Source organism: Elaeis guineensis, chromosome 6 (assembly GCF_000442705.2).
Source record: "Elaeis guineensis isolate ETL-2024a chromosome 6, EG11, whole genome shotgun sequence".
In the NCBI taxonomy this organism is placed as follows: Eukaryota; Viridiplantae; Streptophyta; class Magnoliopsida; order Arecales; family Arecaceae; genus Elaeis; species Elaeis guineensis.
The window spans coordinates 123,123,732-123,195,820 of record NC_025998.2 but is presented as its reverse complement, the minus strand read 5'-3'; the positions used below and the strand labels follow the sequence as shown (position 1 = coordinate 123,195,820).

At 36.8% G+C, this 72,089-nt stretch overlaps 1 protein-coding gene, 1 long non-coding RNA gene and 4 other non-coding genes across 6 annotated transcripts; 5 read left to right on the top strand and 1 right to left on the bottom strand.

Annotated features, from left to right (window-relative positions):
* The first annotated feature begins 30,653 nt into the window (after positions 1 to 30,653).
* LOC140858592 (uncharacterized) lies at positions 30,654 to 37,119 on the top strand. The gene is made up of 2 exons (XR_012142185.1): positions 30,654 to 35,756; positions 36,755 to 37,119. It is a non-coding gene; the product is annotated as an uncharacterized lncRNA (long non-coding RNA).
* Positions 31,074 to 31,161, top strand: LOC114912687 (small nucleolar RNA snoR126). The gene has a single exon (XR_003798439.1). It is a non-coding gene; the product is annotated as a small nucleolar RNA snoR126 (small nucleolar RNA).
* Positions 31,322 to 31,417, top strand: LOC114912685 (small nucleolar RNA snoR8a). Its single transcript, XR_003798437.1, has one exon. It is a non-coding gene; the product is annotated as a small nucleolar RNA snoR8a (small nucleolar RNA).
* LOC114912686 (small nucleolar RNA snoR8a) lies at positions 32,002 to 32,098 on the top strand. Its single transcript, XR_003798438.1, has one exon. It is a non-coding gene; the product is annotated as a small nucleolar RNA snoR8a (small nucleolar RNA).
* On the top strand, positions 34,902 to 34,975 carry TRNAN-GUU (transfer RNA asparagine (anticodon GUU)). Its single transcript has one exon. It is a non-coding gene; the product is annotated as a tRNA-Asn (tRNA).
* Positions 37,120 to 37,719: 600 nt separating the features above from the next.
* Positions 37,720 to 42,987, bottom strand: LOC105060064 (growth-regulating factor 7). The gene is made up of 4 exons (XM_010943653.4): positions 41,848 to 42,987; positions 40,993 to 41,217; positions 40,229 to 40,565; positions 37,720 to 38,715 (listed from the first exon to the last, which is right to left on the bottom strand). Exons 1-4 carry the CDS (start codon positions 42,152 to 42,154, stop codon positions 37,881 to 37,883), a joined length of 1,704 nt encoding a protein of 567 aa, XP_010941955.1. The 5' UTR covers positions 42,155 to 42,987; the 3' UTR covers positions 37,720 to 37,880.
* Between the last annotated feature and the right edge of the window lie 29,102 nt (positions 42,988 to 72,089).

The following is a 72,089-nucleotide window of genomic DNA, read 5'->3' as shown; positions in this document are numbered from 1 at the left end:
AAGAGTATTTAACTACATGTGGATCATAGATCAAATTCTTTTCCTACCAAAAAATTTGGCATTTCATTTTCAGTGTCTCGATACAATACATGCCTTTCCACAGCAGGTGAGGTCCAAGAAATAGATAAAGTGAGACAAGGGAATCTATACTATACATTAAAGCGCAGCTCAGCGCTTTCCCAACACGCCACATGGCAGCCCATCACATTGCCTCTAGCTAAGCAGGCCCAACATGCCACGTGAGCTCTATGGCTTCAGTTCCAACTATTAACTGAGTACGCACCCTTTCAACCCAAGGAAAGCCACGTGTTGCCTCCTGGTGCCACATCATCTCCATGTAGATGCCATGTAAACGCAAGCAAAATCACGTGTCACCTCCTAATGCCATGTCATCTCTATCTGCCACGTCTCCTTTGGGTGCCATGTTACACCAAGCAAAGCCACATGTCATTCTCTTGCTGATGGGCTTAAAAAAAAAAAAAGAGGAGGAGCACGTAGAAAAAGATGAACAATATGGGTTCAGTACGACCTATACTGTATTGTATCAAAAATCTGAGAAAAAAATAAATAGAATAGATTTGATTACCTATTTAAAGTAGCTTTGGTAGGGTATTAAAAGAAAGAATGGTGCGAGTAGACAAACACGATGATGTGTCTATGTTCTGTTCCACTATATCATAATAAATGAAAAAAAAAAAAAAAAAACTATAATGCAGACTATAGGGGCTGCGGAGGAGGTTGGCTGCGCATGAAGAGGAGAATGATGGGGAGCTTGGATTAGATGGGAGAGGGTCTTTTCAGCTTAATTGTGGATGGGAGAAGGCATGCTGAGACCGGCTTCTTAAGAAAATTCTGAGAACTAGTATCTTCATAGCTCACCTTGAAAGTTCAAGATTCAATTGATTTACATTTCTTGATGAGAGTTTTTTCTGATATTTTTGGAGATTGATGAGATATTTTGGTTTGTTGTTAGATATAGAGTAACAAAGCATCGGTTAAGGAAGGAAGTTGTCATTAATTCAAATCAACCAAAGCTCAAATCAAACAAATTTTTTTCCCCATGCAGCAACATATTTATCGAATTTGCTTTTATTCCTCTATCAGTTTTATAAAGTTTTGAACTATTAGGATTTGACGTCTCGAGATTCAGTCTTCATTGAACCCACAGCGAGGTCCGTGGTGAAAAATGGAGTCCAACGAGACCAAGATCATCCCAAAAAAAGCTCGGATGGAAGAGATACAAGCTTTTGAAGTCGGCACGAGACCCGAAACGGTGAAAGACCGCCGGCGGCCGGCGGTGAGCCGGGGGAGTGGCGGCGATGCGGCCGCAGGCGGCGGAGCCCGGCCCAGGTGGGGCCAACGTGCAGGACATGCGACCCAGGCGTGCGCGTGGCCCATCCCACATGCAGGCCCGCGGGTCACGGCCCGGGCCCAGGCGCCCGGCGTGGGTGCGGCCCAGGCCCGTGCGCGCAGGCAGGCCCAGGCCCAGGCACCTTGCCTGGCCCTGTACCCCAGTCCACCGTGGATCGGGAGGTCCACGGTTGGGCCTGTGGACCGCGTGGACGTTTTTCAAGCGTTTCACACGGTCCACAGCATTATTCCGTAGACCGATCACGATCAAACAGCGTGGGTTGATCCTGCTTTCGATCTGATGGCTGGAGGAGGTTATTTAAGGTTTGTTTGAGCCCGATTAGGACTCCTAATCAACATCTAATCAGGTTTAAGGCCTATAAAGGCTTGGGAACAGTGAACAATGTTGTGTGTGTGGCTTCTTGGTTCGCGAACTGACCCACGGAGGTCTGGTTTTGCCACGGATGCGCCGTACGGAACCATATGGAATTCGAGAAGAGAGAGAGAACCGCACCATTAAGAGAAAGAGCAGGAGGCTTTTGGACAGCAGACGTCGATCACTTCAGAGATTCAGAGAGGTCTTCCAAGTGAGAGAGCTTTTGTGAGGAGAACTTCAGGTGAGAGAAAAATTGGATGTAAAAAGGTTAAGGGTGAGATCTTCTCTTGTAAAATTTTTTTTTCATAGTAAAGTTTGCATGCCCCATGGAGGCGAGCCCTTTTGTGGATGATCCACGTATGTTGAATGTTTTGTTTTGTTTCTTCTTTCTTCCTGCTGCATCACGTGGTACTGAAAAGGTCCTAGGAGGTGATGTTCTGGCCAGACATCCACCCAGTAAGTAATATCAGAGCGAGGTGGTACAAGGACGCAGATTGCAGCGGTGGTGAGCAAGACTGAAGATGGAGAAGACAGGATCAATTAAGATGGAGATCAACAAATTTGATGGTAAGAGCAATTTCTCCTTATGGCAGGTAAGGGTGAAGGACGTGCTCATCCAACAGGAGTTGATCGATGCTCTCTTGTGCGATGAGAAGCCAACCACCATGGAGGTGTGGGATTGAAAATGGCTACAGATGCAGGCGGTGAGTACTATCCGTATATATCTAACGAATGAGGTGGTGATCCATGTACTGAGCGAGACTTTTCTGACGGTGCTGTGGTCGAAGCTCGAGGAGATGTACATGGCGAAGTCTCTCATCAACATTTTTTCTCTAGAGGCAATTCTATCAACTATGGATAACTGAGGGACAGAGCGTGCAAGAGCATCTATGCCACTTTCAAAAGATCCTCACCGACCTCCTCAGCGTTGGCGAGAATGTTGAGGAGAAGACCAGGGCGCTGGTTTTGCTAGCGTCGCTTTCTCCTTCATACGAATCCTTGGTGACTGCTCTTCTAGTGGGGAAGAGCACTATCAAGATGGACGAAGTCACCGCGGTGATACTCCAGAACGAAGTTCTCAGGAGGGAGAATCTAGCTTCGAGCTCAGGTGGCGGTAGCTCAACTTTGGTGGCTTCTGAAGGAGCAAGAGGCAGTAGACGGAGCGACAGAAGATCGCGATGAGGGCGGTCCAAGTCCAGGAGGGACTTGAGCAAAATCAAGTGTTATCGGTGTGAGGAGTTGGAGCATCTAGCTAGAGATTGCTCTCAACTCAAAAATCGGACGGTGGCTGCTGTAGCGATGGCCGGTAGCGATTCAGATGGAGATGTCTTAGAGATATATGATGAGGTATCTATTTCTTTCCAGCAGTGGATATTACATTCTGCATGCCCTATCATGTATGTTGTAGAGAGAAGCAGTTTGATTCTCTGGAGAACAGTGAGGGCACTGTATATCTGTCGAATGGATCGAGCTGTGCGATCAGAGACATTGGGACGGTCAACTGGAGGACACATGACGATGCAGTGAGGAGATTGGGGGAGGTTTGATACATATCTAATTTCAGACGGAATCTTATCTCACTTAGCAGACTGAATTCGAGAAGCTACAAGATGGTAGCTGGTGGAGGAATCCTAAGGGTGCTACGCGGTGATAGAATTATACTGGAGGGGAATAAGAGGAGCAAAAGATATTATTACTTGGCGGGGAGCCCAGTGTGAGGTGGAGCTTCAGGAGCCAAGTGGAGTCCAGATCGAGGTGGAGCTCCAAGTGGAGGCAGATCGGACATGAGACAGGAGACTCGGGAGGACGAGAGGTGACGTCGCAAGGTGAGATTCCTAATGCCGCAGGATGATGCCCCGAGTAGGTCTCAGGTCAGGAGGAGCACAGCATACGACGGAGATGAGATCGAGCGGCCTGGCTCGACTCCCATGTTTGCCCATCCATTATCAGCAGGCGATTACCTCAGGGCATGGGGGCGAGGAGATCCAGAAGCTCTCGGAGTTAGGAGGAGGCTGAATATCGAATCGAGATAGAGATTGTTAGGATTTGATACCTCAAGATTCAATCTACATTGAGCCCACAACGAGGTCTGCGGCAAAAAGCAGAGTCCAACGAGACCAAGATCACCTCAAACGGAGCTCGGATGGAGGAGATACGAGCTTTTGAAGTCGGCACGAGACCCGAGGCAGCGGAGGATCGCCGGCGGTCGGCGGAGTGGCGGCGGCACGGTCGCAGGCAGCGGAGCGTGGCCCAGGTGGGGCCAACGTGCAGGATGCGGGACCCAGGTGCACGGCCCAAGTGCGCGGCCTAGGCGAGCGCGCGACCCAGCCCACACGCAGGCCCGCAGGTCACGGCCCTAGCCCACGCACCCGGAGCGGGCGCGGCCCAAGCCCGCGCACGCGGGCCGGCCCAGGCCCAAGCACCTTGCCTGGCCCTGTACCCCGATCCACCATTATTTCGTGGATCGATCGTGATCAAATGGCATGGGTTGATCCTACTTTCGATCCGACGGCTGGAGGAGGTTATTTAAAGTTTGTTTGAGCCCGATTAGGACTCCTAATCAACATCTAATCAGGTTTAAGGCCTATAAAGGTCTAGGAACAGTGAACAATGTTGTGTGTGTGGCTTCTTGGTTCGCAAACAGACCCGCAAAGGTCTGGTTTTGCTACAGACGCACCGTACGAAATCGTACGTAACTTGAGAAGAGAGAGAGAACAGCACCGTTGAGAGAGAAGGAGCAGGAAGCTCCTGGACAGCGGACGTCGGTCACTTCAAAGGTTCAGGGGGATCTTTCAAGAGAGATAGCTTTTGTGAGGAGAACTTCAGGTGAGAGAGAAATTGGGTGTACGAGGGTTGAAGGTGAGATCTTCTCTTGTAAAATTTTTTTTTCATAGTGAAGTTTGTATGCCCCATAGAGGCGAGTCCTTTTGTGACTGATCTACGTATTTTGATTATTTTATTTTATTTTTTCTTTCTTCCTACTGCATCGCATGGTACTGAAAAGATCCTGAGAGGTGGTGTTCTGGCCAGACATCCACCCAACATGAACATCATATAAGAAATGTAACAGTAAGATAGGAGGGTTGCTGCATTAGTTTTAGCAGCCTCCCACTCATTTTTTTGCAACATCATTTGGGGGAGGGAGAGGCAAAGGGTTGCTATTATGATTTAACATCCTTCTATAGTATCCATGAAAGAAAAAAATAAAAAAAAAGGGGTCTGGGCTGTTAGAAAACTCGCTACAGTTTCATACATATAGTTCAAAAAAAAATTTAGATATCTACGCAGCAAAAATAAATAAATTAAAATAATTTTAATTTATTCACATATCAGATCAGATCTAAAAATCATAGTAAGGATCTTGATATGAATATGTACCCATGATCTGAAATCTGAAATAGAAAAATGAATCGTTAGAAAAAACAAATGGAGATCAGATCTCCATACCTCGGATCCTGCGGATGTCCCGGGTTCTGATCATAGCCGCGTATGCACCCGCCCTCTACTGGTATCCACACGAAGCTATCTAATTGGAGCACTAAGATCATCGGTGTGCTAGCATCTTGCAGATCTCACTTCTCATCCTTGGATCTAGATCTCTTCTTCTAGATTTTGAAGAAAGAGATCGTTGCGTGAACTCTTTCACACAGATCTGACCGGATCTGAACCAGATCACCATGAAGAGAAGAAGAATCCTTCTTCTTCTCTCTCTTTTTCTCTCTTAAATCTGATTTCTATCAGATTTGGGCATGAACATAAAGTGGAGAAGACAAGAGGAGGCATAGATATGAAGGATAGATATAAGAAAGAAGAGACCTCTCATATCTCACGCACACCCTCTCTTCACCCATCCCTTTTTTTTAATTTTTTTATTTTTTGTCACACACACCCCCTATCCCTCATGCCCCCTTAGAGATAAAGATCATATCTTATCAAATACGAAATGTATGGCATGTAAGAAAGAAAAAAAAAGTTGGTGCGCCAAAAAAAAAGAAATCGAGAAGATCTTTCACGCACAAAACCAGCATGCATCCTCTTTCTCCAATTTTTTTTGTCACACAAAAAAAATATTTCCACATCTTAATCTGAGATATTTCTATTTTATTTTGAATCAAATTTAAATAAAAAAAAATTAGATGAAAAAGAATTCCAGATAAGGTGGGGTGCCAACTATTGGCGCCCCCTCTTCTTTCACGCGCGTGAAGAAAGAAGGATGAGAAAAATAATACCCTGCTTCTCTTTTTGATATAATTTTTAGAGAGAGAATCTTAGAAAACTTGGACTCTCGGAGTCATGGTTCATCTGGTTCAAATAGAGCCTCAATCGGATTCAAATCGAGTCCGAAACGAGCCAAATTTGAAAAAGCTATCAAGCTTGATCCAATCATGCTTGAAATCTAAATCTGATTTGGACAATTGAATCCAATTAATATTAAATTAAATTAAATTAAATTTAATTTAATTTAAATTAATTAAAACTTAATTCATAATTTAATCAGCTCCAAAAAAATTATAACACTTGCAATTAAGTCCCTGTGCTAACAATTAGCAGCTATCAAAACTGTAACACTTACAAATTAGCAGTTTCTAATATTCAAACTATCAATCTAATTGATAATTCAAATATAATCCAAGACATTGATCAGATCAAGCTCTTTTTGTGTATGACTCCTCAAATTCTATTCTGTTTGGTAGTAAGACATATCATGATCTCCATCACAGTATCATCGAAACTCTTTTCGATGGGCTGAAATGATTCCAACTCACCTTAACAAAGATTGTTGATCCAAAAATGATCTTAGTGAGTTCTCATGATCTACTAGTGATGTCAACAATATGTAGTGACAATCCAACAGAACAGAAAAGTAAACTTTTAGGTACAGTTATCATGTGACACCATCCCTCTATCGAGAGTCCCGACTGGACGGAGGTCATGGAGAACTCGTCAGACTCCATCGTCAGTCATATGCTAGATTAGCTTGACTCGAGTTCATTTATGAATTTCGTGAAAACTCTTTTTCAGTATTCACACTTACTCTGATCAGAGATTTTTCTGAATTCAATCTTATGAATCGCACAAGACTTCTCTTTTTCTATCAAGATCGATAGATTCCATCTAGATGTATCCTATTCTAAACAACGATCCTGAACCTACATAGCCAACATACACAGCAAGGACCCATATGGCTAGGGACCAAGAGAACGTGCAGTCAAACTATATAGCCTCGCTGTGAATAGCCAACATACAGTAGATCAAAGATCAGTCACACCACCGCAGCATCAAAAAAATCACTAACGAATGAGTAGACATCCAAGTGATTTCTTGTATTGATCACGCTCAGTGTAAGTTGCTCTCTAACAACCATCCGCACTCTCACTCTAATATTTTTACACCGCAGACTCGAGACTCATCTATCCTAAAGAGAGGTGATCCATGCACCGATCTTGAATGGATTGATCACTGTCCTCCGTGATGATCCTTCGATCGGGAGTATTTAGAAATCAGCCACTAATGATGTATGTCTTAAATTCTCAATACCTTGAGAATATACAAAATTATTTTTGTTAATTTTTAGGACAAATCATGGACACAAAAGACATGATTGGTTACAAAGACTATCCAACAAGTATAAAACATGCCCTAAAGAAAAATATGTGTCGGCCAAGATTGGTTTCTAGGGTACACATCCAACAAACTCTCACTTGCACTAAAGCCAATCTGCCATATATCTGAGCCCCATCTTCTAAAAATAGGCTTCGGTATTTAGCTGGCTAAGTGACTTGGACCTACCACATTTATATGGAGTCTATTCTCTTCACCTCCATGTATTTCTACTGGAGGTAATTGCGTATATCTGTTCTATGTGCATAGACTTCTGATGAGACTTTGGCTCCTTAATGAGGGCTATGGACCATTATCTTTGCAGTACAATATCATAGTATCCAATGGTATGACATCTAGTTCTGCAACTATCATAAGAACCAGAACACATCCTGCACATCTATAGTATATTCAGCTTCCACTGATCGATTATTTGAAATCTTTTCGATAAATCAAACTAATATCATTTAAGAATACATGCTGACGTAGACATTCTACCATCAGCATCAGTGTATCCTCCCACTCTTAGCTCTAATCCTTCTTCAAAGACGAGGAATAATCCTTTAGTGCTTCTCAAGTACTTAGGAATATTTTCACAGCAATCCAATGCTTCCAGCCTGGATTCGACTAATATCTGCTGGTGACTTTCACAGCAAGATATACCAAGTCGAGTACATAGCATAGCATATATCCATGCCTAAGAGGATAATGGATCCCTCTTAGAGGTTTCAATGCTGATCCCTTTTAGCACCTCTTCTATGTACTTGTCTGTGAAAATCAAACATTCTTTCCGGATCTATCTCTATAGACCTTTTATTTTCAAAATGTTTGATCTAGATTTTTGAAAAGTAAATTCTATATATAACCACATCATAACCGATATCAGCATGAGACCCTCCTACTGACATTCATGTAACTACATGATTCCTCATATCACATCATTGTAGGATTTTGGGATCATCCCTATATTTCCAATCTCCCTCGAGAAATACTTTCTCTGATCTTTTATAAGAATACCAGGTATCTTTCTAAAGGATGGGAGATCCTACTAGATCTATGAGGTGGAGGAAGTAATACATATACTGGCTCATCTTAAATAGGTTGTACAGATCCTGTGACTCATTCTTCTCTAGATATTTCTCTTTGAGTTCATCCTCCTACTATTTCTAAGAAAACAGTATGATTGCTCACAATCATATTGTGAACTACTGGGAAGAGAAAGTGATATGTCAAACACCTTTTGGAAAACTCTATAATGAGTTCTCATCGATCTATCCTCTAACTTGTCCACCATATCATTTCTCATATAGTGCGGTGAAATCAATTTTAGAGAAAATCTAATTTAAATTTTAGAAATTAAATCTTGTTCCTAAAGAAACAATAATTGAGCTAGTGATATTCATGATGGACTAGACCATATCTCATATAGTGCCATCGCTTCTCACAGATACACTATTGAGCTGAGGTGTATAAGGAGAATTTCATCATGATACTGTGCTATTTTCTTTAGATAATCAATAAATTTTGTATTTGGTATTGCATCTTCGATTTGATTGAAGTACTTTTAAAATTTTTTCGATTTATCTTTTCTACTTCACATCTGAATTCTTTGAATCTTTCAAAGTCTTTCAGATTTGTATCTCACATATGTACATATACCATAACTGTTCATCGGTAAAGGTGATGAAGTAGTGATAACCTCCTAGTCTGGCTCATCAAATGGGCCATGTACATCGTATGTGTACTAGGATAAATATTTCAGTGATCCTATCCCTTTAACCCATAAAGGACAACTTGGTTATTAATCCTCAAAGAGATGATTCACAAACTAGATATGACTTAACAGTCAACGAACCCAAAGGTTCATTTTTTTCAGTCGGCAAATCATTTCTTTTCATACATGACCTAGCCAAAAGAACCATCTATATACTTCAGGTTATTTGATTTTGAATCTCTCAGACCCAATGACATTCACTATTTTGCTCAAATAATTTTTTACAAATACATCACGTCATGCAAATTATAAAAATTAAATCCAAACAGTAATCACCGAGATTAGGTGCTCACAGCCTCAGTGCAATTTTTGTATAATTGCCAACTCAAAAGAGTCACTTTATCTTCCCTCAGTTTTCTTCCTTCCTTAGACCTTATATTAAAGTGTGTTATATGCACCAGAGCCTAATGAAAAAGAGAAAATTATAAAATTAATTTTAAGCAATTTGACATACCTTCCGAAGGTATGTAAATATTTCTTTTAGATTCTCAAGATATGTACCTTTGAACTTTTCAAGGTCTCTTAGTTACCAGCATATCGACTGATTCTGTTAAAGTGCTATTATATTTATTCATATAATAGTTTTATAAACTATCCGTATGAATTAAAAATTACATGATTAAATCTATTAGCAATTTCTTATGCATAGTCATGTTAAGCTTTTCAAGCTCTTCAATATCCTTGATCATCGATCATGGACAAACTATCCATCATACATCTCATGTATTGTGTGACTCTGATCATCTCACAATTATTACAGATGAATCAATATGTCATTGGCAATCTATATATCCTTATGCATATATTTGATCTCATCGACTATGGAATCTAATTTATAGCATCTAACCTAATTGTCAATGTCTAATTTGTCAAGTATAGCTCGTTGACCATAGATTGGACAAGCTGATGACATTGGGTTAACCTGGTCAAGAACATGGCTTAATTTCTAAAAGCTAAAAACTATTCTTAAATTTTTGAGCCAGAATATGTAATCGATTTCGGTTAAGTGGTAGATATCTAGGATTCAAGCTAGAGTATTGAAAGCTGAAAGAATTGATCACAGAGAGTAAAGATTTAATTAGATAATTGTACTTGTAATAGTTTGTTCTAGGGATTTTAAAACAAACAAAAGGCTCACACTAATTTTTCGAGTCTCTCACACTCTTCGGATGGAGAAACGAAAATCCTAACGCGATAAATGATTTTAGTGGATGCTGCGATTCTATCGATGTATGGCACCTCACCTAACAGTTATTGATGACACGTATGTCAATGCATGGACAATTCTTTGTCCAGATGCTTCTCCAAACATGTTGCAGCGATTTGATCTCTAAATCCTGTGGTCTCATCTAACAGTTATTGGCACATTCTTTAATTAAGTTCGACCTACCGTTCACCAGCGAGTGCAAAGTCATCATTGGGTCCCTCACCTAACAGTTATTAAGTGCAACCCCACCTTTATCTTGAGGCATCTGATGCCAATAGAGTGGTTGTGCCTTTCCGATGCAACCGAAATACTGTAACCAGCCGAGAACGATCGTCGGAAAAGGCACTCGATCTCTACAACGGTGGAAGACCAGTAGACTTAATATTCAATGAGGAGATTTGAGTTCAGATCTCTTCTAATTAGTCACATACATCTGATGTAGTGACTAGTATGATTTAGGTCAGCACATTTTATGTCTGACCAACCTAGTCAGCATGGATGAACTCGGGTCAACAAGTAACCTAATACAAAATATAATCTCTCAAGATGATCAGGTTAGTAAAGATGAGTGGAGGTCCTCCCATTGTTTTCCTTAAACACCAATGAATTGGCTAGGTCAGACAACGAAATTAATTAAATAACCACCATCTAATACTTATCTTAGACACCAAATTGGTTGATTAGAATTAATTAAGTTAACATATAGATCCGGGCTCGAACCGCTGAGCCAAATTCGGTCTTTACTTAATCAATTCACATCACATGTAAATCAATTTGACTAATTACAACTAAATTTCAATTTTGAGCCCCTTTGACCTAATTTCAATCAATTCTTAATTAGGTTCAATCAACTGCTCAAAATCGAAATAGGTTCTAACCGGATCTAATCAATGATCCTAGTTATAGTTAAGTCTCTAAACCTAATTTGTTCAACTCATATCTGAAAGTCCATATTTTATGTATTGAAATTTGGATATTAAATTCATAATTTTAGATCTTATAATTTCATATCTTAATTCTTAATTAAATACATTATGTACATGGGTTTGGATTTAGATCTTGAAATATTTTCTAATCTAAACTATTTATATTGTATCTTATACAATATCGTTGTTTGCAGAATCAAGTCGATTCACCCTGATACATGAATCGACTTGTCACAGTGAGTCAGCATACACTGAGACAAAAATAAACCTAAAGACCTAACCTGTACAATTGAGTCGGCCCATTAGCAAATGAGCTAACTTACCAGGGTCTTGAGTCGACTCCAACAAAAATGAGTCAACTCACCAAGCACTTAAGTCGATCCAATCGAGAATTGAGTCGACTCCACAGGCATACCAGTTACACTTTCATGCTCTCATACAAACAAAGCCTAGGATTTTGGATCTAGAATTTTGCAGAAATTTAAGTTTTAGCTCGTGTGCCAAACAATATATCAAATGTAATATTTTATGATCTAAAATACATAAAAATACATGCATAATCTGATTTAAATTATAATATATCAGTCATATAATTTTCTGTTCGTCGTTCATCTTCATAAGAAACATCACAGTCGGCAGAGAACCCATCGAATGGGCGAGAGAGGGACTTTAATCCCTTCATCATCTTATGACCAGACGACCATGGTGACTATCTCAATTCAATTACTAAGCTACTAAGAATTTAATCTAACATATCATATATGTAATCAATTAAAAAATCAGATCTAATTATCTTTCACATGTCAAACATATGAACAATAATATTGAATCTATGCATGTAGAAAGAATTTCAGCAAATATACTAGATCCAAATTACACCCTAATTAATATATTCAGATCTAAAATTAATTTTAGATCTGAATAAAATATAATTTATTTTAGATCTAAAATAATTTTAGATCTAAAATAATTCTATAATCATATTACAGCATGCATAAAATTCAGATCTAACTTTAATCGATGTTCTATATCGTTCTAGGACAACCATTCAGTATAACAGGGGTTATGCCAGGGTAACCTTATTTCAGAACGATGTGATCATCTAACTAATCTTCAGATATGATTTTTACAAACCAAATATCAGATTTGAGAGGATTTCATATTCGCATCAGAACTTGGCTCTGATACCACTATTAGAAAATACTACGATTTCGTACGTATAGTTTAAAACTTTTTTAGACATCTATGCAGCAAAAATAAATAAATTAAAATAATTTTAATTTATTCATATACCAAATTAGATCTAAAAATTATAGTAAAGATCTTGATACGAATATGTACCCATGATCTGAAATCTGAAATAGAAAAATAAATCGTTAGAAAAAATAAATGGAGATCAGATCTCCATACCTCATATCCTGCGGATGCACTACAAGAAATTTGATTTTTTGCGACGAAATTTTAGCGACGAAATATTTTTCATCGCAAAAAAGTAGGCTTTTGCAACGAAATTTAAATTTCATCCCCAAAAATTAGGTATTTGCGACGAAAAAAATTGCATTGCAAAAAGTTATATCTTTTGCAACGAAATTTTTTTTTTTGTTGCTAGAAGTTCATTTTTAGCGATGAAATCTTTTTTCATTGCAAAAAATAGTTTTTTTGGCGACGAAATATTTTTTTTCGTAGTTAAAAATTTATTTTTTACGACAAAAAAAATTTTATCGTCAAAAAATTATATTTTTTACTATGAAATTGATTTTTTGTTGCTAAAAAAAAAGACTTTTGCGACCAATTTTATTTATATTTAGCGACGAAACTATTGCGTCGCTAAATTTTATTTTTGCAAAAAAAATTTTGAATATTTTGTGACGAAAATTTAAATTTCATTGCTAGAATTGATTTTTAGCGACAAAAGTTTTTTCATCGCAAAAAAATTTTTTTTTTGGCGACGGAAAAATTTTTCGTTGCTAAATTTTTTTTTGCGACGAAAATAATTATGTCGCCAAAAATTTAATTTTTAGCGACGAAATATTTGTTTCATTGTGAGAAACTTGATTTCTCGATCATTTGTGACGAAATTAAATTTTCGTTGCCAAAAATTAATCATTTGCGACGAAAATATTTTTGTTGCAAAAAATTAAATTTTTTGGCGATAGAAAATTTATTTTTAGCAACGAATTTATTTCGTCGCTAAATATGTTTTACTTAAAAATAAAACCGAAGGTATTCTGCCCTAATTGAAAAAACCGCTTGATCTCCCTCCCGGCCCGATCTCCACCGCGGTCATCCAAATCTTCTCCCTCCCCGATCTCTGGCAACAGTCGTCGTTCCCCGATCGCCGGTCGTCTTCCCGGTAAGTCCTCTCCCTCCCCGCCACCATCCTCTCTCTCTCTCCCTCCCCACCGCTGTCGAGCCCTCCCTCCCCGCCACCGTCGCCGCTCGAGCCCGCCCCCCGTCGCTGATCGAGCCCACCTCCCAGCTTGCCGGCCATCTCCCTCCCGCCTCGCCACCCTCTCTGCCGCCTCCCTCCAATCCCTCTTCTCTGGCCTCTCCCTCCCTTTCTCAGTCTATATTTTTTTTTGTTTTCATAGGGCCGCCGCAGCCGCCGCCGCGTCGCCGTCGGGCCGCCACCGCCGCGCGATCGCGAGATCGCGAGATCGCGAGGGTTCTGGACGAGTGCCAGCTCTCCCACGCCGTGCACACCCGGAAGCTGAGAGAGCTCTCCGCCCTCCGCTCCTCCGTCCCTCCCGGCCTCTTCTTCCCTTCCTTCGCCCGAGCCCTGACCCCTCTCTTCGACTGCGCCCGCCGCTCCCTCGCCGCCAAGCGCACCGTCCGATTCGTCTCCGCCTTCGCCGCCCTTCCCGACGTCAAGGACGCGGCCGCCTCTGGTGCCTTCCTGGAGGAGTTCCTCCTGTTCCTCCTCGTCGCCTCCGGTGCTGCGAACCGGACCGCCAGGTTCCGGTCGTGCCAGATCATCTCCAAGGTTTTGTGCCCTTCCACGATTCTTGTGGGATTGGGATTAATTAGGAGAAATACATGACAAAAAATAAAATACCAGTAACCGGCTTGAATCGGGTTCATGTTCTTCCTGGGTGCAAACATATATTTCTGTATTTTCTGTTTGCTGGGAGGAGAAGCATAATATTTGCATTGGCTTACGTTTGTCTTTTATCCCATTATGTTGGTCACTTTGATGATCTCATTTCTGTTTGTTGGTTCTTCTTAATCGCATTGATAAGAGAATGAGATTGAAAATACTGAAAGAGAATGTCATTCTACCTCACACTAAGGTGACAAATCTCTAACAACTACTGGAGGATTAGCTCTTGATGAAATTTCTCATGCAGATATTTTTGGTGGTTGGCTAGGAAAATTCCTTGCTTTAGTTTTGGCATTCCAATTGGATTCACAATGCTATGCTGAGGAAATATTATGAAGCTTGCGGTGTCCTGGTAACAGATAGTCTGTAGAACTTGTTGGTCATCATCCTGTCATTAACTTCGTTAAGGAAATGTGACTTTTTGGTGAACCATATGGTATTATGGATTGCAAACTATACAAACTCAAGGAATTTCAATTTACCTTATAAATGAGCTGGGCTAATCTTTATCTACCTTGTTTTATTTTATTTATATATATTTTTTTTTTGTTCATGTTGCTAGTGTAACTGTAGAAATTAGCTATTTTTAAACCGTGTTGCATCCTCTGTCTGCAAGCTTGTTATCTTCCTTGCCATATGTGCACGATATACACCTATACTTTTTTTCTATACGGTTTACTACATTTACAGCGCTACCTGATACTAAAGCTTGTCTTTCTTTCAAAGCTCTCTAAATTTATAAGCCTTAGAATTTTCGTTCGAGGATAGCGTGCAAAAATCAATATTTTTTTTTATGAAAAAAATATTGGTGCTTTACACACTATTCTCGAATTGTCCTCGTGGACAGTTTGGGCACGTGAATGAATTTAATATTGCAACACATGTGCTTGTATATCGCAGAGTTTTGTCGGTATTTTCGATCATGTTCTCTGGATACATAGCACAATTTTAATGCTTGTGTATCTGGAGAACTGCGTCGAAATGCTGCCGAAATTTTTTTGGTATACAAGACATGTATTGCAATATTAAATTCTTACGTTCCTGAATGGAATAGGACCATCACCCTATAGGTAGGAGATATAAGGCGTTAGTCAACTATTATTACATAAAATTGATTGTATAGTTTGCATCATAAATATGTAGGTATGGATCGTGGTTGGATGTCTTTGCGTGATAAGTTCTGTCCCGAGTATATTACGGGTTTGACGACTTTTATGAATGTGGCGTCCAATCATACTAGAGAAGATGGGAAAGCTCGTTGTCCATGTCGTCGATGTAGGAATTTATTTTGGTGTACCTTATCGGACATTCAGAATCATTTATACGAACACGGTATAGATGTGACTTACAAGAGATGGACTTGTCATGGTGAAGATTTGTCGACTAGCTCGAACATGTTGTCCAGGAGTCCCATAAATCCATCGTCAGTCGGTGGATCATGCAGTCGTGAAAGACAAACACTTGGTGAAGAAGATAGAGAAATTTTAGAGGATCTTCATCCGAAATTATTTGAAGTAAATGTAGAAGCGAGAGCAGAACATCAGCATTCCATTTCGAGACAAGAAGCTGAAGAGGACATTAATATATCTATAAATGATAGATTCAAGCGTCTATTAAGAGATGCACAAAGTGATGTTTATCCTGGTTGTAAGAAGTACTCTCTGTTGTCCGCCGTAATAAAGTTATTACACATGAAGATACTTGGTAAGTGGTCAAACAACTCGTTTAATTGGTTGCTCAAATTTTTGAAGGACTTACTGCCAGAGGGAGAGTTACTTCCGTCAAGTCATTATGAAGCCAAAAAATTATTGAAAGGACTCGGTTTGGGAGTCGATGACTTGGGCCTACGCTGTGAAAAGATACATGCATGTCCAAATGATTGTGTTCTATTTCGGAAGGATAAACAAGATCTACAAGCATGTCCAATTTGTCATTCAAGCAGATGGAAAGAAAGTCGTGATAAGGATAAGAAGAAAAAGAAAATACCATGCAAGATTCTGCGGTACTTTTCGATTACACCACGATTGCGTCGATTGTTCATGTCGAGGCATACTGCTTGTGACATGCGGTGGCATAAGGAGGTAAATAATATGGACGATGATGTCATGAGACATCCATCAGATGGAGATGCATGGAAACATTTTGATCGTGAACATCCATGGTTTGCAGCTGATTCACGAAATGTCAGGCTAGGGTTGGCAACAGACAGATTTAATCCATATGGTAATCTTAGTACTGCTTATAGTATGTGGCCTGTTATGGTATTTCCTTATAATTTACCACCATGGAAGTGCATGAAATCACCTTTTAATCTATTGGCCTTGTTGATCCCGGGTTCCCGTGCCCCTGGAAGAGACATAGACATATTTTTAGAGCCATTGATCGAAGAGTTACAATATTTGTGGGAAGAAGGATGCGAAACATATGATCATGTTGTAGGAGGCATCTTTCGTATGCATGCAGCATTGCTTTGGACAGTTAACGATTTTCCTGCATATGACGATATTTCTGGATGGTGTACAAAATGGTATAAAGCATGCCCAACTTGTAATGATGATATTACATCGGACCGTATTCGCGGAAAGATTTGTTTTACTGGCCATCGATGTTTCTTGCCAGATGATCATAGATGGAGGAGAAGTCTTAAGTTCAATGGCAAGCATGAACGACGTGCGCAGCCAAGATTCTGATCTACGGACAATATTTTAAATCAGTTACCAAAACCCACAGGATGTCATATTTGGTAAGGGTCTGGCTAGCCAAGTAGGGGTGCGAACAAGTATCGAAAATTGGAGAAAAAAGAGCAAGTTGTTTGATCTTCCATATTGGAAAACGCTTCTTCTTCGACATAATCTTGACGTCATGCATATTGAAAAGAATATATTTGATAATGTATTTTATACCATTCTCAATATTGAAGGAAGAACAAAGGATACCATGAAGGCTCGTCTTGACTTAGAGGATATGCGGATTAGAAAAGAATTACATTTGATTCGACGAGGGGATAGGCTGGTGAAGCCATTGGCATGTTATACACTGAATCGAAGAGAGAGAAATCAATTTATTTCATATTTGAGATCAGTGAGGTTTCCTGATGGATACGCCTCAAACTTGAAACGGTGCATCAAGTTGAAAGATGGGAAGATCGTCGGGATGAAAAGTCATGATTGTCATGTACTTCTACAGCATGTGCTCCCAGTTGGTTTGCGCGGATTGTTGCCGAATAATGTGTGTGATGCGTTACTTGATCTGGGAACTTATTTTTGAGACTTATGTGCGAAGACATTGAGACGAAGTCAGATCGACATATTGGAGAAGAAGATTATCATTACTCTCTGTAAGCTCGAGATGATATTCCCTCCCGCCTTCTTTGATATCATGGTGCATCTTTCTGTTCATCTTCCACATGAGGCTAGATTGGGTGGGCCAGTACATACAAGATGGATGTACCCAATTGAAAGGTAATTGCATGATATTGTAATATTTATTATTCATTATTGTATTCTTATTATATGTGATATCAATTGATAATTTATTGAATAGGGAGATGCGTGAATACAAGAGTGCCGTCACTAATAAAGCACGGCCTGAAGGTTCAATAGCAGAGGCACATGTTATGAATGAATGTCTGACGTTCTGCTCTATGTACCTTCGACGAGTGGAGACCAAATTTACAAGGCCACAGCGGAATATTGATGTTGACGAGATTCTGACCGATGGATTGTCCGTGTTCTCCAATGTTGCCCGACCATATGGTAAAAAAGATTTTTGAATGTTGACACCACAAGAAACGGATGACATGCATTGGTATGTGCCAAACAATTGTGAGGAGGTAGAAGCCTACATGATGTGAGTATATACATTTAATTTTTATTTGTTGATATATCAATGAATGCACGTGGACTCTAAATTAAAATATACATGGTATTACTGTATCACTTCAGAGAACACGAAAGTGAGCTCAGAAGAAGTAATCCTACATTAGCAGCGGCACGACATAGGAATCAATTCGCATCATGGTTTGACGAACGGGTAAGTTATGTTCATGTTCATCCATGATTAAAAGTTTGTTTATATAGTATTTATCTTGTCAAATTTAACCTGCTTATTGTTCTTTTAATTGTAGATAGCTCAGCTACGTATAGACAATCCTAACTGTATCAGTAATGACTTAGCTGTACTTGCACGAAAATCTGACAGACGTGTATCAGTATATTCAGCATGCATAGTCAATGGTGTGCGATTCTTAACGAAAGATCGCAATCGTGATCGAACCACACAGAATTGTGGAATAAGCGTGGAGGGCGAGCACAAGGGTGAAATAATAGATTTTTTTGGTGTTCTGCATGAGGTTATAGAGTTGAGATATAGTGGTCTTCGACGGATTGTGTTATTCAAGTGTCGATGGTATGACTTAGGACGACACAGGCCAATTGTTATAGATCCTCAACTCGTCAGTGCCCACACTGGTCATGTATGGTATGAAAGTGATCCTTATATTTTTGCAAAGCAAGCAAGACTAGTGTGGTATATTGATGATAACAAAATGAAAGAGCCTTGGCGAGTTACAATAAGGGCTCAGCATAGGCATTTGTTTGATCCTGCACTTTTCACATGTCCGAACGATGAACATCTTGAGAATGAAGTCTGTGCAATTATTGAAAACGAAGTATATCAAATGCAAGCACCAGATAACATATTAGTGCCAGATGATACGATTGACATAGGACAATTACAAAGAGACGACTATGAACCTGAGGATGTTTCTGTTGTTGGATCGTCCATAAGGGCACGGACACGAGCACGATCCAATAATGACTTCGTTAACGACAATGATGATAGTACTTCAGGGTCGAAGTCTTCTATGACTCCCGTCGAAGATGACTATATGGACACGAGTTCAGAATCTGAGAACAATAATTAATATGAATAAGTAATTCAATTTTTTTTTTTTTATTATATCATGTAATACTTGAGTTTTTTTGATTACTTACTGATTTAAATTATTTTAATAATTACAGCATCATGACTGGTCCTGGACGTAGACATTCACGGGGTAGGCAGCAGGCTCCGCTTGATGATACACATCCTCACTTTAGCATTTTGCATGATGACTCAAAAGATTTAGATGAGACTCAGTTGCCCGAGTCCACAGAGCCGCCTAGTGCTCAGCCAGAGCTTGCCCAGCCGGAGGCCATGGTACCGCAGCATCATCCCCTTATAGGTACATCTCTATCAATTTATAAACCATATATATTTTTTTGTTATATGCATTTAGTGATACATGATATATGTTCATTTCATCAATTTTTACATGTAGGAACACAGCATCAACGTGCAGTGCGTGGTCCTAGTAGGGGTCTTGTTTTGGAAAAATATGTGCATACACACAATGAAAAACCAAAGGTACATATATTTCGAGATCATCCGGTTGGCACAGAGGCTAGTATCGTCGCAAATGAGATCAGTTTGTATATGTGGAATCATTTTTCGTGGGCTGCTGAAAGTTTCAAGCATGTAGCTCCTCGATACCGTGATGCTCTAGTCTCTCACATCAGGGTAAGAATTAAATTTGGATGTCTTGCATATCATTACATGATCCATATTATTTTTGGTTATATAAATAAATTTTTTATTATATGAATAATTTCATGTATTTGCCTTTTGGTATGATTACTGTGTAGGATAATATTGACTTCGAGGATTGCACTGACGAAGAAGTGACGGCATGTATTCTCAAAATGGCTGCAAATAGATACAGAGATCGGCGATGTAGGCTTCATAAATACTGCAATGAGCTGCAGGCGAAGGGGATTGATCCTGTGACCCAGCCATACAGAAATTGGGCTGGGTCTAGTGACGATTGGCGATGGTTATGTGAGCATTTTGGAAGTGAGGCATTTCAGGTATGTCTAGTGTTCCAAGTTTTTTTAATTATGTTATGTCCTTTATTGGTTATAATTGTATGTATTTTGTAGCGACGATCGGAGGCGAATAAGGTGAATAGGAGCAAGATTGATTCTATTCACACGCAAGGAAGTGCCTCTTTTGCACAGGGAATGAAGAGGATGGTATGTAACTACATTTGCAATCATACTTTGTAACTTTTTATTAAATATTTACATTATTTTGATATCTTTTTTTTCTTTTTTTTTTGTTTGAACAGAGACTATCCGGAGTCGACACCTATGCTAAATTCTATCAAAACAAGAGTGGCGAGTTCGTGACCGAGGAGGCGAGGCAGCGTCATGTAAGTATCATTACTCTACATTTTGAATACTTTTAAAGAGTTTGAAAAAAATTTATGATTTTATTTTATTTATTGTGAAGGAAAAAATGTTAGAATTGAGAGAGCAGGCGACGAGGGAGGTGGGATCTGATGGTGATACTGGATCGCAGCAGGTTTGTTTGATGACAGATGATACGATTTTGGATACCGTCCTCGGGCGGCAGCTAGGATCTGGTCATAGCATGCGATCCAAAAAATCATGCAGTTCGTCATCCGGCCGGTCTGATGATACATCGGTGCCAGAGGCAGTTAGGACATCCATGAGCATGATGCAAGATCAGATTAGTTACTGGATGAATCGTAGTCAGAAGCTCGAGAGGATCGTAGCTGCGGTGGCGGGACGGCTCGGTATTGATGCTTCTGAGTTAGCACCTCTACAGTCACATGATGTCGCCTTTGCACCACCATCGCGACACGTATCGGGTCAGGGATCGACGCCTGGAGGAGGGAACGAGGCCAATGAGTCAGATCATACTTAGTTTGTACTTATTTTAAATTTAAAATGGTGTATGGACTTATATTTTTGTATATGACAAAGATGGTTATGAAACTTTTTGTTATTTGAAATTGGTCTTTTGACTTAGAATATTTTTATTGTGTTAACATACTGTTTATTTAAAATATGGTTGATCAGATAATTTGTATTTGAGCAGGTTTTTTTGAAAAATTAATAAAAATTTTATTTTTTATCCAAAATTTATTTTAGCGATGAAATATTAATTTCGTCGCAAAAAAATTTGTGAACCCAAAAAATAAAACATTTATTATTCGTTGCGACGAAATTTTTTATTTCGTTGCTATTTTTGCGACGAAAGTCTTAGTTTCGTCGCTAAAAATTATAACTTTTGCGATGAAATTTTTATTTCATCGCAATTATGCCGACGAATATTTTTATTTCGTCATCCTTATAGCGATGAAATTATTATTTCGTCGCCATTATAGCGACGAAATTTTTTTTTCGTCGCAATTTTTGCGACGAAATTATTTCGTTGCTATTTTAGCGACGAAAAAAAGTTTCGTCGCTAAAAATTTAAACTTTTTGCGACGAAATTTTTATTTCGTTGCAATTATAGCGACGAAATTATTATTTCATCGCCATTATAGCGACGAAATTTTTTATTTTCGTCGCCCTTTTAGCGACGAAAATTTTATTTCGTTGCTATTATAGCGACGAAATTTTTTTTCGTCACAATTATAGCGACGAAAATTTTTTTCGTCGCAATTTTTGCGACGAACATTTTACGACAAATTATTTTGCGACGAAATCCGTCGCTAAGTTTTGCGACGAAATTAATTTTCATCGCAAAAAATAAGAAAAAAAATTTTTTAATCAAAATATTTAGCGACGAAATTTTTTTTCGTTGCAATTTTAGCGACGAAAATTTAAGCTCTTGCGATAAAATATTTTCGTCGCTAATACAGTACATAACTTCGTTGTCTGGGTTTACTATTTTTTACGACGAAATAAAATATTTTCGTCGCTAAGGTCTTTTGCTACGAGGCTTTCTCTACAAATTTTTAGCGACGATATATTTCGTCGCAAATACTATTAGCGATGAAAATAAGATTTTTAGCGACGAAAAAATTTCGTCGCAAAAAATCAAATTTCTTGTAGTGATGCCTCGAGTTCTGATCGTAGCTGCGTACACGCCCGACCTCTACTGATATCCACATGGAGCCATCTGATCAGAGCATCAAGATCATCAGTGTGCTAGCACTTTACAAATCTCACTCCTTATCTTTAGATCTAGATCTCTTCTTCTAGATTTCGAAGAAGGAGATCGCTACATGAAATCTTTTGCACAGATCTGACATGATCTGAATCAGATCACCGTGAAGAGAAGAAGAATTCTTCTTCTTCTCTCTTTTTTTCTCTCTTAAATCTGATGTCTCTCAGGTCTGGGCATGAACAAGAAGTGGAGAAGACAAGAGGAGGCATAGATATGAAGGATAGATATAAGAAAGAAGAGACCTCTCATATCTCACGCACACCCTCTCTTCACCCGTCCCTTTTTTTTTAATTTTTTTAATTTTTGTCACACACACCCCTTATCCCTCATGCTCCCTTAGAGATAAAGATCATATCTTATCAAATAGAGAATGTATGGTGTGCAAGAAAAAAAAGAAAAAGTTGGTGCGCCAAAAAAAAATCGGGAAGATCTTTCACGCACAAAGCCAGCGCGCATCCTCTTTCTCTAATTTTTTTGTCATACAAAAAAATACTTTTATATCCTAATCTAAGATATTTTTATTCTATTTTGAATCAAATTCAAATAAAAAAAATTTGGATGAAAAAGAATTCCAGATAAGGTGGGGCGCCAACTATTGGTTCCCCCTCTCCTTTTACGGGCGTGAAGAGAGAAGGATGAGAAAAATAACACCCCACTTCTTTTTTTGGCATGATTTCTGGAGAAAGAGTCTCATAAAATTTGGGCTCTCCGAGTCATGGTTCATTTGATTGAAATAGAGCCTCAATCGGATTCAAATCGAGTCCGAAACGAGCCGAATTCGAAAAGGCTGTCAAGCTTGATCCAATCAGGCTTGAAATCCAAATCTGATTTGGATAATTGAATCTAATTAATATTAAATTTAATTTAATTTAATTTAATCTGATTTAAATTAATTTATATTTAATTTATAGTTTAATCAGTCTCAAAAAAATTACAATACTTGTAATTAAGTCCCTGCGCTAACAATTAGCAGCCGCCAAAACTGTAATGCTTACAAATTAGCAGTTTCTAATATTCAAACTATCAATCCAATTGATAATTCAAATATAATCCAAGCTATTGATCAGGTCAAGCTCCTTTTGTGTGTGACCCCTCAGGTTCTATTTTGTATGGTAGTGAGACATACCATGATCTCCATCATAGTATCATCGAAACTCTTTTCGATGGGCTGAAATGATTCCAACTCACCTCAACAAAGATCGTTGATCTAAAAATGATCTTAGTGAGTTCTCACGATCCACCAGTGATGTCTAGCAATACGTAATGGCAATCCAGCAGAACATAAAAGTAAACCCTTAGGTGCAGTTATCATGTGATACAATCCCTCTATCGAGAGTCTCGACTGGACGGAGATCATGGAGAACTTATCAAACTCCATCGTCAGTCATATGATAGATTGGCTCGACTCGAGTTCATTTGTAAATTCTGTGAAAATTCTTTTTCAGTATTCACACTTACTTTGGCCAAAAAAATTTTTGAACTCAGTCTTACGAATCGCACAGGATTTTTCCTTTTCTATCGAGATCGGTAGATTCCATCTAGGTATATCCTACTCCAAACAGTAAATCTGAACTTACATAGCCAACATACATAGCAAGAATCCATATGGCTAGGGACCAAAGGAACATGCAATCAAACTATATAGCCTCACTGCGAATAGCCAACACACCACAGATCAAAGGATCAGTCACACCACTGCAGCATCGAAAAAACTACTGACGAATAGTAGATATCCAAGTAATTTTTCGTATTGGTCATGCTCAGTGCAAGTTATTCTCTAACAACCGTCTGCACTCTCACCCCAATATCTCTACACCGTAGACTTGAGACTCATCTACCTTAAAGGGAGGTGATTTATGCATTGATCTCGAATAGATTAATCACTGTCTTCCGTGACGATTCTTCGATCGGGAGTATTTAGAAATCAACCACTAATGATGTATGTCTCAAATTTTCAACACCTTGAGAATTTACAAAATCATCTTTATTAATTTTTAGGATAAATTATAGACACAAAAGATATGATTAGTTATAAAGACTGCCCAACAAGTACAAAATATATCCTAGAGAAAAATATGTGTCAGCCAAGATTGACTTCTAGGGCACACATCCAACATGGACATGGTTGTTGCTATAGTGCAGTAGCCTTCTTGTGCAAGAAAATGAAGGGATAGTTGCTACGGTATCGTAGTAGCCTTTTAGTTCCCACAGAGTTGATCGGAGAGTTGATCAAAGGAAAAAAAAAAAAAGAAAAAAAGATCTAAAAATAGTTGCTGCTGCATGCAGTAGCCTTCCTGTGCTGCAAAAAAAATAATAAAAAAAAAATATGGTTGCTGCTATAGTGCAGTAGTCTTCCAGTATCCAAAAACTTAGGATTAAAGGATTGGAAGAAAAGGAAAGCACAGTTGTTAATGTAGTGCAGTAGCCTTGCAGTACTCAAAAACTTAAGATTAGAGGATTAGGGGCTCATAGATCATCACATTAGATGATCGGAAACAGAGAGCAGAGCGCGGCAAAAAGATGCAAAAAAGAAGGTTGATCGAATGAGTGAAAAAATAAAAAAAAATGAAGGTGGGCCAAGGCAGGTCCAAACCTTTTTTTTGGGCCTAGGGTCAGGTCTATGGGTTAAAGCCTATGGTTAGATCAGGGGCTGGTATGGGGCGGACTGAGGAGTGGGCTTTGGCCTCAACTTGGTTTGAAAATTTTTATCCTGGAATTGATCTAAACATATGTGGGCTTGGGCTGGATATGGGTCAGGATCAGCTACATGGGTTAGGGCCAGATATGGGCCAGTTTGAAGGCCCAATCTGGATAGGTTTGGGCTTGAGCTTTGACTTGGCCTACGAAAGTTTGGGCTTGGGCTTCAGCTTGGAATTTTTGGGCCTAGGGTTAGATCCATAAGTTAAAGCCCATGGTTAGGTTGGGGCCTAGTATGGGGTGGGCTGAGGAGTGGGCTTGGGCCTTGCTTGGTTTGAAAATTTTTAGTCCTGGGCTTGATCTAAATATATGCGGGCTTGGGCTGGATATGGGCTCAAAGTCAGCTATATGGGTTAAGGCTGGGATATGGGCTAGGTTGAAGGTTTGATCTGGATAAGTTTGGGCTTGGGCTTTGACTTGGCCTATAAAAGTTTGGGCTTGGGCTTGGACTTCGGCTTCAGCTTCGGCTTCGACTTGACCTTAGACTGGGATGGGTTTGGACTCAAGTTGATCTAGGAATGTTTGGACTCAGTTTGGGCTAGGAAGCTTTGGGCTTGACTTGGGATGTTGTGGGCTTGGATTAATAGATTTTTTAGGCTAAACCACTCGGCCAATAGTGGAAGGGGTGGGAGCTAGGGTTGGGGTTTCTGGTTGGGATTAGGGATATGGAGATTACCAGAGAAATGGGGAAACAATGAGGGGTGGATGGATGGAGGAAATCAAGAGAAAAAAACTATGCTCGCACATGAGCGGGATAGAATCGGGGGAAGAGGAAAAAAAAAGGAAGGAAGGAAGAAGAGAGGGTAAAAAATGATAGGAGAAATAGGGGAGGAGGGTGAATGGATGTAGATAGAAAAGGAAGAAAAATTTTAATCTATTAGTGGTGAAATATGAATGGGAGAAAATTGGAGAGAAGTAAGGAAAAAAATGATATAGATAAACCCCAAAAAAAAATTAGAAAAAGAAGAGAACCAAAAATTTAGAAAAAAAAAAAGAAGCAGAGGATGGATTATCTGTGACCGCCGACGATCATGGAATGTGATCCATCCACTTCGAACATCAATAGCATCGAGCTTGGGTAGATTTCTATTTTGGTGAAAGAGAAGATAGGCTAGTTTTTTTACAGAGAAGAAGAAAGAAGAATCAGAAGAGGAGGAAGGGAAGGAAGGTTAGGGCAAAAGTAGGAGGAGGGAGGGAGAGGAGATGATTAGAGCAAAGGTAGAAGGAAATGAGAAGGCTTTGACATGAAGGGAAAAGAGGGAGCGAAATGAGGGAAGAAAGGAAGGAAAAAAAATAAAAGGACCGTGTTTCTAAAGAGAGGGATCAGGTGTCGATGAGGGAGGTCAACATCACTCGATTCTCACAGTCAAAGGAGGGAGGGAGAGGAGAAGAGAAGGTTAAGTCAAAAAAAAAAAAAAGAAGAATCTAAAAGGAATGAGAAAAGGCGAGTGAAATGAGAGAAAAAAGAGAGGATAAAAAATAAAAAAAAATCATAATTTTTAGAAAAACCCCTATATATTTTCTTATTTCAAAAGAGTCCTCCTACCTGGTTTTATTTACAAAAAACCCTTTGTTAAATCTGTAAATTATATTTTTAAAAAATAAAAATAATATAGGCAGGAAAAAAGAGTTTTCTTATTCTAAAAAATCTAACAAATATTTGGAGTTGAGCCACATGTAAAAATTGATATTTTTATCAAAAAATGATTTTGTTATTTTAGATCATCTATATGTATGTTCTCTAATCATCTTTTATTTAATCAAAGTAATCATTTGTTTATAGATGTTATTATGCTAATTGAAATTAAATTTAAATTTTTTGATATTAATTTAAATCTAATTAATTTTATATTATTTTAATAAGATTATGTATAATATGTCATTGAAATTCTAATTTGATAATTAATTATAATTTCAAAAATAAATTTAATTAAGATTTTTTTGCAAAATTATGCCATACAAGAAATCACTGTCTTGATAAAATTGAAATCGACGATCATAATTACATGGATAAAAAAATATTATAAATATCGATATCGAAGAATAATTTTCTTTTATTATTATTTTTTAAGTGTATCATTAGTTGATAAACTATATTAAAGGTAAAATTTTGTTGTAATATTAAGAATGTTGACCATGGACAATGACTACCTATATTATTTTTGTATTTTGAGCATGATCTCTTCCATCGAAGTAGCCCTTCAAAGAAATCTTCTAACACAATCCGGTAAAATTTTTTCACTATCCATTTTATATCATATATTTCTCAAGTATTTAATGAAAAAATTACTATTCATGTTGCAGAAAATCGTTGATTGTGTCATCTACAAAAAAAATAAAATTAAAATGACATAAGTTTCTCAATCATTTGCATGTCATTTATATTTTCTTTAACCTATAAATATAATAGACTCGGCTAATATTTTATTTTACTTTCTCTGTTCAATTTCAGTGAACAAACTCTTGTCGATGAGAGCTGAAGCAATGCTCCAGAACCTCTTCTTTGTATAAATAAAAATCTGCTGCATAGCATGGGTTACAAACTAGTTCCTCCCTATTTTGTGCTTGAATTGTGGAGATCCAACCTGTAGATCAACAGCTCCCTGTACAGTCCTAAATACCATATGAGGCCCATGCCCACAACATAGACCCTAGGCCTTCTAGAGTGAAGAGGATCTTGGCCCATTGAATATGACAAATAAGATCATGATAAATTTTTTGTGCACTGCAGGTGACGTAGAAAATCCGACATGGAGCGCATCGCTTTATATAGTTGTTCTATGTAGCCATCATTTAATATCCACGGTTCTACTTTTTCGTTTAAAAATTTTGAATAACGAAAATATTCCTACTCTTTGAAAAAAATTATGATATCCTGTGATATATTATGACATCCTGCATCAAATTATAACTTTTTGCATGTAGGATGTCATAATATAGTCCAGAATGTCATAATATGGTCTAGGATAATATAATATAGAAGAAGTATTTTTATCCAATCACTTTCTAATATACATTTAATGTCTGCAATTTTACTTTTTTCTTTAAAAAATTAGAATGATAAAAATATCCTTACTCTTTGAAATAAATTATGACATTCTGTAGCATACTATAACATCCTACGTTAAAATCATGACTTTCTGCATATAGGATGTCATAATATAGACATAAGATATTATAATTTTTTCTAAAAAATAGAAATATTTTTATCATTTAAAATTTTCAAATGAAAAAAATAGAACTACAGATATTAAGTACGTATTGAAAAGCGATGGTTATATGGATCAATCACATAAAGCGATGCACTTCATATTGATTTTCTATATCATTCGTCATATACAAAGAATTTCCTATAAGATCATATGATATAATAGTGATTACAACTTGTTAGTAGTTTTTCTCCTGCCAGCTCTGCTTGCTCCATTTTTTCTTTGTTCTTTTTGGTTTTAAATCCCTCATGGAACATTAGTTGAGCACCCATTTTTCATGAAGGAATATACTCTCAATATTTTGCTAACTTTTGAGTTAGGACTGGAATCAGATCAGATAGTAGCATATGCATATACATATTTATTTTATCTGATAGATATAAATACGAATATAGATATTAGTTAGATATAAAAATTTATATCTATATTTATTTTAAATGGATATGGATACACATCGGATACGAAAACTATGGATATAAATATTGATATCAACTGGATAATTAAATTTTATAATTATAAAATCAAAAATATTATTAAGTGAATGATTAATTAAATTAATAGCATATTAATATAGTTGTATATTTTTTAAAAAAAATTAATAAGTACTATACAAAATTAAATAAGATTGCAGATAGAATTAGATATTCGGATATGCATCGAATAATTATCTATCCATATCTATATCTATTTTTTTTAATTAATATAGATATTAGTCGGATATTCAAATTTCTATCCATATCTGAATAAATTCGATATGAAAATAGATTCAGATGGATACTGTCTAGTCCATTTTACCAGGCTTTGCCATGTAGATCTTGCTCATCCCGCAAATTGATCCGACTCATAACTCACTTATTTCTTTTAAATCATATCTCTCATTTTAGTTTTATAGTTACAAATCTATTATATAAATATTATGATATAGTATGATATAATATTATAATTATTATATGATTATACATACAATCATTAACAAATCAGGGTCCGATTTGGTCCTGCCTTATCTTTCAAAATAATAATCATTATAATAATAAAAACATCACTATAATGTCCAAGTGTATAATCTATTTTATCTTATAAATGGAAAGGATTTTTCAACAAAAAAGTTGGGGATATTGCTGTATTCTTACTACGGAGGTAGGACTGAGATCAAATCGAATACCACTATATCTATATGCATATTTATTTTATCTAATAAAATAAATATAAATATATATATTATTTGGATATAAAAATTTATATTCATATTTATTTTAAACGGATATGAATATAATTCGGATACTGAAAGTATAGATATAATTATATATATTATTTAGATAATTAAACTTTATGACTATAGAATCAAAAATATTATTAAATAGATGATAAATTAAATTAATAATATATTTATATAATTATAATTTTTTAAAAAAATTAATAAGTTTTATATAAAATTATATAGGATTCCATCTAGATTCGGATATTCAGATAAGGATCAAATAGTTATTTATTCATATCCATATCTATTTTGCTCCGATGGATATGGATATGGATACAGATATTTGTCATATCCTCGAATTTCTATTCATATATGGATTGATTCGGATATAAAAACTAGGATGGCAATTAAGTCGGATCGAGTCAGATGCGGGTCGAGTCAATGCGGGTCAAGTCAGAAAATCATCAATTTAAATTCAACCTGTTTATTAAACGGGTCAAAAATTCAAACCTGAACTCAACTTATTTATTAAATAGATAATTTAAGTGGATCTGTTTAATCTATTTATTAAATAGATCAAATTAGGTTAAATAGATTAAACAGATCAGATTAAATAGGTCAGAAATAGATTAAGTAAATTTTAAACAGATTAAACAGATCTTAAACGAATTAAACAGATTAAATAGATCAAGTTAAATGAGTCAGAAATAGATTAAATAAATTTTTAATAGATTAAATAAATTAAATATATTAAATAGATTAAATGAATTAACTGACTTAATTCGATCTAAATATTAAACGAGTTAAATAAATTAAATAGATCTAATATTTAAAATTTAAATTTGATTAAAATATTAAATAAATTAAAATGATCGATCTATTTATAATTTAAATTTATTTAATTTAAATTTAAATTTATTTAAGATGAACCATATATGAATCAAATGGATGACTCAGCATATATTTTATTGGTCCTAACAAAAATAGTTCGGTTGGATAATATTCGTACTATTTTCACCCGATGGTGGCGGCCAGCTTCCAGACCCATCTAAACCTGATTGGCCTACATTGAAACCAATCCCAACTTAACACGTGTCTGGAAGAACCGGTTGTCCACCAACGGGAACTAGGGTTTTCTAAGCGACCGAAATCTCTCTATATATATACTCCCTGTAGGGCATCGTTTCGCCATTCTCCCTCTTGCTCTCGCCTCCATCTTGCATGCACCTGTTGCAATTGGACCGCATCAAATCCCACGGTGGATAATACGCCACGCTACCCCTTGCTCTCTTCCTTTCTCTCAAAAGTTCTCTCGATTTTTTCTTTTAGATTCTTCTTTTCCTTTTTGAGATTTATGGCTTAATTATTCTTATTTTTGTTTGGATCGGTTCGCCGGGAGTTGGACTCTTGATCCGCCCGCCCGCCCGTTGCATGGCCGGTCGGCGGTGAGGGCTCTTTGACCAACTCTCGATACCTATGAGAGGCGCTTAGAGGCCTTGCCCCTTCCACAAATTGGGATTAGGGTTACGGTCGCCTCTATGTTGTAAACGTCTCCTTTAATCCATTTATTTGTTGTTGTTGTTTTTTGGATATTTTAGTTTTAATTGTCGGAATCGTGGCTGTGATGACTGATTACATTTCTCGATTCTGAGATATTAAAGTTATGGACCAAATTGATGACCTTTTTGTGCGTGTCTGAGCCAATTTTTTTTATCTTCTTCCATAGAATTCGAGTTTACAATGAGATCGTTAATCCGAAGTTATTGTCTTTTGTTTTTTTCTGATATTAAAGTTGTTACCTTTTGATCTTCTGGTTGAGATAACTGAGTGATTTTTATCTGTCGTTTTTGTTTTTTTCAAAGCTGCTGGTGCGATGATTATAAAAACAAATTCCTCGTTCTGAATGCTGTGGAAATTTGGCATGACAGACTCCTTATACACCCATAGAATATGAGCACCACTGCCTTCAATCTCCATCATTATCATACTTCTAGTACTTTGATTTTGATTATCAACTGAATTTGCAACCACCTTGGGTCTTCTACAATGTAGTTGAAAAAGAGGCTCTGTTTTTTCCCCAGCTTTGATTCGTGCGAAAGGAAAAGAAGGTGAATAAAATTAATAAAATTAATAAAATTACATGTAATGAAAACTTTATGTCATTTAAGGCGCTTGTTGTTTCCCTCTTCTTTCTTTTTTTCTGATAAAGACTGGTTTTCCTTTCCATTCGATAGTTTGTATTTCTACTTGAAAGAAATAGATCATTGTTAAACTTCATGATCAATTTCTTCTCATAGAATTAGTTCTTGATGTTATTTAAAACTCAGAATGTGGCTGGATTTAGGATTGTCTTTTATTATTCTTTTTTGGGCTATGGGTCGAGTGGGTTTATTAAGCTCCTGTGTAAATAGGTTTTCTTATACTTACTGTCCTTCAGAGTTTTAATGTTGATGTTTGTGTTTATGATAATGTTATGATGTTTTCGATGTTTAAGGGATTGTTGTTTAAGCATGGGGGATTTGCCGATTTTTAATTTTTTTTTTCGCTGGTGTCATGATTATAAGAAAAAAAATTCCTTCTGAGTGCTCTAGCCATGGGCATGACAGACTCCTTTCAGCTGCTGAATAGCATATGAGCATCAACAATTTTCAATTTTCTTAATAAACAAATATGCTTCACTGTTTAGTCTGTTAATGCAATTGCTCTTTATACAGCTGCAGAACAATGCTATTTAAATGGATTGATTGAGTTTCAGAGTACTTAGGTATTATTATTCAGTCGGGTCGATGAATGCCTGATATTTAGATAATTCCATCTATTGCAAGTAAATGATGAGTTCCCTCGTTAGGATCACCAAAGATGAGTATGTTGTCATCTGGAAATACTGAGTAACTGGTACTAAAGATGGATCTTGTGTTGGTTCACTGTATATTTTGATTTAATTATTGCTACACTCTTCCCTTCTTGGGCTATGGATTACATATATTGGATGTTCTGCATGATGGCTAATGATAGAACGGCATGCAACTCGAAAACTTCCCTGTGGAAACCATGCTTTAGGCCTTAGGCAGTCAGGTTAGTAATGTAAAGCGACATAGCAGGTTGGTTTACCTCCTATATTTAAACTTTTTAGATATAAATTGTGTGCTGTAAATGTAGTACTGTTTATTTGACACAATGACTCTGTCTGGTGGCTATATGAAGTCGTTCTTTGGAATTTAATGACAAGATTAATTTGACTTATCTATAGACAGGGGATGACCTCATCACTTCATTAGATGGTTTATGAAGACTAAGGTACTGGTGGAAAGGTAGAAGAATTTGTGATCCCTTATCTGGAGTTAATGGAATGCTTTTGTAAAGGTTGTTTTATCATAGAGAATTTTTCAATTAATTGGTTATATCATATCTGCATACCACTGGAGGAGAGACTATTGAACTTTTCTATCAACTACTAATAAAACTATATGGCGAAGGGACGTCAATGTCAATGATGGAGAGGATGGGTACTGAAATTTGTTGATTAGGTGGTTAACAAGCTGCATTGCATAGCTAGTTGTATGAAAGTGCTCTGTTTTCCTTTGACATTTTTTTTCTTGAGTCTTTTAAGTGGCTAAGACAAGTGGATATTTTTACATCAAAAAATGAGACAAGTTGATATTCTTTCCCCATTATCGAGATGCTAGCGGCATATGTTGGAAGGCTGATTTGATGAATTTACTTGAGTATTGTTTCGTAGGTGGACAAACAGTTTAGTCTAACTTTTATTTGCATTTGTTAGGATGGTAGTACTGAAGATTAGTCACTTGGTTGTTCCATTCATTACATTGAAATGGTTTGTGAAAGTCTCTGTTCCAGACTCTCTGATAAGCTATGTGCTGCACAGCATCTTGTCAAGTATCTGGAAACCCCTTTTGGGTCTCTAGAAGACCAGAAGACATGAAAGTTGCTAACAATGGTGGAATTCAGATTTGATATGTATGTATGTATGTGCGAATGTATTTACCTTTTAACTTCATGAGCATGTGATAGAGTTGGGTTGAAGATGAGGACATAAAAAGATACCATATACTCAACAAAATTGTCAGGGGAGGCCTTCCAATCAGTGAGGGGGGAGGTCAGACAGGCCCTTGTAGAGTAAGATGATGATGATGTTGGTACAGGCCATGGCCTTGTACTAGTCATATTGTCGATAGTGGTGTTGGGTAAAGTGTAGAAGCTTATTGCAATGGGTTCCAGAAGATGGAAGAAATAGATAGGAGTACGTAGTGAGCCATTTGGATGGGATTGCAGAGTCATCAAGTGTTGCTTTGGAACCCCCTACTTGCTTCATCATAGCCCTTCCTAATGCATCTTCTGCTATTTTCTTATTATATTAACCGAAATTTTATTGGACCAAAGTGGAGTGGCATATTTGTTGATGATTACTTTCCCCAAAGGCAGTGTGGCACGGACACAAGAATCAGATTCGGACAGTGTCCAAGTGCAAAGTGCAGCAAGAAAATAGTTTTAACTAAAACACACACGTATATAATATCATATAAAAAATATTAAAAGATATTATTTGTTAAGATCTTCCAATATGCATGTCTGTCATCCAAACTTACAAGGATTTAGGGATAACATCAATTTATGAAATTACTTTAATTTATACATTCTTAATCAATTTCTATAGAAGAACAAAATCTCAATTTACGCATTATTATAGTGGATGAAACTAGTTGTTGGGGTCAACTCTCGACAGCTTTCTAAAAACTGAAATTAATATACTTTTGTAAGTATCCAAGTGTCTGACATCTATCCGACTCAGATATGTATACCATGCATTCTAGGAGCTGGACAAAAGTGATTAGGTAGGACAGCCCATAAAGTACCTGCATGAAGTGTGCGATATGTGAACCTTTTGCTATTAATAATACAGAGATCAGTTTAAATGCATTTTCTATGTTTATCAAGCTTTGGAAGTTTGAAACCCATGAGATTCTGTTAGTTTGGCATAAGTTGTATAACCATTCAATGCCCTTCTAATATGTGATGATAGACTGATCTCCATTTTTACATGCTTTTAAATTTCTATGACCTTCTAAAGATGTTACCCATTCTGGATGGGGTGAGGCTCGGCTGGGGTTGGATATGAATGAGGACTCTGCTAACCAGGACTCCACTTTTACAGGGATTGAAATGAGAAGAAATTGAGTCTTGTACTGTAGAGGTTAAAGCGTTGAGAAGAGCATATGAGGCCAAAAGAGATTTGGAGGGAATATTGCCATAGGTTTTTTAAATTATTTTCTCCGGAGGGCTCCACTCTAGATAGGAGCAGATGGCCGTATAGAATTTATGAAGGCAGGTCACAGCTTTCATACGCTTGGTTTCCACCTATTGTTATTTTTGTTTATTGCTTTTTTTTATTTGTTATTTTCTCTTGGATAATTTATATAAAGTAAGCTGGAGTAGCTCAGTTGGTTAGAGCGTGTGGCTGTTAACCACAAGGTCGAAGGTTCAAACCCTTCCTCTAGCGGAAATAGTTATTTTCCATGGCTTGCATATTTTGTTTGTCACAGTTTGATTGAAAGCAGTTTCCTGTAGTTTAGGTAAGATAATTAACCGGTTTGCCTATCTAACCATGTTAACTTTATGTTTTAGCATGATTTACATTGCACATGATCTTGTTTCTTTTCTGATTGACAATGTATGGAAGGAACAGGATGCAACACTGTTGATTGCTTTGGGATGCAATTATTTGTTTGTTCTTCAAGCAATTGTTTAAACTTTAAACATATTCTTACCATATCCAATTGAGGTAGTATTGATTTTTCTAGCTTGGAGTGTCTTGACTTACCAAGCATGATCTGTTTTAATGTCATGACAACAGGATACCATTGGTAATGTTTCTGTGTGTTCCCGCAGCTCATTGAAGAGTTCCCATATATCGGAGGTAAAATATGTTTGCTGAAGTTTGTAACACTATATCATATAAGATCTTTGATATATGTTCTATTCAGCTATTCTAAGTTTATTGAATGCAAAATGGGCCTTGCAAACTCTTACAATGGATGTTGATTCTGTCAGCTGAGTTAGTCTCATCGAATTTGAGCTGCCTAGGAGTTTTGAGTATGCACTCTCAATTCGTATAAGGCCACTGCCTTGCAAGTGAAATTTTAGACTACCAGCTGATGCGAGATTGTGGGAATGATTTTATATTATTAGATGGGGAAGCAGTATGTCATCAAATGATCAGTCTGCTCTTGCCTCTACCCTGGTGAAGCACCATATCGAACCTGCCATGGTTCATTATGAAGGTACAGGAAATTGCAAATTTATGTAGTTTTTCGACAACCATTATCAAGTGGGCAACCTGCCTGACCTTGCCTCTGCAATTCATATTCACATAGTTTTGTGAAGGAGACTTTTCCTTCCCCTTGAGTCTGAATGGAAGAGATTGCAGAACGCAATCTTCTCCCATCTACGACATCCTCCATCACATAAATTTGTTTGTCATAGAAGGGAAAGAGTAAGAGATTGCTCTTAATTAGTTGAATTAATTTCAGGAAATAGACTAGATGGTTGTTGGGTGCCCTAGATTCCTACATGTTTTTCTATATAACCTGCTCTGTATTAATCTAGTACCACTTGTTGCTAGAAATGCAGGATTATTAGAAGTTATGATGAACCCTATAACATAACCAGAGTAAGAGGCCTTCACTGCTTATAACATGTCAAAACTGATGCTCCATGTCTACCATGACTTTAAATAACGGTGAATAACCATTATAATACTATCATAATAGCTTGGGCTACAATCCAAATATTGTGGAAAAGATATAATAGCTGTAATTTTTTTACCATTTTCTATTACTTTTTGTTATAATGGATCACTGTTACTTGTGCTTTTCAGGTCAAATAAGTTTTTTCAAATCCCAATTCTTTTCCCCAAAATTCTATCCAAAAATGATTACACGGGCGATAAATATATTGTTTTACCTAATAAAAAGGGCAAAAAAAAACATCACTCAGTTATTTTTCTGTTATTAACCATTATTTTCTGTTATGGTACCATTATAAAAACCATTACTCCATGATTATTTTCTTGCCAAAAATTCTCTTTTTTTTTTTTTTTGAGACAACAGTCGTTATAAACATGTCACGGTTAATAATGGTTTCGTTTTTCTTTTCCCCGTTATAACCCGATAATGCATCATTTAAACCCTTAAAGATGCTAATAAAAATCATACTACAAGACATGCACCATTTTCTGCAAGTTCTTGAAAATAACAATATTTGATATTATCTCAAACAGTGAAGGGTGCAGTCAGCAGCGCACGCTTGAACAACTCACTGGAGGCTTCTGTAGAAGCAATCATCACAGAGCTGTGTGCAGGATGGCAGCTTGACCTTACACAGTAGAGGAATTGGTGAAGGAGGTACTGAAACTCCCTTGCAGGTTAACAAATTTGTAGAGATGAAATGATAGCAGAGATTTTCTCCTTTTTTTATTTTTTGTCCTTTCACAAAGCTTGTTATGATAGCCTTGGCAGTTGCAGTCTGGTGATGATACCATCGCTTTGTGCTGCACGTACCTCTTTCAGGCTCTTCCTTTTAACATTTGAGAGCCATGTTATAGAATGAGCCATGCTCAAAATAGTTTCAGAACTTTTTAAGTAATCTTTGGATTCCGCTATAGGGAGAGGAGACTTGTGCAATTGTTACAAGGCAATGACTGCATTCATTGTGGCAATGTTCCATTCCGCTTATACGTTATCATGCTCGTCTATATCATCTAATAAGTGCGTGTACTATATCAATCAAGTTCTTATGATAAATAGACAACCATCAATCAGCTACAGCTTAGATGTTTGAGTCTATGTTTTTGGTAAAAGGATGTTTGAATTTATTTAAGAAATACTCCAATGGAAGCTTTATGCAGAATATTATACTTCTGCAGTCATCAAATTTTAATATTTATATGAATACACATATATAAGCAGAGGATTTTGGCAGATATAAGAAACTCTTTTCTTCAAAATGAAAAAAGATATAGAAAACTCTCTTATCAACATATGGTAGAGATAGAAAAGTGCAAAAATATAATCTTGGTAAACAAATCTCTCCAAAATCTTCCTACATTTGCGAATTGTCAGGGTGCAACAGAATCGCAAAACCTGGAGAACCGATCTAACAGTATATACTGCCCATGCCCCAGGCTTTTAGCATATCAAAAGAAATAAAACAATTAATAGATAGCCACAGATCGAAACCAAGCCAAAACACACCAAAACGACAGTTCACTCGATGCTCCACAAATCAGCATGGTATATGATAGAAAAACAAATCAAGAACGAAAATGACATACTACTAGTCATACAATAACACAATCTTGGAGAACCTCTCAAACTTCTTCATGTGTGGCTGTTCTTATTGCTGCTTCACTTAAAAGTTGATGAGGTGATGGTCGAGGGATTTACAAGGTTAGAGCCAATGAGGTCCTCATGCAGGCTATCGATGCTGTCCTGGACATTATGCTTCTCAACAATTGGACTACTTCTAGTGCTACCAGACAGTGAACCGAAGTTAGTTTTATGTAGGACGCCAGCTCGGGATGACCTTAACTGAGGACTCAAGTCCCCACCATTTGTCATGAGGTTTAAAGATGAACAGTTCTTACTATGGTCCATCAAAGTGATGCATGTGTTGGCTAAGACCTCTCCTAAGGGACCACCCATCGAAGACTCCCAAGAGGTCGGTAGCCAACTTGCCTGCTGTTGGTTCCCATCATTTGGGAGGCCTCCTACACCTAGATTCATATTATCAGGACCGGAATCCAGAGACAACTTGAGTGGTGAAGGAGTATGTTTTTCATGTGTTGGAGAAGAGGATGATGAGAAGTCTGAAGAAGCCACAGGGATTGAGACAGAGAACTGAGTTTTGTCGGAATTCATTTCTCTTTCAGGCCAGGTGATGGTTGAGCTGTTGGAGCATTTTCTGTGCCATTCCTTGATGAACTGTCCAAGGGGATCGGTTGGTGGATCTTGATCACTGAACTCTGTACAAGACACAAAGTTATCATTCCCTAAGTAGCAGTTAGTTGTGGATTTAAATGGTGAATCAGAGGAGATGAGTCCATAGTTTGCTCGTGAAGGTGATTCCTCGAAAGGGTTATGCTGTTTTGGAATGGGGAATGAGGTCTCTCTGGGCTCTGAGTTCACCGAATATAGCATGGAGAGGTCATGTGAGTTATCCAATTCTTTGTTCACTAACACCCTGCAGAAGAATATAGATTATCATCACAAATATGAAAGAGGGAGGGTTTATATGCTATGAAGAAGCTATACAATATTCATCTATGATTTTCTTGTTTCAATATGACATAGTTGACCGTTGAAAAACCAGTTGAGTAGTTATTCAAAAATCATAGAATTCCACAAACCAAGTTTCAGTTAGCCGATTAATTACTTCTAGGTTTGGAAGGAGATCACTAGGAAACCTGATATGCTTCTAAGATTCTAGTTTAATAAGTCTAAATGGCTAATATTTACATCATTACAAAGTTATAAAGACACAACTACACCTTAAAGTAAAGAAAGAGGTAACCTGTAAGTCATCAGGGCTGCTGATTAACATAATGAGGGGGAAATACAAGCCCAACCTGGGCGATGAAATCTGAATCTTATTCTTCATGATGGAATTGAAAGGCAGACATTTTGACCATTCTAATGGTATCTATCAATTCTTTCTATTATAGTGTCTAGGAAGTAGGTTATACAATTCTTATATTATCTCAGCTGATGGCCCCAAAAAAGCATCATTTCAGAATATGATAATTAATAATCACCATGATGACATTGTTATAACAATCATATAGGTACTTGCTATGCAGTCATGCCAAATAAATTCTTATGTAACACCATTGTGTCCGATATATAGAAAAGAACTTGACCACTGCAGTGACTATTAATTTGCATAATTTCATTGTAATATATAAATGATTTAACAAAGGTAGCATGAAAATCATTTTTATCTGATATTATGAATATTTATTTTTGGTGATTGTGTTTCAATTTAGATCTTTATGATATAAATTTTCGTCAAAGATAAAATGTAATACCTGCATTTTATATTGATTTTTAGTTTTCATCTAGAGTCTCTTCAAGTATATGGAAAGCTCAAAGTGTTGCTTAATGGTTGAACGAGCCGAGACCATGTATAACATATAAGGGGGTCTCCATACTTGATAGTTGATAAGAACAACTAGTCAATGTCTGGGTAAACTTCTGTAAAGGTTGCCTCTTAATGTGAAATATACTGTTTAACATCTACCTTCAGCTATTCATTTTTAGTTATTTAAGATTTCCAAACATAGGACCATTTACTTCATCTTTTACATCAGTAAAAGCTTAACAATAATATATTTCCAAGAGTGCCATCCACCAAGATGATAGGACTCATTGACATGCTGACTCAGCATGTTTGGATGAACTCATGGTCATGTGTGATGCTTGTCAACAGTCAGAATGATGCCTTTGAATCTTCAAAAGACTATAATAACTATTGTAAACATAATTGTTTGAATGGACTATAACAGCCATGAAATCTAGTACTTGAGGAGGCAAACAAAAACCAATTTGAAGAATTTACATAAGGAAAGAAGTAATGAAGTATATATAATTACCAGTCTTACCATTATAAATCAAAATAAAAGCAATGGAACTTGAAATTAAGTAACACATATCGCCTTATCAAAAAAGTAAAACATATCAATGGATTTCATACATACCTGTCAAACTGTGTGAAGGAAGAATGGGTGATGCTAGGCTTCACATTATTTATCTGCTGCTGAGCCACAGTGAAGCAATTAGATGATCCACTACCAGAAACAGCTGGAGCTGTTGGTGTTGCGGCGATGACGGGCATCGTCTTTGCGGCATGGCCATTTTGGCCTTCCACAGGCTTTCTTGAACGATGGCGGCCCCGATTCATGTGTCGTTCACAGTACTTTTGATCAGCAACTGCATCTCTTGAGCACCGCCATTTCTTGCCATCAGTTCTGCGGCATCTTCCAGGCTCCGGGTCGGCATTCCCAGAGAAACCTAGATGGAGAGATCCCCATCCAACTGCAACATATAAAAAAAAAAAGTGATGCAAGGATCGGGCTACATTGCCAACAGTAATAAGCAACTTAATGTACACTCTGCCAAACATAAGAAAACAAGTGGTAAATCCTGTTAATTAGTTCTTCTCCTAAAAGCCACATCTCTATATAGGAAACATCATCATGTAGCACATGTTCAAGGATTTAACTTGGATGGCTTTTCAAAGATTTTTCTTTATTTTCACTTGAGATTGAAATCAAAAAGCTATGCAGCCCACTTGTATACAAACCTACTGCTAGAATAGAAACGCCAACATATTTCCAACTCGGATTACCAAATAGAGATTCTGTTATCAGTTACCAAAATTTTAATCTAGCACAAGGTTTGTTCATCATCAAATAAGAGGCCTAATTAATGGTAAAAGGTCCAACAATAGAAGACAGCTTACATGTATTCGGTCCAAGAGATCCAGCTGAGAAGGAAGTGAACCTAGATGAGCTAAGACTTCTTCTGATTGAGATGAGAAGACTGGCTGGTATAGGAGCATTTGCATTCATATATTTGTAGATCAACGCCTGCTGCTCCAGCTCCATCCACTGAGAGGGAGTGAAGGGCCCCCTAACCCCTGCCAAAACCCCATGCATGCTCCCATCTAAACTTCCAGAAATCAAGCCTAAGAACAGAGGAAAAAAAATAAGTGTTTGGAAGTAAGGAAAAACAGGATAAGGCCAAATCTCACATCATATTATGGAACACAAGCTGAAGTAAACAGAGATGGAGACAGGAGGAAAAAATAACATCAAACAATAACAAACAGCAGAGCCTTGAAAGGGGTGGCTAGGAGACTAATCACCAAGACTTGTTTGTAACATTTGTCAAAACTCGATAAGTTGCATAAGCATGCAATGATTTTTCTACTGTTTTCCTTTTCTGTGAAACAACCAAAAATAGAAGCAAAAAGGGGGGAAAAAAAATTGCTAGTCCATTATTCTTCCTTCTCCCTATCTATCTATGTATCCCATTTATTTGTTCTTGTTGAGAAAAAACGGACACGTTTCCATAAACTACAACTTCAAGGACAGAAATAAAGAAAGGAATCAACTTTTTTCTTGACAAGACTCAAACAAAAGATGCCTCAATAGAATGACAAGAAAAAGATGACTTCCAATCAATACCAGAAAAAAAAATATTACCCCAGGACAAATCCCTTCTTGCACATAGGCCTAATACCAACCCAAAAACTAACAGCATGATCCCAATGCCAGCCCAAAACCTTCAAAGAAGCATTTTAATGCTGCTTTACCTGCATTCCCAACATAAGAGGATGCCGAAGGGGTTGATGTGTGTGGTTCACTTCTGAATAAAAAAGCATCCGGCTTGGATGAGGAGAAGCTGAGCATTTGCTCTCCATCAGGGGACAGTGAGGGGGCCTCGGTCCTGGCCACCTTGAGGTATCTCCAATCATGCTCCTCAGGTCCACAAGGCCTCCCCTGTTTCAGGAGACCAGACCTAAAGAACCCATTTTTCCTTTTGGTTTCATGGTCTGAGTAAGCTGGGGGAGAAGAGAAGACACCACCACAGGGAGAAGAGGCACCCACCAAGCCATCCATACCCACCACCCCACCAAGGTCCTTTTCAGCCACCACCACGGTAGAGTACTACAACAAGGCCAGAGAATGAAGGAATGCAGAGGTGGTCTCATGAGTTGGAGGAGAGAGCGAGGAGTAGAAGGAAAGGGGTAGCATTTTTAAGTAGTGTATGCGGGGGTGAGAGAGAGAGAGAGAGACGGAGAGAAAGGGGGGGGGAGAGAGAGAGAGGTGAAGGTTTTGGTGTGGTTTTGAGCTCAGAAAACAGAAAACCAGACTGGCTTTCCTAGGGACAAGCTGTGGAGAAAGGAAATAACATGCCTTCTGGAGGGAGGTAGAGAGAGAGAGAGAGTTTGAAGTGGTTTCTTTTTGGTTGGTCGGTCCTTGGATGTGAAAAAGCTCCACCCCATAAAATTTGAGAAACGAAATATACGAATAATTGGGTTTTTTTCTTCTGGTTTTGATTAGAGATTTGTGAGTACTGTTTTTGATTAGTAACACTCCTAGTATTTATTTCTCTTTGGAAAAAAAATTCAGAAATGAGAGGAGATAGGAGCAAGTGAGACAATCTCTATCAATAAATGAGCCTAACATATCACTTCTGTGCAGTGGATAACATGGCAAGAAAGAAGAAAATTTAATGGAGAAAGTTGAGCTCTACAACCATGATGTTGTCAAAAAACATGAAAGCCCAGATAACATAATTAGAAAGACTAGAAGAAAATTTAATGGAGAAAGTTAAGCTATACAACCGATTATGTTGCCAAAAACCATGAAAGCCCAGAGAACATAATTAGAAAGTCTAGTCATTGGCTACCATGGTGGTGACAATGACGCAGGTCTGGTCTGTTCCAAGTTTAGCCACTGGTGGCCAACCAATGATGATATTTGATGAACATTTAGTTGGATAACCAAGTAATCAAAAAAACATCAAAATTTAGCTCTTGATTAGCAACGAGAGTAATGGCCTTGGGATGCAAGGTATCTCACCTGGACCAAGTAATTGAAATTTTTAAAGCTGTGTTGCTAGGTATATTTCAGAAATTCTTTGGCATCTTTTCTTCTTCTAGTGAAGTCCTTCTGCAAACCCCACCATCAACCCCTCCCACCCCCACCTCCCCGAATTATTATTTATTTTTTATTGCTCGAGAAACATATGTTTAAAAAAAATATCATATTATTTATTTTGTACTTCATTTTTCATTTATTGTTTCAATCTAGAATATCTTGTAGCAGACTTAGTGGTACACTTGCATGTTCTCTCTTGCAAAGTCCGCTGGCTGTTTGTCTCATTTACTCTCTCTCTCTCTCTCTCTCTTATACACAATAAATTTATATGATGGTTGTAGGTGGGCATGCATGGATTGAGATTAATTGTCACATGATGTTACAACAAAACCATACTCTATTATACTGTATACACCCTATGTCTACAATGAACACCTTGTTCTTCCTTGAATATGCTTGCAGTTACTAACATGGAGCACAGTAATACATATAAAAAGAAAAAATAAATGGATGATTGTGATATAGGGTTCCGGAGAGTCGTTGGGATATATGGAAATGGGTCATTTAGTCTCTTGATACTGTTGACAAAGATGAGATTTGTATTTCAAAAACAAATACCATATCAGTCCTTATTTTCTTTGTTTTCTTTCTAGAAATATACCTAATTCCAAAATTTCGCCTACATTTTAGAAACAATGAAGGGAAGTAAGATCTAATATACATGACTTCAAATATTAAATCAAAAGGACAAGGCTTCTTTCTATTTAGAGCATTGTTATGTCAAAAAAGGTTCATAAGTTTGGTACTATATCCGACACAGGTGCCATGTTGGTATAATATTGACATCGTCCGACATTGGGATACTGTTTCAACATACCAATTGATATGTGTTTCATTCTGATATCGATTCAATATTGATATGGTATATAGTGGTAGGTTGAATCTTGATCTCAACAAACTATGTAACATGGTTTGAGGTTCAAATCCTCTGTAACTCTAAAGGTAGGAAATCTTTTTAGCCCATGCACAAGGAGACATGCTAAAGATAGCGATTTCATTAATGATCATGTCATGAACAATCCCAAATTTCTCTTGGGTGCCTAGAGAAAAACCATCTACATGGTGTAATGTTGAAGTATGTCGCTACATGAGATACAGTAATACACACACCAAGTGGAAATCTAAGAATGAATGGTTGTTGGGTGTTTGACTATCTGTTTCCTTTGCATCTCTCTCAAGTTCTCGACCTTACATAATTTCACATGTATTTCTTGTTGGAAGCAAATCTATTGCCATGAGTCCATCTAATGCGATAGCATGTGGCTTGGAAAGCTACGAAGGGAACCAATATTTATATATTTTGAAGTACATTGCATCTCTTGGCTGGACTACTGTAAAAAATTATCTATGGACCGACGAAAAATATTGTTCCATACTATTATGCACCACTGCTTAGAGAAATACAAACACAAAAGAATGCATCAACCATAAGGAAAAGTATGATTGTTATTGAGTAAGCTCATCTTGGAGATGCAAAAGGAGTTTTGTACCCTAATATCATGGAGAATTTTCACTTCTCAAATTTTAAATTCGAATTTCTGTATTATAGATTTGGTAGGGATTCTTCTTCTTTTCTTCTTTTGTACTCTCCTTCTTCTTAATAAATTTTGATGACTATTGTGCCGCAACACATTAGTATTTTTTATATCAAAAAAAAAAAAGAGAGAGAATTTTCACTTTAGAACCATCTAATCTTTTATAAATGATCGGTCTCAAACATTTTCTCTCGTTATGCCATAGCAACTCACCTTGTTACTGCTGATTCTAGCCCCTCACATGAGCTTTCAACAAATACTGTGCCCTCATATATCATCACAAGTGAGGATCACTTGCTGGTGAGCTACAGTGCTTCTTAGTAATTATATGTTGAGTCATGTTTCCTTGTGGTTTTTTGGTCATTCCCCTGCTTGTTCCCACAAATTTTTGGATTCTAAATCCTTTAGCATTTGGTTTAAAGGAGCTCTAAGAAAAGCAAGCACATTGCTACATGGAAAATAATAAAATGGACTTCATGGCAATATCGTTAGGAAAGGTAAACCTAAAATTATCATGTCAAACAAAAGATGATGTATGTGTCGTAGCTCGCAAGGCATAATGAAATCTCAATTCTTCAGCATCATGAGTCCTCAAATGGAACTCGTTCATGAGCCTCAATACCCACAAATTTCAAATCTCTACAAATATCCCATACTGTCTTTGGTACTGTTTAAGTAGTCCTTGGATGGTATCCTGGTATTAACATCTCCAAAAGCAGGTCGCTTTTGTTTTTTGTTTTTTTTGTGTTTTTTGTTTTTGATAAACTCTACTTGACATGTATTTTATATCATCAGCACTAATTTTGGCATTGGCCAATGTTTAATTGACCATTTTTAATGCTGCTTCTTAGTATGTATTCGTCAGTTGGATAACAGAGATTGATGAAGCTTTCAGTTTTCTCATCTCACATTACAAAAATGTCCACCTTGTGAAGACACCTCTTAATCAGATTTCTACTGTTATAATAGGAATTCTAAGGGTGGATCTCCACCTTTTGACTTCCAAACTTTCAACGTCACCATCATGAGATGCATAGCAGATTCAGAGCACTAGCATACTTCAATGTTATACCATTACCTACCAAAAAATGTTGCTCTTTTGACCATTCTACAGAGAGAAGAATTAGTGCTCAACAAATCTTTATATATATAAATTCATGGTACCCATATTTCTATGACCCATCTCTCTCTCTCCTCTCTCTCTCTTCCCCCCCCCCCCCCTCTTGTATGAATATATGCTTAATAAGGTAGCTGTTAGAGAGTTGGCATGACTGCTATACTTATGGAAAGTCCTTCTAAAAATAGCGTTTCATCCAATCAAGAAATATTTTAAGTAAAGATTTTCATGATAGACTTCAGTTTTATCTTAAACTATATGATAAAGATAAGAATTTTAAATTAATTAACTTACCTATAGTCCAATTAGATTGGTTCGTTGATTTAAAAAGCAGAAATAAAAAAAATCCGAAAGTATGTTAGGCAATGTCCTAAGACAAATTCCTAACTCTCGTACTGGTGTCATCAAAAATTTTGTCCCAAGATACGATTGGCATATCTTCTTTTAGAATATGATCAAATAGAAAATTGACTATCATTCTCTAATATTCAGCAACGAAATGAGAAAAAAAATGATAAAAAAAAAAAAGAGAGTTTGCAAAACACTAGACTCTCAAAGAAAGAGTTAAAGAGGTTGTTAATTTTTAGATATCCCACAGTCAGGTCTTGTGGTTATTTATAGACCACGAATAGATGTCTCTAAATGGCTATTTGACTAGTTGACCATGAAGAGAGGTGACCAATCAAAGAAAAATATGATGGTATGTGATAAAGGTCATTTGACCATTTGACTGCGAAGGAAAATAATCATTTAAAAAATATGATAAAATAAAAAAATATAATATAATATAATATAAATAAATAAAATATTAGCAATCATCATGCACATGCGCCATGTTGCACCATAATTTGCACAAGTCGGTCATTTCATCGCACACGTGTGTGGTATAAAATCCACTTCCAACTATGTCCAAACAAAAGTAGGTAGAAAAAAGGTCAAATAAATTCAAAGATATATTTGTCCCTTTCTAACATAGGACTAAAAATATAATAAAATTTTTAGAAGACTATAGAGGAAAAAAAATTGAGTTTTTTTCTCTAAAAATTCGAACAATGTATGCATATGATGTGTGTGTATACTTATTCTTTTTTTTGAAGGGGATATAATTATTTTAGACATATTCTACAATAATTTTAATCATATACTCAAAAAAAATTTTAAACATCAAAATATTATTTATAGGTAAAGGACATAGCATGCATTGTTGAAATTTTGAATAGTTTTATTTCTGCAACAAACTTGGCCAACAGGGGTTGACAACATAATCTTGTAGAGTCAAATGTAAAATTTCAAGCTTAGATCCAAGAAACATAAACTACAATCATGGTAGGTCGAGGAAAAGGGCCAAAAGAAACTTATCAATCTAATAAACTCACTATAATTATATTTAGTATAAATTATATCTGTAATTCTTAAACTATATCAGATTTTTTTAAATGACCACTAAACTATAAAAATCTAAATTTTAGTCCCTGAACTTTCTGAACCACTTTAATGTTGCCCTTCGCCTATTTTCGGCACCTTTCTCGCACCGAAAATCCTATATTACAATCACCGATGTTGATCTGTAATAAAAAATATTTTATTATTATTTTTTTTTCTGTTCTTCTTCTTCTCCTTTCTCTCGATCGATCACTCCAACCGCACCCCCTCCTTCCTCGGCGCCCCTTGCCCTAGCGCCTGCCCCATCGCACCCCTACTCCCTCTGACTGCACCCCCTCCGATCGCACTCTCGCCCGCCCTGGCCCCCCTCTCCTTCCTCCCCTCTGGCCCCCCTCTCTGGTGTTGAGGGTGAACGGTCGGTCATTGCCACTCAAAATCTCATTGTAGGAGATCTCTGATGATGATGAGGATGGAAGAAGGGCGGAGGAGGTGAGCAGCAGCGATGGTGGCAAGGTGAAGGGAGGGAGATTGGAGGGGAGGAAGGACGTGGGGGCAATTGCATGGATCCATTGTAGAAGAAAGAAAAAAAGAAAAAAAAAACAAACCCCCTTCTCCCTCTGCTATTCGGTGGAAACAGAAAACCCCTCTTCCCTTCTTCTTTGACGCCCTCTCTCCTTCTCTTTCTCCCTCTCTGTCTCTCTCATGTGTACTCACTTTCTCCCTCTCCTGTTTTAGTGAGAACCAAAACAAGATGTGTGACGGGGCGGGCGCCAGGGCGGCTAGGGGGGGTGGTTTGTGCACCGGGGCAGGCGCCAGGGGTACGGCAACACGAGCGGGGGAGGGGGTTGTGCACCGGAGTAGGCGGGGGTGCGGTGGTAATGCAGACAGATGGATCGGTCGGGAGAATGGAGAAGATTTAATTTTTTTTATTTTTTTTTAATATTTTGTGATTCATATGGAGTGCTTGATTGTTCACGTAAATATTGATTCGGACGAATGAGGAAAAGGCATCGAAATTATCGAAAGAATAATATTAAAATAGTTCAGAAAGTCTGAAGAGTAAAATTTAGATTTTTATAGTTTAAAAATTATTTAAAAAAATTTGAAATAATTTAAAGACCATAGATATAATTTATTTTTATATTTATATTATATAAAATTTAATTTAATTTAACTATCAGAAAAAATTCTTATTTGCACTGCAGTCTAGATCTGAAACAATTTCAGATGGAGGCTCAATTCACAGTAATCCTTGGTTTCCGTTACCATGAAGAAATTGTATTCAGACACCATAAATGTCAGCATCAGAAAAATCTTAAACTTATAAATGGCAGGGTCGTACAAATATTTCACATCTGACAAATCCTTTGGGTATGAATGAGCTTTTGCTCGCAAAAACCAATTAAGATGGACCATGTTTGAGTACTGGTCTATATCACTAGGGATTAATTATATAACGAGATCAAAAGAAAGTCAGATACTGGTCTTAATATCCCAATGGAGAGTGAGGGGGTGTTTAAAGCTTGGGCACATCATAAATGGTTTGGTGGAGCCGTGGAGGCATCTTTAAGAATGTTGGAAGAACTACGTACACAAAATCAAACTTCCAACCCTTGAAGGCACTTGGTGACTTTATTCTCAATGAAGAGAGAGAGAGAGAGAGATGCAATGGCCAGTGGGGTAGGAAAGAGTGAATGTTTCTTTAAGTGGTGGTGAAGGACAGCACCAGAGTGTTCTCTGCTTTTGCTGAAAAACTTGGGACTAGAGACAGTGGTATCCTTATAAATGAGCATGGATATTTCTACGTATGTATAATGCTGCAAGCAACACTATCAAGAAAAATGCTGCAATCAACGTGATGTACCGTTGTGGAACCATAAATGAGGGATCAAGTGTGTTTGAAAGAGCAAAGCTCATAGCAGATGATCAGAAACCTGCATAGAGAATTCAATGAATTTTTTTGAAATCGAGCACCGCCGGTAAATAGAAGTTTGAAAGATAGTTTTGCTAGCAAACAGTTCTTGCTATATACTTATAGATACATAAGCATTTCAGCATTGACATCTTTATACATAGCATGGATTTCTTCACATTTGGCTGGATAAGCATGATTAGCCTGGAGAATTATCTCTTATTTTGTTCACAATATTATTGTTTAAAGGGTTAGTTCCTTTTCAATTCATTTTTTTCACAAATATATCCTTTGAAAATTCATAGTTTTTATAATTTTCTTCACTTGAATCTAATCACATGGTTACTTTTTCCATCATTTTTCTTTTGTTCCTGCCATTCTAACCTTAATTTGAGTAGATAAAAGGTGATCAACATATCCCCACTAATTATTTTGCTCTTAATTGTATTCATTTTTTGAGACTTGAGGACTAATATATAAAATTTGGTGGCATATTTGTATATGCTTTTCAACTCTTAATATGTAAATTAATAATCAAGTACTAGTTTTTAATAATATAAATGCATAAATTCTTGGAAGAAAATTAAAAGATATATGCTAACATAATATGAGGATTGAAGGATGTCATTTAAATGCAATTCTAAAACTTATACCCCTTGAAAGATTTGAAACTTGAATAGGTGTCCCTCTAGATTAATTATGAAAAATATATAGATGCAATTACTTTTCATTTAGAGATATCAACAAGTTAACAAGCACTTTTGAAGTATATATACAAAAATTTTTGAAAAAATATAAATAATTTTATCATTTATTCTCTCTCTCTTTCTTTTTTATAAAATAGAGCACTCAGTCTAATATGAATACAATCAAAAGAATCACTTACTAATTCATGGATATCACATTGCTAAGAAGATGTACGAGCAAGCACTGCTGTGAAGGCACATCACTATGATCCTTCTTTTGTTTCTGAGGCTAGGAGAGCTATAGAACAAGGTACAGGAGTAATGATGATAACAAGTAACTATGAATGCTTTTAATAATGATCATGAAGCACAACCATATTATGCCAAACACATGAATCTCTAGTAGCATCATGTCATTCCTCTGATCTTAACCAAGCTAACTCAAATCAAACGCCTCTCTCTATGTATCCTATTAAACCCAACTTATTAATGAGTTAACTAGTTAACAAATACCACCAAATTTAGTATAAATCGGTGTTTCATCCTTTTAATTCAATCCTTCTTTAAAAAAAAGGTTGCCTGAATCAATCCATGCAGTTGCCTGCAGAGGCCAAGTGTGAAATATTTTCTCACCAACCAGCATCCCTCCACCTTAACCTCTTCACATTCTCATGCCGGACTCCAACCATACAACTAACCTTTGTGGGGCCACAAAATAACTCCACCCACCACCACAATTATTGGCTTTAGCTTGGCTTTCTCCACCCCCCAAATGGATCCCAACTACGTATTTAAAATGGGCCCGTTCCAAATTTTGGTGCACCGTTGGACCACCGTTTGGACGGCCATGCGCGATGGCCCTACCATTACGACTCTCCCTTTCTCTCGGTAAAAAGGTGGGCGGGAAAGCGGTGCGTATCCGGCGGGAATCTTGACGGATAGCGATGGCTACCATTTCCCGATTGCCGTGCTCCCTCGGCCCCAACCGGGGTCCATCAATAGAGCGGCTATTAACCGCCGAAATTCTTGAACGGCTCTTGAAACCATCCTCCCCGAAAGCAAATATATGTTTCTATGCGGTCAGCTGAAAACCCCATGCGGGGAGAGATCGGACGGTACGGGTGAGTTATCGTACAAAACCTTTTATGCGGGCGTCCGTGAGCAACATCGTCAAATTTGCGGATGGGCATTTGGGAGGAAGCGGACAAGGATCCGACACGCGGATTGATAGAGACGTGTCAACGAAAGGCGTGCCCCACGTGGCCCCGCCACGTTCTGCCGAAGAAGAAAAAAACACGCCATCGGTTTTGCGCTCCTCTTGAAAGTGGGCACATTTGGAAGTGAATGATAAAACATGCCACGTTCTCTACCACAAATCTTGTGGGGCCCGCAATTTTCATGGGATTAGGGGGTTTTGCGGTCTGATGTCCGAGTCCGACTAATCCAGCGAGAGTGCTATTGATGGAATCGGAAAGATGTGGGACCCGTTTCGTTTAGGTGCCTTTCGCTTCCTGGTGACCGACAGGAAGGCGGTGGGTCCCACGCCAGAGCATTTCGTTTTAGACTCCTGTAAGCGACAAGCGTCGGCTTCGTTTCTTGGGGAAAGCACCCACTCGAGTGGGCTCCACAAGCTCGTGAGTGAGGGTGTTTGGGTGTCAATTGTTTTGGGTCTGTTAATCATTTCTCATTCTAATCAACGAGAGAAACGTGGATAAGTTTACTCTGATCCAAGATGACCATAACGACCCTTCACCGTCAATTCCGATGTGCAAAATTCCATCAATACAAGCATCAAACAGTCTTTAGTGCAGCCTGCCGGTCTAAGGTTAACTTGGTTGAGCACATATAATCCAGATTTACCATAAAAGGATGGACGATCAGTAAATAATATATATCATATATAATAATAATTATTATTATTATCTTATTTTGATGGTCACCCATCTTCTAATTATAGTACTGTATAATAGTCTGCAGTGCCATTCCTGCACCATAGTTTTACTTGACTTAGAAGTGATGAGTTTAATATATCATTATGGTGATCTTCTGGATATGTTAACACATGTAGTAGATTCATTGTTTAACATTAAAGCACCATTGGTTGGTGAAAATTGTGTATTTGCATGTCGTGGAATGGCCTGTATGACATCGCATAGATTGAGCAGTGGAAGGGGACCTCACTATTTTAATATCCAAGCCCCCATTGTACCCTAGCTCAGCCAACAAGCGACGAGATGAGATGAGATGAGATGTGAGAAAGGGGAAGAGAGAGAGATATGCAGGCATGAAAGGTTCAATTTGTGACCCGATCATATATAAAGAGAGTAGCTTTTGTAGAGAATTTTTGCATTTAGATTAGCACTGACCACAGAATTAATAGAAACTTTTCCGTTTTGTTGTAATCAAATTTATGATCCAGTTTTATTAATATCTCGGAGTACCTGTTTTAGTGAGACATGTTGCTTTTGAAGTATGAGTATTTTTCCAGAGTTTTTTGTCCAATACTCTGTGATCTCCAATATTAAAAATAGTAAACAATGTCCAACCATCTCTATTCGTAGTATTTTCTTTTGATTTAAAAAGTTTTTCATATAAAATTTGAGTTTGCATTAATTTTTATTTTCTTCGATTTCTCTTCTACTGGTGTCTTGCTACAACAACTTTTCTTTTGATTGATCATGAACAAGATAATGGTTGAAAAGGCATGTAGCTAGGACAAACTTAATTAGATCATTTTTTTTAGGGAAAAAATCAATTAGGGCCTATTTGAATGAATGGGTTGAAGATTCCTTTCAATTTGTGGATTGGGCTAATAAAATTATTTAATTAATAGGTTTACAAGCTGCTAAGCCTCCATCCATAGCTATTCTGGATTAGTTTTGGAGTGAGCTAGTCTAAATCTAATAGGAAGAAAAAAGATTGGTTGAGATCTTTTTTTCTTCTTATGGGATTCGGGCCAACCTATTCTAAAACTAATATTGGATAGTTACGAATATATGCCTAATCCAGCATAATAAGTCTATTATCTAACTAATTAATTTTATTGATTCAAACCACAAATCCAATGGGATTTTCAATCTATTCATCTAAACAGACGTTGAAAGTGTTGCCATTGGATCAATTTGTGGATTGTTTGAGGGTTCTAATTTAGTCATGTGTGTTGGTTGCAAGCTATAGAAATAGCCATCTGTACATATCAAAAAGTTTGCTATGACAAAAATTCTTATATTATTTAGGATGGCCCATGATATGTATGTTCTCATGCAACTGAGTAGAGTTCCAAGTTTAGAACACTTTAGGCTGCCAATCTTCTTGCTTGGATCCACTTTTAATTGGTCCATGCATATATTTTTGGGGGATGTTTGATTCTCAATCAGAATCAGAATGAGAATGGGAATCAAAATAGCTTGGAATCGAAATCGAAATGATCAAATCCTCCAAAGTGTTTGGTTCGTGATTGAAATCGGAATTGGAATGAAAAATTAAATCCATAAAGAAGAGTAGGGATTGAGTTTTATATAGATTGAGCCTTTCCCATTCCACTCTAGAATCAGAATCGGAATGAGACTTCTACCAACCAAATGGTTGGAATGGGAGACATCCATTCTGATTTCGATTCTAGACTCCCACTCCCTCCAATCAAACACCCTCTTTTATTCTTTCTGCTTAATTCCAAGCACATGCGTAGCACTCGTTAGGTCTTTCGCTCCAGGAGAAATGATGCAAATTTTAAGTCACGTAGTTTGATAAAATAGAGGACATGGTTTCCAATTCCTTGGACTCACATGATGTGTGTCTCATGATCTCATCTATTGTCTCTTTTTCATTTTTGTTCCCTAACCTTCAATGTCCAAGGAAGCGGATGGTCTACGAGACACTTCGAAAATATTTATTTGTTATTTAGGGCTGTTAATGGTTCTGTGGGCTCACTATTCTTCAACAAAAAAAAAAAAAAAAAATACAAAGAGAGAGGATCAAGGATGGGAGTCAAAGTGGGGAAGTGAGCCTATCACCTATGGGCATCAAAACAAAAGCTTTGGTTTCTTTAGGCTTTTGCGTAGCACACAAACTCAAGATAGTGATGAGGTCCAGTCCAAATATAACCTTCATGTGCCTTAAAATGTAGTCCCTTGTCTTTATCGTGGCCAAGCTATTTTATTTATGTTTTACATCAATATACTAAATTCTAGCTAGTGTGAGCCTTGTTCTCAATTACTTGGTCTAGAATATGGTCCATTCTACCCTTCAATATTTCATAGTGTATAGCCCCTTCAAGCTAGCACAATGGCCATGGTTGGCAAGTAGATGAATACATAGGAGGCCTATTCCAACAAATCCTAGGATTATCGGTGGGGGCCTAAGTCAAACTTCAGAGATGTAGCATGAAAGATTGAAACTTCTTTAAATAGAAATTAAATTAACTCAAAAGATAAAGAAAGCACTTACGTTTAGAAAATTAAAGACAAAAGATACCTAAATAAGCTAACAAAGCATAACTACTACCAGGTAATTTTGCTATCAAGGACTCATCATTGCCTGGAATCTACTGCATACCATTGAAGGAGAAGCAGACCTGCTGGAATCCACTAGGCATGTTATCGTCGATCTCCAAAATCTATCAAGTTGCTTCAAAATCTACCGCAGGATACAACATACAAAGAAAATCTTATTTCTAAGAGCAATCGTGAATATTATGTGTACTCAGGACATTTATATTGACTTTTGGTGTCCTCATAGATCTCGCTAGAACTCGAAAACAAAGTCTTGAAGCATTTATATTGACTAAGTAATTCCACTTTAGGGGCATTCATAGAAGAAAAATCCTTCAAATGGTGAGAATTTGTCATTACATTGATTTGGATCCCAGTTATTCTATCATCACTTCCGTTCAGAGTCTTCTGATAGTAACTTGGGTGCTGTCATATTCCATAACTTTGCACTTTTTGAATGGATCTGGCTAACATCAGTTATATTAGTATGGAGGCAATATCAGTTAATTTATCCTACATGCATGCACCAATACTCAATTTAAATAATTCCACTCCCTGTAGCTTGCGTCCAAGATTAAGCAAATTGATTATTCATTCTTCATCACTTCAATATAAATCATATTAATATCAATCTTGTATATTGCAGCAAAAAATTAGCCATATGTATCCATTTTTTTCCCATAGTCTTCTTTACTTTGTGTTTAAGTAACTACTAAAAATATTTCCAAGTATCACGGAATATTCTCAGTTATTTGCAATTCCATATTCCAAACTAAAATGAGATAGTAGCATTTATATAAGAAGTCTACGGACACGAGACTGCGATGTTCCAGAAACGTGAAGGAAACATGTAATTGTTACCGCCGAGGAACATTAAGGGTTGGACCAACTACTTGTGGAGTAAAGTTAGCATCAAAGACATTGGATTCGTGGATTCAAAAAAACCTAATTATAGTAGTAGGTTGGTAGGAAATTATCATTATAGGGATTCGCGTGGATGTATATTTAGTCTCATATTGATTATTCATTAGAAAGATCTTGAGTGTCCATATAAGACCAAAGAATCCAAATATTATTTTTTAGTTAGTCTTTTCGGATGAGATCATGTATTGTTATATATGATATCACAATCGATTTGGTCAATAACCTACGTAGACTGGGGGATATTGTAGGATGGGTTCATTGAGTTTGACTATAGATCGATCATGATATTTATCAATAGATGCATATATTTGATGTATGAATTTGGATCCTTAGACTGATGAGAGTATTTGAATTTAAACGAAAGGAGCATGTGAGGATCCTGTAGCATAGGTTCATGGAGACTAACCATATATCAACCGTGGTGTTTATGAATGATGCATAGATTTGATATATGAATTTGAACCCTTAATTTAATGAAGATGTCTGGGTTTAAATGGCGGAGCAAGTAAGGATCCATGTGGACGTATATTTAATCCGCATCAGTTATTTTCTAAAAAAAATTTTAAATATTTAAAAAATCTAATAATACTTTCTGACTAATTTTTTTAGATAAGATCCTAAATTGTTGAAATTATAACTCGCGTACAGACACATCTTACAAGAAAAACTCTAATATTCTATGATCAAGTTAACCATATATATATATATATATATATATATATATATATATATATATATATATATATATATATATATTGGGTTGAAAAAAATTACAGAAGGAGCGCAAGGACACTGAATAATAATACCGTTGCCCATGGAGCCACGTTAATTGTCTCAAACAAATATCAACTTGGTCCAAATGGGATATCATGCATGCTTGTGCTCTCCCTCAACTAGTTTGGCTCTTTTTATATCGCTTCCTCCCATATAATTTCTTTCTTTGCACAAGCCTTGCCGTGCAGGCGGCGGCGTGCTGAAGACTTATCGATTCCTTGGTCCTCTAGTTTTCATCATTTCAAATGCCAGCCCACAATCCCCAAGGCACATGTTTGCCTTTAACCTCTAGTTTCTAGCTCAAAGCTGCGTCCTTGGATAGGGTGTTGCTTAATTGCATGTCCGCTGGGCAATGAGGCCTTGGGACCGGCTTCTACCCCTTCTTCTGGTATCCGAGGTTGTAGGCCCACAAGCTTGTGATTGTAATATATGCACTTCTCTATGCCCTACCTAAACCTTGTAACAAGAGTTAGAGGTGATCTGTCTCCTTTGGAGGCCACTCAGATTCAAGAAGAGATGATGATGACAAGTACAAAACCATGAGGCTAGGCTTGTAAGACAAAACCAAAACCCACCCTTCTAGTTGCATTAACTTTTGCTACAGCCTACAGCTAAATTGGTTGCAGGACAAGTGCAGGAACCGAGAATGCAATAATGACACTTGAATAACGTCATTAGGTGTTTCCACAAAAGGTTGCAACTAACAAAACATTGAATATTGAGTAATATACAACAAAGCAGATGTGGATTATAACTAAAATTGTACCAATTAACGTTATGTAGTTATATATGATTCGAGTTGCATGTAAATGGCAAATACAAGTAACCTAAAGAGACCAAAAAGATGTTTGGTATATCCAAGAAATATTAATAAAAAACAAAAACAAAGTGAGAGAAAGAAATGGTCATGAATATTTTAGCAAGACAAGGTTAACTGATAAGGTAGTGGTTGGTTGTTGAATAGCTAACTACCCTCCCAATATATTTAATCACTGGTATTCACACCCTAACTAGGTAAGCAGTGAATAAAGTTATACGCTGTTTGGTTAGTGTTCGCTTCTTCTTAACCTACCATTAGTGCCATTGAATAGAAATTATGGTATTTGGTTGAAAAGTGAGTGGTTATCTGGTTAAGAGCCCTTTTTTGCTTTCATGGACAAGAGCATTCCTGTGCATTGAGTAGTGAAAATAGTTAAGAACTTATCCTCTTTCGTATAAATATCGATTCATTCTTTTAACCATGAGGTACAACATGCTTTTTCTTAATATGGGACAGTATATTTTCATGCTAAATGAATCAATATACATAAGGTATATATCTATGATGTAGTTTTGAGTCAATTAACATGAAGATTTGCCCCTATCTATCATTTTTCTCTCCTTATTGATACTACACTGCAATAATTAAACTTGGATCATCATCAAGATCCAATGTGATTGCCTCAGTGTTGATCCTATTGTCTTGCCAAGGATGCATCATGGTTGTTGCAATACAAAATAGATCTACGAACTAAAATAGGCTTTCACTCGCCCAAAATAACAAGGAAAAAGAAAAATAGAGCAAAGAAAGAGCAATGCATCTCTAAAGAGTTGGTTAGTAATCGGAGACAATGCTGAAGCTAAGGAAGAAGGCAACTGCTGCACGGTAGAGTTAAGGCATCTACTGTATGTACCATTAATCTTACAATATGTTCTAATCCATCGTTAATCCTGTAAAATATGATATGTAGTTGTAACTAAAACAAAAAGGCATTCGGAGAAGACCATAGGATCGAACTAATTAAAATAAATAATTGCCATGACTGTTGAAGTGGTGGTGGCTGGTACAACTAATAAAATTGCTGTCTTTGATGGAGCATTATTTCTGTACTTCATATTAAGCAAACGGATTAATCGGTGTATGAAAAGCTTGATTTGGCTTAAAAAACACATGTAATTTCTCTTACATAAATTTGTGAGACAACTCGAACTATGTACACATATCATATTTCAAGTGCCGGTGAGAAACTACAAAATAGAAGTCTTGGTAGCGAGATTAGAGGAAGCTAAAGCATGATTAGTTTAGTAATTCCTAGGGAAGAAAGATATCAAGATGCAACCCACACATATTGCCTCGTTAAAATAAAGTGGATAATCTACAATATTCTGTACCATTAGTCTACAACTAGCATCTTATTCTTTTGTATTTCTCGTTAACCAAGATCCTGTGCATGCGTTAGCTCACATGTAATGGTGGAATATTTTCATTATTTTAAATGAAGCACACCAATGCCTGACATTGCATATGGATGCAATGCAACTCCTATTCCCCTCGATTGGTGGACATTAAGTATTACATGGAAAAAAACATTGCTTCATGTTGTTAGAGTTGGGATTCGAGCTTGAAAATAACTAAAACATATAAAAAGATAAGCATGAGTAAAACAATCATAGTGCTATACTGTTGGAAAGCTCAGGTCCCTTAATATTGTCACAAGATATTTGAATTATCAGGGGAAGAAAAAGATTTTCATCAGAGAATTGCTCCATCAAATTCTTCTTTAAAACTTGAATGTTTTACAAAATTGAAAATACATAAAGTTTACAAAATGTACGGTACTTTTTTTCATGAAATATCCAAACAATTAAATGTTGGTAAGTTCATTTTCTTGGACTCTTATAAGCACAATTCAAAGTTTATTTCTTCTGATTTAAGTCATGGAAGGGTCAAAGGCAGGTGGCAATGATCAGCCGGGCAATCCACAGCTGACGACTCTGGTCAAAGATGTAGCCTGCCATTTTGTATTGCTGACAGTAGCATACCATTAATATACTGCATGCTGCACCACACATGATAATTGGGCTGGGCCAGCCCATGCTCTGGACGACACTTTTTTTTTTTTTTTTGATAATAAAGAGTGAAGAAACTTAACTATGATCTCATGAAAACAACTCCTTGAGCATCTGCTCTAATGAGAGGCAAGATCAATGGAAAGAATATTATTCCAAACTGCTTTATGGTGCTTCACACTTGCATAGTTTGCTAGGAAACCAGCAACTTGGCTTGCTTACCGCACAATATGGTGACGAGAAATTAGCCATTGTATCACAAGGAGTCATTATATTTCAAAGTGCTGGATGCTGAGAATAATCATGACCATTTATCCAGGATACCATAGTCTTTGAGCCTCAACGAGTGGGTATAAAGTACAAATGCAACCATCAATATTACACTTCCACTTTCTTTTTTTTCCTCTAATCTTTTTAGATGTTCAGTGTTACACCCTCGATCCAAGATTGCGAGCTAGAGTTGTGGCAACCGTCGCATACTCATAGAGAAATCTCTCCATAAGCATATAGGGTATCTCATCATGCTATCATAAAGCAATAATAAAATAATTAATTCAATAAGTTAAGTCCAAATTTAATTATCTAAATTTCAACTTTAATGCCTCAATAAATTTAATAATATTCGAAAGATCTTACATCAATTCAATAGAATTTTCAATCTAAAATAAAAGTATCGAGCTTCTGCTTCTAGCCACTTTTCCATACATATCTCTATCATCTTAGTTTCTCAAGATCTATAAAAATAGTAAAATAAGAAGTAATGAGCTAGATAGTTTAGTAAATAATGAACACTTCAATTAGATTAAATCAGACAATAAAATAAATAATTATTATAGAAGTAAGTATATAAAACTTATCAATTCAAAATTAATTTTTATTTTATAGTATTATCAAAATATAATTCATATCAGATTCATTTTTTTTTCAAAATTCGAATTTCTTTCAAGAATTCAATTCTTTCAAAATATCAGATTTTCGTCAACCATTTTTGTCAGCTATAGGCTTGACCATATTATCCTCGTGGCAGAGTCATAACACCATATATTATTTTATGGTGGGTCGTGTATCATCTTACGACTGGCTGTATGTCATCTTACGGCAGGCTATATGTCATCTTGTAATATACTGCGTATCATTTTATAGCGTACTATATATTATCTTGTAGTAAAGTCAAAATAACTGCATATCATCCTGTGGTAAGCTACATGTCATCTTGTAGCATGCTGTATATCATCTTGCAATAAAGTCATAACAACCACGTATCATTTTGCAGTAAAGTCATAATCATCACATATCATTTTCCCGTAAGCTATATGTCATTTTGCTGCAAATCCCTAGAAACTGTGGATCATCTAGCCGTTTATTGCAAATCTGCAGGCAACGTATCGCATATTTGCTTGCAACATCAATTCTCAAGATAAATCAATTGTCATAATATTAGCTCCCATTGGTCCGATCCTCCACATAGTTAGGTTAAGAGTTTAAGTCATCTTGAATCAAATTCTTTTCATAAATCATGTTTCATATTTTGATTCGATAAGAATACACATAATCATATAGCATCGAAATTAATCAAGTATGATAGATAACAAAGTCAATACTTTCAATCATACTTCAACATAACATTTCAAAATAAGATATATTCAATAACAAAATATCATTCATCAAATTCATACATCATGAACAGTAAGATTCAAAAGTTATTGATATATCAATTTCATAATTTATCAATAATCTAGAAAAAAAAGAAGTATTACTTAATTTATATGTATTTTGATAAATCCACATTATTTTAATTTTTTTTTTCAAAATCTTTAGTTCATAGGTCATATTGCAATATTCTATTATTGGACATCTATAACTCTATATAGGATCAATTTTAATAATTAAAAAAGATATAAATAATTAAAAAAGATAGGATTGATGAATAGTCATATCCAATAATTTAGATTGATCCAATCATCTAATTTCATCTGATCAAGATCTAATTAGGATATGTTAGTTCAATAGAGATTGAAAATTATCAAATCAGTAGTACTGGATAAAAGTTAAAATGAAGGTCAGTACGCCATTCGATAATCAAAGATCAATTCAATCAAATATTTTTATTCAATCAAGATCATTAAAGATGCAAAAATTTAATAAAGATCAATAAAGATTGGATCTTGTATAGCTCAACAAAAACTCAGATGGTGTAGATATACTATCTGACCAATAAGATGGTTCAAAATTTGACTATCTGGTCAAAACAGATTCAAAGTGATAGGATCGAAAATTTTTTATTGAGTTCATAAATCAAGTGGAGAGAGAAAATCATGGGAGAGAGAAATTAATAAGATGGGATAGGATTAATCAGGTGATATTGTCCAAAATTTCGATCGATCCGATCAAGATAATTTAATCAAATCATAATTAAATTACTACATAGATAATTCAATGAAATCATGGATGATAAAATCTAATGACATCCTATCTGACTAAGATGGATGCCAGCATGCTGCATGGTGACCACGAATTAGGATCCCTTCACTAGAGCCATTCAATTGCATCATCAATCTTTCCAAAAATCTAGAAAATCTTAGGAGAGAGAAATAATCTAGAGAAAAAAAATTATAGAGAGAAAAATTAGAGAGAGAAAGTAGAGAGAGAACTAGAGAAAGAAAAGGAGAGAAAAGAGGGGGGAGAGAGAAATTTTTCTTTCTTTTTCTTTTCTTTTCTTTTCCTTTTTTCTTTGCTTTTCTTTCTTTTTTTTCCTCCATCATTCGGGTGAGCAGGGGATTTGCTTCCCCTTCTAATTGCAGAACAAGAGAGGGCCTATAGCCTCGCAGTGGTTGCAAGCTAAACCAGCGGCTGGCCAAATATGGATAGTGGCACAAGTAGGGAACTATAGTCAACGCTCGGTGATGACGATGGTTGTTGAAAAATCAAGAAAATCAAGCAAGAATCAAGGCAGAAATAGGGGATTCTTATTTGACTCCTCTTATCACGTGAACTCAAGGAGAGTCCCATCGAGAAAGGATAGTTGGCGGTGCAGCCCACGATGGTGCGACCAATGGCCCTTGGTCTAGTAGTCAACGGCAATGAACAGCACCAGAAAAATCCATAAAAAATCATGAAAAAATAGGAGAAATCAAATATCTGATTTTTTTTCTATAAATTTATGATAATAATCGGCTGAAATTAGAGCTTAAGAGCTAAGAGAGATTGAGAGGAAGATGATTCGAGAAATCTTACCTTGTCTTTGCTAGACTTTGGCCATGATTTCATCGGTCATGGTGATGGTTAATTAGGAACAAGAAAGAGAAATAGAAAGAGAAAGATGGTGAGAGAGAGAGGGATCTCGATGGCTTTTTGGCGGTGGATGCTTATAGATGGGAAGAGGGTCTCTTCTTATAAAGGAGCCCTAGAGTTTGACTCCAACTCCAATTCCATCGGAGAAGAAGACTCCTTCCTTTCATTCCTTTTTTTCCTTTTTTAGGATGCTTTAAAATTTGTGCAGAGCTACTCTTTGAAATTAGGCCGGGTCAATTTGGATTTGGGGTATCACATTCAGCTATGCCAAATTCCATGCAAACCTATGACGGAATCAGTTCATACATTGTGTTACTACAAACAAAATTATTCTCGGCGCCCCAAGCCTACATATTAAAGTGATGGTGAACTTCTTGCTTGAAACAACCATACTTAGGATGTAAATCACCTGTACCTATCTGGTCCCATTCAAGTTAGATGTTTTCTGCACCCCTGAGCTTAGGTCTACAGAAGTTGGGACTAAGCCTGGGATCTTCTTTGTTCTTGCATTGTTTACCCTGCTTTATTTTTTTAGCCAAAGAAAGGCCAAAGCCTAAGCCATGGCATCAGCATTTCTCTGATGCAAAACAGCACTAATATCCCATACTATAACATCTCGTAGATACTGTGGGAGATTAACCTCACATTGCCTTGAGTTAGAATTGATCAGGCCCTGCTTAGAAAGCCAATCTGCAATCTACTTAGCTTCCTGCAGTCATGGCCAACAAAGGGAATGGATTTTAGAAGAAAAGTGTCATCAAGAATTGGACAGACAGTTGAACCGTTTGAGTTCTGAGATCTAAGCCATTCCTCCAGTCTTTAGAGTCTCCCTTCGATAGAACTTTTGAGTACATGCAATTAATGTAGTTTTGCAGCCAAGATGATCTCAACTCTGCATACTTGATAGAAGTGGACATAAACTAGAGCATGGCCTCACCTCTTCTCTGCATGCAAAGTCATTATTAGGAGTATAGGTCGTTTTAAAGAAACCATTTGCCAACCGATCTCGAATGCAGAAATCTAGGGCTTGCATTGTTCCATTTTTTTTTGCGACGCAATTGATCCAAGTTTCGACCTTGTCCTCTCTTTATGGTATACTGCATATTAAATAATCTAATCCTCGGACCATTTGCCTTGTTACCAAGATATGAATCAGCTGGTTAAATGTTACTATCAAAAAGTTAGGGCTTATTTGGATGCTTTTACAAGATTAGGCTGAAAATCTTATAGAAATCGGATCTATTGATCTATATCGTTTGGATTTTTTTAAGAGCCTATCCAAATCTAATCCATATCCTAGCTCTTGTGTTGCTGGAAGAAAACAAAAATCTATGAAGGTCTTTTATTTTGTCCTACAAGACTTGAGTTGGGTGGAGTTTGTTTGATATAAGACCATGCTTAAATAAACGACCCAATCCACAAATCCTATAAAACTTTTAGTCCTGTCCCGTATAAACAGCCAAATAGGCGCCAGCCCTACTTTGCATTTTTATTCAGCAGTGTTAGGACTGGGTTGAGATCATGCAAGCAATCTTAGGTGGCATAAGCCATTTGATCTCTAGAGAATTTTTTTGTGTATCGCGAGCAGTGCAGAACTGTGCACACCACTTGCAGTGATTGGTTCACGTATGGGGCCAAAGTATGATGTGCGAAAAAAAAAAATTATCAATCATCGTGGGTGATATACATGATCTACACCGCCCGCGATATGTACCACCTGTGGTGCGCAAAAAATTTCTCTTGATCTCTGATGTAAATGCCCATCAGGAGTATAACTACAAGCAAATGGGCCTCTTTCCCAACTAGCTTTGTGGCCCATTAAGAAGTAGGCCGATGATGCGATGATCTGAACCTCCCATGTAATTGGGCCTCCTTAGGGAAGCTAACCCAACTCAACTACGCCTGCTAGCCTTCCTAGAAAACCCTGACCAATTTTATTAAAAAATCATTAATTTTATTTTCAGTGAAGAAAAAGAAGTTAACGGTTTACTTAAATACATGTAACTATTAAGAAAAAAAGAAACTGTAGATTTTTTAGCCTCCTGTCTATGGAACCGTTGCCTAGTCATTTGCTCAGTTTAATCATTCAAAGAAGGAAAAATTTGATGCCATGTGATTTTTAGGCTTTTCTTTTGCTGTCTCAATTTAAATTTTGGCCATGCCGGGCTTCATCCAGGGGTTGCCGTAGAGTCGACACAACTTTCCTATGACCAGACATGGCTCGGCCTGGCCTTCGAGCCTACCTTCTGGGCCCAGATTCAGCTCTTACTCGAGCTTCCGATTTCATATCATCCAGCTCTTCTAAAAAATACTAAAAAATATTTAAAATATTTTAAAATACCTCATATAAATAATTAAATGTTGCCAACAACCTATAATATATCTATTATCCATTAAGTTCACATATCAATAATAATTATCAATTAAGTCTACAAATGCATCATAAGAAAAACAGAAAGCTTAGACCAAGCCGAACTTGGACTAGGCTTTAATCCCTAAGCATGAGCTAGGCCTGTTTATCAAACGGGCCTATTTTTCAACACCAGCCAGCCTAAGGCCTAAACTTTTGGCCTGACCGTGCCCAACAGTTTTCGGACCTGAGTGGACCGGCAAGCCATCTAGCCCATGAACAAGTCTACTTCTAGTAAATAAAACAGCTTCTTCTCAGAGTAATTCTTTATGCACTGTAGCTGGTGCAGAATGCATGTATTGCCTATAGTGATTGGCTCACATACGGAGCCAGAATGCAGTGTATGAAATTTTTTTTTCCCTTTTGATTTTGGGCGTGAGTCAATCACTGTAGATAGTATGCATGGTTCTGCACCTCTACGATGCACAAAGAATTTCACTTCTCCTTGTACAATCTATGCAGTGTATTAAGGGATTTAGACTCATGCATTTCAGATGTATATTGGAAAAGAGATGTCTGAGATCTAAGATGTAGCACTGATTATTTTTAGCATTCCTAGACACTTGCAAGTTGGAACATACAACTCATCAATATATACCACATGTTAAATTGTTTGTAGAATTAAGAAAATTATTTAGGGCTTGTTTTGGATGCATGGATGAATTATTTATGCACAACCTCCCCGCATCACAAGGAATTAAGGAGCAACAGATGCATTGGAGTAGAATTTGAAGGTGATCAAAATATTCATCAACTAAAATAAAAGAGAGGTCAAGGGATCCAACCAAAAAAGGTGATTTAAGTTGTTTTGTTTTTTTTTGGTAATAAAAGGTGATTTAAGTTGTTACTAAAATATAGTGATAATGAAATCTGATCACTAGAGACACTAAATATTATAATAATTGATGTTATTTTATTAAAATTTGATACTCTCTAGTCTATTTTGTAGGTAATTCGGAGTTTGGGTTTATATGACTCAAATTGGATCAAACTTAAGTGAACCAGGCAACCAGCTCCTATTCCAGTGTGAACATGACTTAAAGATCAACAGAGGAGAATCAATATAAAGATCCAAAAGTCTTTATTCATGCTCCCACTTCTTTTTTCATGAAATTCTAGCCTCCCCACTCTATAAATAGAACCCTAAGGCCTCCATCTTCTTCAATCAAGCCAACCCTAAGTTTTCTTCAAGCTTCTCTCTTTCTCTCTCCCTCTTCTTCTTCTCTATAAGTCTAGGAGAGGTACTAGCCCTAGCACGACACCATATTCCTCCACAGATCTCTTTTTCACATCCCATCAAATCTAGGAGAGGTCCCAAATCCTAGTACCGCTACTCTTTCTCTTCTACATATCCGCTTCCATCAACCTTTCTTCCTTGGAGTTCCTACACCAAGTCTTCTAGCCATCCTGCTGCTGTCTGCATGGAGGAAGATGAAGGATTCAAAGAGACACATCCACCATCAAATGCAGCAAGAAGATCAACTTCGTTTATTTATCTTGTATCACAATTTTATTTCTTTTCTTTATGTACGCTTCTTTATTTGATTAATAAAAAATAATTTTATTATAATTTTCATGCTTCTTTCTTAGTTTCTTACAATCTATTATTTTTTTATATTTTTGAAATAATCAACTAAGATCTCTGTGGATACGATCCCGACTCATCCGATCTACATAGTAGTGAGTAGAGTTAATTTTGGTGTGTTACGACACGCATCAAATTTTGGCACCGTTATCGGAGATCTTAGCACGATTGTTTTGAAAAAAAATAAAAAAAAATCTATAAAATAATAAAAAATTATTTTACTACTTTTTAGATTTTTATTTCTTATTTTAGATTGCTTGACTGCCTTATATGCTTTACTGCTTTATATTTCTAATTGATTATTTTCTTCTTTTGTACTCTTGCTTTTCATACTTTACTTTGCTGATTAGTAGTTTGCCTATTCTTTTTGAAAAATTTCTGTCTCATATTGCTTTTCATATACGGTAGATTTACTATTTTATATCTAGATTTTTTTATTTGCATGTATAGAAAATTTTTTTACTTTCAATAGCCTGGTGATCTACTGCTTTCTATAGGTTAGAATAATTTACTACTTTATATAATTAGTGATTTCCTGCTTTCTATAGCTTAGAATAATTTATTGCCCTACAAGTAGATTTGATTTGATGCTTTATTTGTAGGCTACCTACTTACCTTTTAATCTTAGCATTATTTACTTTCTATTTAATTAGATTTACTAGATCTTCTCATACCTAATTAACCTAATTTAAAACTTACCTTTTATTTCTTCTTGCTTAAAGATAATATAATATAAAAAGAATACAAAGATACTACATAACACTTGACTAATATAAATAAATTAATTAAATCTTAAAAGCTACTTAACATGTTTGGACACTTTTTTTTTGCATTGTATATTTTTATAAAAAATCTTAAGGGCAAAATCCTAATCAATATAAGGCGGAGATTTCATCACCCTTCCTTGGTCCACAAACCATCATCTTGTAATTGCATGACCTAAATCTCTAATTTAAAATCGATTAGATGTTGATCCCTAAGGATCCTCGAGCTCAGTAGGACAAGGAATCCTAAAAGTTGGACTGGGTTTAGGTTAGTCAGTTTAACTAGTGTCTAGGAAAGTAGTTTAGAGATTACATCCTGAAGGAAGGTGGTTCATTAATTAGTTCCGTTCGCTTATCTGGCTAACATAGTTGGTGTCTAAGGAAAGCAACGGGAGGACCCCCACCAACCTTACACTTATCTGGCCAGTTGAGCGGCTAGTCTGCTACTTGGAGTGCTTGAAGGTGACCTTAGCAGTTAGGAGCTGTCTAGATCTAGGATAATCCATAGATAGGATTGATTGAACCACTTAATTATTAACTAAAAATATCAAATCTAATTAATTCTTCTCTATCTTCTCAGCATTAGAACTCCTTAGGTTCTCTTCTTTAGAACTCTTTTCCCTCCTCCTTTTCTCCTCTTCTTTTTCAAAAAAAAAAAAATTGTTGAAATTAAAACTCGATGAGATCTTTTGGGTGCATGCTAGGATGTCGATCATTACAACCTGATTTACACCCATTAGACCTAGAGCTAGAAAGAATGATTCGAATAAACCAAATCAAAACCATGGATCCAAAACAAGAGACTGACCCACGATGACAATTGAGGATATATTTTACTCCCTTATCTTGCACCTACTCGCCATGTATCCAGCCTCCTCCTGTGGAGGTGGCACAATACGAAATCAAGTCTAGCATTATTCAAATGCTACCATCATTCTATGGACTGACGAATGAGGATCCGTATAAATAATTGGATGAATTTCTTGAGATATGCTCCACAGTAAAAATTCAAAACTTCTACGATGATGTCCTCAGGTTGAAACTGTTCTCTTTTTCACTTAAGAACAAAGCCAAACATTGGTTAAACTCCCTAGATTCCATAATCATTTCAACTTGAGACTATCTTCAGAGAGAATTCCTTAAGAAATACTTTTCAATTAGAAAAATAAATTAAATTAGAAAAGCCATCACTAGTTTTTTTCAATTGGATGGTGAACTTTTTCATGAGATATAAAAAAAGTTAAGAGACCTTATTCGTAAATGCCCCCACCACGCTGTCTCCAAATGGCAATTTGTTTAGTATTTCTACGATGGTCTATCAGAGAAACATCGATAAATAATCGATGTATCGTGTGGTGGGACATTCATGCTAAAGAGTGAGGATGAGACTTGGCAGCTTTTTGAAATACTTAGTGAGAACTCCCTGCATCATATCTCTGCCATCTCTAGAGAACAACCTATGTCTCAACAGAAAAGAGGTGGAATCTATCAGATTGAAAATATTATGAATATCTACAGTAAGATAGATGAGTTGTCCCAAAAATTAGACCGTCTTCTGAATACTAGATACTTTTCGACTTTACCTAATCCAGTCCAAGATGTTTGTGCATTGTGTGCAAGTCCGACCCATTTTATTAATAAATGCCCAACCGCACATCAATTTCTTGAGTTTGTGCATGAGCAGGTCCAGCAAGCTTAAATCCAACAAGCTCGTAGATTAGGAAATGATCCATATTCGAACACTTATAATCCCGGCTGGAGAAATCATCCAAATTTTTTTTAGAGACCACAGCCAGTGATTAGCCTTGCTGTACTTAGACCTAACTATCAGGACCCGACATATAGGCATGGATCATACCACCAGTTTCAAAATGCTCCTCAACCGTCTACCACTGGTCACAGCTTAACTTTTATGGAGAAGGTTCTAAAAGTGCTAGAACGATTAGAAGTCAACACCCAAATCTTTAACTCCTACACGCAATCCATTGCTAAGTTAGAGATCCAAATAGATCAACTAGTAATCACAGTCAGTAGGAGGGAAGGAGAAAAATTACCTAGCCAATCTGAGAGCAATCCAAGAGGATAATTCATGGTTGAGATCTCCAATACTTCAGATACCTTTTCTGAAGATGTCAAATCAATCATGACTCTCAAAAGTGAGAAGGTCATTGAACATATGAGTAAAACCAATGAGACCGACCCTAGATCTCTGACCAAGCCCGAATCACCCAAGAACAAGGAGGACCCAAAAGTAGAGAATGGACCAACTGCACCAGAATCACCTTACTTGTCTAAAGCTCCATTTTTGAATACCCTAAAAGCCCCTACTCCTATGGATAAAAAGGGAGGAAGACTCGACAAGATGTTAGAATTATTTAAATAAGTTCAAATTAATCTTTCCCTTCTAGACGCAATCAAACAGGTCCCAGCTTACACAAAATTTTTGAAGGAATTGTGCACTCAGAAATGTAAATCCCGATCACAACTCTCGAAGAAAGTATGCCTCACGGAACAAGCTAGCTCTGTATTCTAGCATGCTACCCCTCCAAAGCTTAAAGATCCAGGTACCCCTACCATTTCTTATATTATAGGAGACTTTCACATCAAACAAGCTCTCCTAGACCTAGGGGCCAGTGTGAACTTTTTACCTAGCTCGATTTATGAACTTTTTGGGTCTGGAGAACTGAAACCTACGTTGGTCACTTTACAGTTAGCTGATAAATCAATTAAGATACCACGTGGGATGATCGAAGATATTTTGGTCAAGGTAGATGAGTTCTATTTTTCAGTTGATTTTCTAGTCCTTGACATGAAACTGAGTGGCAATCCAAGATAAATTTTCATTATCTTAGGCAGACCCTTCCTAACTATGGCAAATGCATGTATCAATTGTAGGACAGGAGTCATGGACATATCATTTGGGAATAAGAAACTAAGACTGAATGTGTTCAGTGCATCTCAGGAACCATCAACTGATAGTTACTTCGAGATAGATACATTCGAGGACATCATAGAGGGAGCAACACCAACTATTTTTGCACATGATTCTTGAGACACCCACTTGACGCACTTTGGAGTGGATGACTATGATATAGAGAGAGATAGCGAAGAAGTAAATATTTTAGTTGATACATCAAATACTGAAACTACTCTCCTTTGGATAATCAAGTATGAGCCATTGCCTGCATTAGCCAATACACCCACAATCTCATCATTAGAATCACCACCTGTACTAGAATTAAAGCCACTTCCAGCCGCACTCAAGTATGCATTTCTAGAACCTAATGACACATTCCCAGTGATCATTGCATCAGACTTGACCCCGGATCAAGAAGCATAATTGGTTGGTGTTCTGAAAGAAAACAAAGAGGCTATCGGCTGGTCCATTGTCGATCTAAAAAAAATTGACCCCTCCATCTGTATGCACCATATTCATTGCGAGATAGATACTAAACCCCATTGAGACATGCAGAGGAGATTGAACCCAAACATGCGGAAAGTAGTGAAGAAAGAGGTGGTAAATAGATGCTGGAATCATCTACCCCATATCCGATAGTAAATGGGTCAGTCCTACCCAAGTAGTACCTAAAAAATCAGATATTACTGTGGTGGAGAATAAAGAAGGTGAATTGTTCCCCATTTGCACACTATCTAGTTGGCGAGTATGCATTGACTATAGGAAACTAAACGCTATTACTAGGAAGGACCATTTTTCATTACCCTTCATCGACCAAATCCTAGAATGGCTAGCGGGTCAACATTTTTTCTATTTTTTAGATGGTTATTCAGGGTACAATCAGATACCTGTATTTTCAGATGATCAAGAGAAAAACACCTTCACTTACCTCTATGGCACTTTCGCTTTTCGGTATATGCCGTTCGGACTCTGCAATGCACCCACTATATTTCAACGGTGCATTTTGACTATTTTTTCAGATATAGTGGATAAATATCTCGAAGTTTTCATAAATAATTTATCCGTATTTGGAATCACCTTTGAAGATTGTCTTCATAACCTCTCCAAAGTCCTTAAGCACTGCTTGGAAACAAATCTAGTTTTAAGTTAGGAAAAGAGTCATTTCATAGTTCGAAAAAGAATTGTATTGGAACATATTATTTCTGAAAGAGGGATTGAGGTAGACAAAATCAAAATCAAGGTCATTTCAAAACTACCACCCCCCACTTCGATTCGACAAATACGATCCTTCCTAGGTCATGCTGGATTTTACAGATGCTTCGTTAAAGATTTTAGCAAAATTTCAAGATCCTTGTGCAATCTGCTAGCCAAAGACATGCCATTTATCTTTCTACAAGCCTTCCATACATTACGAGTAGCCCTAACAACAGCACCCATAATAAAATCTCCTGATTGATCCTTTTCATTTGAAATCATGTGTGACACTTTCGATTTCGCAATAGGGGCTATCTTAGGTCAAAGGATCAATAAGGAGCCACATGTGATCTATTACGTTAGCAAAACTTTATCCGATGCTCAATTGAACTACACCACGACAGAAAAAGAGCTACTAGCGGTGGTATTTGCCCTTGATAAATTTCGTTCATATTTGTTAGGGTCTAAGGTTCTAGTATATTCTGATCACGTGGCTCTGAAACATCTGCTCTCAAAGAAAGATACTAAATCATAATTGATAAGATGGATCCTTTTGCTTCAAAAATTTGATTTAAAAATTTGAGACAAAAAGGGTTTTGAAAATATGATCGCTGAACACATTTCTAAAATTTTAGTTGATCATTCGATGAGTACAGATGAAGGAGAAATTTTCTGACGAATAACTTTTTGCAACTACCTCTGATCAAATCCCATGGTTTGCTTATATTGTTAACTATTTGGATATAGGGCAAGTTTCTCTCCATTGGACAAAACAGGAGAAGGATCGATTCTTCTCACAGGTCAAACATTATTATTGGTAGGAACCCGAATTGTTCAAACATTGTCCTGACTAAGTGATTCGATGCTGTGTCCTTGAGAGTGAATATCAAATTATACTTACCTTTTGTCACTCTCATGCATGCAGAGGATATTTCAGTGGGAAGAGAACGACCGTGAAAGTGTTACAAAGTGGATTTTACTAGCCGACATTGTTTAAGGATGCACATAAATTTTGCTTTGAGTGCTTGCGCTCCCATTTTAGTCATGGAAGTTTTTGATGTTTGGGGAATCGATTTTACG

Bases quoted from the DNA above. Each gene is read 5' to 3' on its own strand.
- LOC105060064 (XM_010943653.4), bottom strand. From the start codon at position 42,154: ATGGATGGCTTGGTGGGTGCCTCTTCTCCCTGTGGTGGTGTCTTCTCT. The intron at 41,218-41,847 runs GTAAAGCAGCAT...CTCTGTTCTTAG, and splicing joins CTCTTATGTTGGGAATGCAG to GCTTGATTTCTGGAAGTTTA. The intron at 38,716-40,228 runs GTATGTATGAAA...ATTCTTCTGCAG, and splicing joins TCCTTCACACAGTTTGACAG to GGTGTTAGTGAACAAAGAAT.